The sequence below is a fragment of the Lytechinus pictus genome, chromosome 15 (genome assembly GCF_037042905.1).
Source record: "Lytechinus pictus isolate F3 Inbred chromosome 15, Lp3.0, whole genome shotgun sequence".
In the NCBI taxonomy this organism is placed as follows: domain Eukaryota; kingdom Metazoa; phylum Echinodermata; class Echinoidea; order Temnopleuroida; family Toxopneustidae; genus Lytechinus; species Lytechinus pictus.
The window spans coordinates 22,116,583-22,170,915 of record NC_087259.1 but is presented as its reverse complement, the minus strand read 5'-3'; the positions used below and the strand labels follow the sequence as shown (position 1 = coordinate 22,170,915).

General features: G+C 35.3%; 3 protein-coding genes across 9 annotated transcripts in view; 1 reads left to right on the top strand and 2 right to left on the bottom strand.

Moving 5' to 3' along the window:
• The window catches only part of LOC129277915 (mitoguardin 2-like), a 15,928-nt gene extending 846 nt beyond the window's left edge, over positions 1–15,082 (top strand). For 2 of the 7 annotated variants that reach the window (XM_064110092.1, XM_064110093.1), the window contains exons 2-13: positions 259–424; positions 941–1,195; positions 1,771–1,862; positions 2,375–2,608; positions 3,013–3,137; positions 4,009–4,168; positions 5,107–5,205; positions 6,096–6,230; positions 7,682–7,735; positions 8,595–8,711; positions 10,586–13,697; positions 13,921–15,082. In XM_064110092.1, coding sequence (XP_063966162.1) covers positions 268–424; positions 941–1,195; positions 1,771–1,862; positions 2,375–2,608; positions 3,013–3,137; positions 4,009–4,168; positions 5,107–5,205; positions 6,096–6,230; positions 7,682–7,735; positions 8,595–8,711; positions 10,586–10,729 — 1,572 coding nt within the window. In that variant the 5' untranslated portion in view covers positions 259–267 and the 3' untranslated portion in view covers positions 10,730–13,697; positions 13,921–15,082. Of the gene's footprint in view, positions 1–258; positions 425–940; positions 1,196–1,770; positions 1,863–2,374; positions 2,609–3,012; positions 3,138–4,008; positions 4,169–5,106; positions 5,206–6,095; positions 6,231–7,681; positions 7,736–8,594; positions 8,712–10,585 lie in introns of all 7 variants that reach the window. The other 5 variants (XM_064110090.1, XM_054914104.2, XM_064110091.1 and 2 more) reach the window with 3 other exon arrangements.
• Positions 15,083–18,158: 3,076 nt separating this feature from the next.
• Positions 18,159–28,720, bottom strand: LOC129277914 (suppressor APC domain-containing protein 2-like). The gene is made up of 4 exons (XM_054914100.2): positions 28,572–28,720; positions 27,590–27,682; positions 23,489–23,614; positions 18,159–22,269 (listed from the first exon to the last, which is right to left on the bottom strand). The coding sequence occupies exons 1-4, from the start codon at positions 28,713–28,715 to the stop codon at positions 22,141–22,143; spliced, it is 492 nt and encodes a 163-aa protein (XP_054770075.2). The 5' UTR covers positions 28,716–28,720; the 3' UTR covers positions 18,159–22,140.
• A 19,651-nt stretch (positions 28,721–48,371) lies between these two features.
• LOC129277432 (uncharacterized) overlaps positions 48,372–54,333 on the bottom strand; it is a 6,305-nt gene continuing 343 nt past the window's right edge. Inside the window, exons 1-2 of the mRNA XM_054913611.2 lie at positions 53,789–54,333; positions 48,372–49,078 (exon numbers count right to left, since the gene is read on the bottom strand). The exon at positions 53,789–54,333 is cut by the window's right edge and continues 343 nt beyond it. Coding sequence (XP_054769586.2) covers positions 48,876–49,078; positions 53,789–54,333 — 748 coding nt within the window. The 3' untranslated portion in view covers positions 48,372–48,875. The remainder of the gene's footprint in view (positions 49,079–53,788) is intronic.

Here is a 54,333-nt window from a genome sequence, read left to right as displayed (position 1 = left end):
AAAGCTAGATTTTCAGCACTATCAGATTCTTCATTTAATTCTATTCATCTTATAGAATGCCTTGTTCTGAATTTTAATGCTTTTTCCTTATTCTATATTTCAAGTTTGTATGATCTCAATTTGTAATTCCATAGTTTCTTTTCTTAATTTATTTCCCACACATTTTAAGCTTTTGATACTAAAAAAAGAATAACTTAACATCACATTCTTGAGCTGTCATCTTTATTGAAGTGTTGTGAATATTTTTTTTCTTTGTAGACTGCAGTCATGCCTCTATCAACAAAGACGAAGGTGATGCTAGCAGTGGCATTCTCTGTCACTGTCACAGGACTAATGGTCACGGCTAGCCTTCTCAGAAGACGTAAACGTCGTAAGCAACCCAGAACCATGGTCAAACCTATAACAAATGTCTTTTCGAATGCAGGTAAGATGTGTATGTAAGCTGCCATGATGGGTGAAAATCCACCATGGTCTAAAGCGGAGAAAGGCAGAGAGACAGAGAGTTATAAACAGAAGAGAGAGAGAGAGAGTATATATCCAAAGGTAACTTGTCTGGAATCCTTGATTTTGATTGGTTGGTGATCAACATTACCAAGTTCAAGTTTATTTATTTAAAACCAGAAGCATCACATATTCTGTGAACTCAATTGTATCTTGCATAGTTCAATCCAAATATAGCTCACGGCCAACAAATTGCACTACTTGTGGTCAAACATACCTCACACACAAGTCCTTTCCCTTATGACATGAAAGATCTCCATGATTGCATGTATGTTTAACTTGAGATTATGAAAATATACTATTGAGTGTTGTCAGGGTACCAATTTTTGAAGGACATGGGAAATGCAATTTGTCGAAATAATCTCTGACATTACTTTCTTGACTTCAACCAGTAGTCCATTTAGAGTTTTAGACAACACCATCATTTTTAATTCCTCAGCTACTACGAGCAACAATCAGCAGCCCCGTCCTTACTCCCGTCAGCTGACCAGTTCCCCCAAGACGGCTCCTAAACAGAGAGTACCTCCTATGAGAGCACAGTCTTCATCTAGTGCCAGGGCTAGTAAAGCAAGTTCTATCAGCTCCTTGTCTAGTGTCAGCACCCTGCGTAGCGGAGCTGCCAGTTCGGGCAGTGGAGCTCTGACACCAGTCAACACATCGGATTTGATGACGGTGGAGGGAATGTTCAATCTAGGTTTGTCATTTTACTTCTTTGGGTTTTTTTGTCAGTCTTGAAATAATGAGGATACTTAGTGCTGATGATGGTGATATTGATGATGATGATGATAGTGATGGTGATGATGATGATGATGATGATGATGATGATGATGATGATGATGATGATGATGATGGTGATGATGATGATGATGGTGATGATGATGATGATGATGATGATGATGATGATGATGATGATGAGGATGGTGATGATGATGATGATGATGATGATGGTGGTGATGATGATGATGATGATGATGATGATGGTGGTGGTGATGATGATGATGATGATGATGTTGACGACAATGAAGATGATGGTGATGATGATGGTGATGATGATGACGATGATGATGTTGATGATGATGACGATGATGATGTTGATGATGATGATGTGATGAGGACAATGATGATGGCAATGATGATGTGATGAGGTATTAACTGCCTTTTGATGGAGTAGGCAAATACTCCTTTTTCTTTTTTGTAGAAAGGTATTTGTGTAGGCCATTATGATTTTGAGAATTATAAATATTGCTGATATTACTGCTTTACTTGCAGGTAAAGAAGCATTTGAAAGAGCCATCAGCTACTGGAGGACTGCTCTTCATGTACAACATCAATCACAAACTGAAATAGATGGACAGGCACAGGTACAGAATAGTGCTGGTCGATATTTTATTTTAATGGTAGTCGAGTATTGCCAGCAAATTATCACTGATCATAACACGATATATTGCTGAGTCTGACAATCCATGATATACGTTCATTATGAGCTGCAATTCTGTGAGAGCGGGGAAAGGGAAAATGAAAATAAGGATGATATGCATCTCAAAAGATGAAATGTTCAGGATTGTTATTAAAACTGACTGCCATACACTGTGTATTATGGAATTGTCATCCATTTGAGATTCACTGTTCTGAGTAAGATAGCTGTATCAGAGAGGATACCTTCTGGTGGATTACCCATTAATACAAAAAGGAGATTTTCCCCAAAAACTAGAGAGAGAAAAAAAATAGAGATCTTATTGCCCCGTTGACGATGTCCCATGTATTTGAACTGCTTTATTGCATAGAGGTTCATTGTAATATTAAGATTTCCTGTCTGATGTAAAATTGGTTGGCCATTGATTTCAAAGCATATTTTGTGATGTTTGTATTTCAGATTCAGGAGCCGGTAGACTCCAACTTCATCTGTCAGCTGGAGAAGTTAATTGAAGCTGCAGACGGTCTCCGACCAGAGATGGACGATACCGCCAACAGGTTATCGGCTTCTAATCTCGGCGAACTCTCTTTAGACATCAGCCATGTGAGCAATGTATCTTGGGACCGGGAATTCTCTCGGAGTATCAAGAGCGACAGTGCATCAGACTCAGACTCCTTTGTTTCGGCAGCAGAGGTAAGAAGACGTTGACGTCTTTGGATGTCATATACAGCCAGTGAAAAGGACTTTCAGCATATATCAGCACTTTTTGGTGTTTTTATCGAACATTTATTATTTTGGGGGACATTGCTTGATGGTATCTAAAGGACGGTCATTTACAGTCAACCTTTTTCATGTGAACGCTTCCTTAATGACAAAAAAAAAAAGAATATAAGATATTTAAAAAAAAAATCCCCAAAAAACAATAAAGGCACCAACTTCGATAGATCACAACTCGAAGCACTAAAGTATCAATCATTTAAACTGACATTTTCATAAATCTTTAAACTTCTCTTCAATTAAGTATATTAGTTGAATAAATTATCCATTTGATATCATCAGTTTACAAAGTCTTATATTTTTTCCTGTGTCAACGGAAGCTGGACGACCTTTCATCACTCACGAGTGAGCTGAACTTCTTCTCCGGGGATGAAAGCTCTCCTGAGCTCTATCACCGAGCTCTAAGGGTGGTCAAAGAGGGCGGTGTTCAGGCAAGAAGAATAAGGTAGGATGCAAACAAGAAATAAAGAATATGATCGATCGGATTTGGCTTGTTCAGATATAAACATTTTCACAATGATGTCATTATGATGTTATCAGTTTGTCCACACAATGTTTGATAGTTTTCTGAGGCATGAGTGCATGAAGCTTAAAATTCACAAGTTCTTTCTTTTTGTGCACCATATTTGAACAAAGTGGCCCGTACTCTAAACTTGGGTTTTAGTTGAACTCTGGTCTAAAATTGTGGTATAACTTTAGATAACCAATTGCGACACAAATCTCTAACAGTACAGGTTTGATTTATTAATATATCTGTTACTCAGATCATTCATAACTCTCGAGAAATATAGCTGAATTCCTTGGTAATATAGCAGGATGAAAGAGCACAATCAATATAAACATGATTTTAACAAAATGTTGACTATTTATTGGATTTTGCATTGATTTTCTTGATTTACACTAATTTTCAAAATTCATTGCTTTTTTTTTTGGGGGGGGGGGTGGGGCTGAATTTGTTTCCATTAAATTTTGTGGATCCCTCCTGAATTCTGTAGAATTTTCTATTTTCAATACTGTGGAAAACTGGAGACTTAAGATTTTGCTGTGATTTTCACTTTTCTTTCATTTTTCGGAGTGGTAAAACTTGTTTCCTGTGGAATCCTTCATATTTTCAGAGTTCTCTGATTTGAGTTTTGAGTTTGCTGTATCATGCGAAACTGCTTTGTATTGTATTATAAATTATATCAATAGAACTGAGGTTTTGCATTGTTCGAGTGATGAAGATTTCCTTGCCAAGTTACACTGTATTCGCTGTATCATGAGAAACTGCTGTGATTAACGTAAGTTGATCACTTTGTATTGTATTATTTCAATAGAACTGAGGTTTTGCAGTGTTCGAGTGATGAAGATTTCCTTGCCAAGTTACACTGTATTCGCCAAGCCACCATAGTTTTGTTCCAAGATGGCACGGTTAAAGATTACTTTTCAGATGTAGGCCTTCAACTGACTGCCGATCTACTGTGGCATGCAAATTATGTAAGTCTTATATGTTCTCAGCCATCTTCCTCGTTTGGATAAGCTCCATCTATCATGTGCTCAAGCATACAAGGAATTTCTGCCTACTGGGTACCCATTTACTTAACCCGTGTAAATAGGGTTTGATAGGATTTGAGCCCAAACCTTGTGCTGAATGTCCACAGACTTATCCACTGAGCCATAACACTTTCTATTGGTTATTAAAAGATATCCATCTCTATTGATTGTCCTAAGCTCCATGATTTGATATGTGTCAATGAAGTCGGATACAAGTAATCAAGAGTTTTCATTTGCATGCCAAAACCTGGCCCTTTTCCAACCTTCCCTTAGCAGCAGCCCTTGGACCACCTACTGAATATATTTATGTGAATGGGTATAAAGTTAGTGAGTGATGCCTATTTTTTTTTGGGTGGGGGGCATCCAAATCTGCATAAGTGGCATCTGGATAGCATTTCATGAAAGAACTTGTTTGATGTTTTATCCAGCAAAGTCTGTTTTATCTGACAGTTACAATAGCAGTGGTATGGCACTTGTTCTTCTCATCCAGTAAATATAATTGAAAGTTGTCAGATAACACATTCTCCTGTAAAGCATGTCAGCTGTAGGTCTACCGATAGTTTGTTTACAGGATGGTAATTGCTATATCTGCAGTGGGATAGATCAGTGAACTGACGTTATACAGTCAAACCTGCTACAAAAGGAAAACAGGTTCGATAACACAATATTCCTTTTAAGTGGGAGACAATTTAGATAGCCACTAAAGACAGGTTTTCACCACAGACAGGTGGCCACAAAGACAGGTTTGACTGAACCATATTTTTTTATTCTCTATTACAAAACAAAACAAAATCAGCCTTCCCATTTTCAAAAGCATAATATCTTTGTTTTAAATCAGATACATATAATGGTTCTATATGTTCTTGTTTGGATTTTTCCAGGATACAGAAGGGTTTATTAAGGCTTATGATGAGATGATGACGTACGTGAAAGACCCAGGCAGCTGGAAAGACATTGAACAGGAGCTTTATGGAAGGAAGGTAGGGAAACCGTTCACATATGAATTCTTTCATTGGTGAAAATGAAAATCTTTTTGTAGTCCTGCAAATAATTGAAGAGTTGAATAATTCTCACTGATAATGGAAATGTTGAAACATAATCCAATTTTAAAAGTTTATTATCATCCACAATACCTGCTTTTCTAGCATCGCCTGTGTACCAATAGTAGTAGTAATAGTGTTCAGGAACATGGAAATATTTTGTTTCAAAATTTTCTTACAGTATTAGTCAAGAATATTGTTTTAATACCAGTCATTTGTATAGCAGAATTACTTTATTTTATATTTTTTGAAATAATCTCATCTATGAAGCAGTATATGTAATGAACTGTTTTAAGTTGATGGGTTTTTTTCTCAGTGAGATTTCTTTCATTACATCAGGATTCCAACCCATCTGCGAATATTATTTTACCTTTTCCTAAGTCAGGGAAGAGTCAGGGGATTTTGGAAATGCCTCAAATCTAAACCAGTCAGAATCTTTAATATTTTGTTGCATTTCAAAATGACATCCATTGGATGACTGGCTAATAGTACTTATAATGTATCCTCTTTGATTACTGTAGGAGTAGCCATATTGCATGACCTGAATAAGGCCTCTAAATTTAAGCATGATTGTGCACTATAGCACGATAATATGTGAAACTAAAAATGGGTTAAATTAAATATCAGGGAATTTGTTTTCTAGAAATGCTGGAAACCCTGTTCACTTTATGACATCTTGTTGCATTTGTTACTTCTAATGACTTGGTAAACCCTTCCATGTATATTTAAATTGGGCCAACAGAAACACTTGTTTAAAAAAAATCTTATGTATCAAACTTTGTGTCTTAAGATTTGTTATATATATATATTTTTATTGATATTTTCTTCAGGTGAAGTTTCTTTCATTCTATGACATTGTGTTGGATTTCTTTCTTCTTGATGCTTTTGATGACCTGGCCAACCCACCCTCATCAATTCAAACAGTTATTCAAAACAGATGGTTATCTAATGGAGTCAAAGAAACAGTGAGTTCTTCTTTTACCCCCCCACCCTCCCTCCCATCACCTTGTTTATCATTTCTTAGCCAACCCACCCTTTTCAATTCAAATAGTCGCTCAAAACAGAGAACTATCTAATGGAATTTAAAAATGTATATATACAGTGCGTATCAAAAAAGTTTACACTTAGAAAAAACCCTGTAAAATTACACATTTGTAATATCCTGAACTTTTTTCCACATTTTGACATTCATACAGATCCATTTAAGCAAATGACGATATAACTGTCGAAAAATAATTCCGCTTGAGTGAGCACCACTTACTTTTGAAAAGTTAATGAAAAATGATTTGCGCAGAACTTTGAAATAGTTATGCGAATAAAAGTAGACCTTAATCATGAAAAACACGTGGAATTTAGCCAATAAAATTGATTTGAAGATATCTTTTACCTTTTTTTAAACTTGTTTCCTTGCGAAAAACACTTTGAAGAGTGCATTGCATCCCACCCCACGCACAGAGGCCATCGTGACGATATTTTCTTTACACCGAACTGTGATTTACATGAAATGGCTTTGGCTTGATTTCCATTTTGTTAATCACTGTCTAGCTTGGGAAAAGTGTGGAGAAACAAGTATTAATGAAAAATCAAATGTAAACCCACCTTAAATGATAAAAACGTAGTGAAAAGAATGCTGGAGATGTCTGATATAAACTTTTGTTCAGATTCACTTATGTCCTCAGATCCAGCTGGCACAAAAAGGGTAAAGGTTGTGCTTACTAAGTGTTGAAATTTCAATTTGGGTGGCAAAATTGTTACAAAATGCTTGAACGTATCCGTTTTATTTCAATTGACTAAAAGTGCAAAGGAAATGTATGAGAAATGTTTCGCAGGGTAAGTTTGATTTCGCCCTTTCCCCTTGACACAACGTGAAAACAAGCATTTCTGCGCAAACAGATTTCTGCGAGCTTTACAAAAATGGACAGTGCTCACTCAAGTGTAACATTCTGTCAAAACTTTACTTTCATTGGATAGATGAGACCCAAATCCAAGATTATATGTGAAAAAATTACCCACATGTGGTATATTTTTTTATTCCCAGGGCTTTTTCAAAGTGTAAACTTTTTTTTGATACGCACTGTAGTAAGTGTGTTTCTCATTCTAAAATTCAAATTAGTTGAATTCCATCGTTATTACATTAATAATACAGAAATAAACAGGTCTGATGGCTATTTATCCCCCAAAATTACCTTTGAGTTCAATACTGAAGTTAATTTGAAATTAACAGTTGCAGGGGAAATAGTATTTCAAACTTTAATTCAATTTACTTTCTTAAATAGAACTACACATTTATAAACACATGTAGATACACATGTAAGATAAAACTGTTTTTCTATGCTCATTTTCAAAACTTGAATAAATACATCTTGGATATATGTAATGTTGAATTGTCAACCATATTTCTCACCCCTATTCCCAGGCTCTTGCTACGGCTGTTTGGTCTGTACTAGCAGCAAAGAGGAGAATGCTCCAGGTAATGACTTTCACAGACTTATTTGACTTTCATCTCAAAATTACCATGAAATTTACCAATATTACCAACATAACTAGTGTTATCAGTATAGTGTATAGTGCTAGGAAAGTTGAGGCATGTAATGTGTTACTGTATAACCTCATACACTCTCTGCGGCAAAGTGTGCCAACATTACCAACATAACTAGTGTTATCAGTATAGTGTATAGTGCTAGGAAAGTTGAGGCCTATAATGTGTTACTGTATGAACCTCATACATTCTCTGCGGCAAGTTGTGCCAGTATTACCAACATAACTAGTGTTATCAGTATAGTGTATAGTGCTAGGAAAGTTGAGGCCTATATGTGATACGGTTTAACCTCATGCACTTTCTAACTGGACACTGGTGTTCACCTGTAATCCAAACCACATGGGGGAAGTTACAAATTAATAGGGAGGTTCCAGGTTCGAGCCCTGGTTACATATTTGGATGGTGATGTTAAAGGTCAGTCCCAGATTCAATTCAATTTATTTTCCAGTACTGGTAAAAAACTTGCAAGTACAAAATACAGAAAGAGAAAAAAAAATACAAAGAAAATATACAAGTACATGGAGGGGGATAACAGGGGGATAATCATATCTGATTGATACATGTCAGTATAATCTCAGTTCCACACACACACACATCTACTTATTGTTTCAGACCAAAAGACCTTAAAAGATAGGAGTTGCTGTTACCCTTTCCAGCGATTTAAGGGATTTCTGGCACTGCACAGGGGCTGCCGTGCCCATGATTAATTGGGCAAAAATGAATTTTCATAATATTTCTATTTTAGGTTTCTATTTCGGACAATGAAATATTGTTTTTCTTATATTTCCAGAATCCCAATGGTTTTCTAGCCAAGATGTACAGTATATCGCATCACATGACTCCAGCGTTAGCCTGGGGGTTCATGGGAACTAACGAGGAGTTGAAGAAACTTATGATCTACTTCAAGGTATGTATGAAGTTCTTATGGCATTATAGGGGCACTCAAGACTCAAAATCAAGGGGGGGGGGCAGGGTGGAGTGTGACTAAATTGACAGTCTGAATTTCCATCTCTAACTTGTTGATTATTCAGCATGACATTTACATTACAGTATGAAAGGAAGTGATAATACAAGGCTACCTAACCAGTTACAATTTATCTCTCCTAACCTTTTTAGGTTTTCTGGTTATGTGAACATGTGAATTTTAAATGCATTTGCACATGGTATAGTGGACCAATCTTGGGGTAGAGATTGAAAAATCAAAATTGGTCAGTTGGGAGAATTAAAACAAGCAGTATTAGATGTAATGGAAAACTGAATGGTGACAGCAGAGAAATATATGAAGTCATACCATGGGTTCAAGTTCAACTTTATTCAATTCCAATTTATAAAAACATTTTACAACACGTTGAATAAAAACATGCAATTCAAAATGAAATAAAGCAATTAAATAATATGTACATACATCTTGGTATAGATAGAGTATTGAAATTAGGTATAGCTGTAGAAAAAAACCAAAGAGGTCTAAGATTTGATCAAATAATTAAAGCAAATAACAAATCAAATGAATATTCATTAAAGAAAAATGAATTGCGTCTTGTACCAAGACAAACCCCAAAACAAACATAGAAGGTAAGAGAGGATGAAAAGCAGAAGAGGGGGGGGGTGACTGAGAGTAGAAAGATGACAAAAATCGTTGAAATTCAACGAGAGTCACGTGTGATCAAGCTTAAGATGGTGCTTAAATCTGTTATAAAATGAAATTGAGGTTATACATGTAGGGAGTGAAATGTGTTAAAACCACAAAGATGAACATTTACATTGCAAATATTAAAGGGATGGTCCGGGCTGAAAATATTTAGCTTAATAAATAGAGTAGAATTCACTGAGCAAAATGCCGAAAATTTCATCAAAATTGGATAACAAATAACAAAGTTATTGAATTTTAAAGTTTAGCAATATTTTGTGAAAACAGTCGTCATGAATATTAATTAGGTGGGCTGATGATGTCACATCCCCACTTGTTCTTTTGTATTTTATTATATGAAATTAGGTTAATTCACATTTTTTTCTCCAAGAACTAGAAAAATTATATTGACAACTGATTTAGTGCATTAGATATTTATTGCTGCAACTTATTTCATTATAAGGGAGACAAAGTATTCACACAAGTATGAAATAATGAAAAAAAATATGATTTTATGTAATAACATAAGAAAACGGAAAGTGGAGATGTGACATCATCAGCCCACCTAATGAATATTCATGACGACTGTTTTCACAATATACTGCTAAATTTCAAACTTTAATAACTTTATTATTTGTTATCCGATTTTGATGAAATTTTTGCATTTTGCTTAGTGAATTCTATATGTATTAAGATATAAATATTTTCAGCCCGGACCATCCCTTTAAGCACTGGTGACATTAATAATGTATTTAATTCAATTAGCTGGTCAATCTTATGGGGCATGGAACGAAACTTGCTATCAAATTCATTGTCGAATTTGGGCCCCGGAATCAATCAGTCATAAGTTTGGCAATTAATTGCAAATTTACACTTGATTGTCTCTTTCTTGCAACAAGAAGTGCAACCATATTACTATAATTACCCTTGTTATTTTATTTATGTTAAACATATTGTAAACTAGCAACAGAAATTTGCAATCGAGCGCAAAAATAATCTCTTGCAACAGTCTCATAATATTTGTTTTCAATCTTGATACATGACATTCCTAGTGATACATCATGTAAACCAGTATCAAGTGAAAGGAATTCCAAGTTATTCATTTTGTATATATGCTTTATATATTTTGCAATGTTTTTTCTTTACATGTGCAGGACCAAGTTATGCAATTTTGCCGAGCCATCTTCTCGTTAAAACGATGCAGATATTCATCGATACCAGAACTCTCAGAAGATATATATTCCTTGGCTAGGGAATACGGTGTCATCATCAACCAGAGATTGAATTCAACAAGCTGAGTGTTGACACAAGATATTCTTAAATATCAGAAGTCTCAGAAGATATATATATTCCTTGGCTGGAGAGTATGGCACCTTCGTTGTCATGAATACCCGTTGTTTGCACCTCTTGAAAAGAATACTTCTACCTTTTCCTTGTTGCATATTTTGCTGTATTTTCACCAAACTCCATGGCCGTACACAGCTTGGTAGCGGAATGGGGGCAGTTGTCCTCCTCCCCTTCAAGAAATTTTCAAAACATTTTTATTGCTTATTTTCAGAAAATCAATTCAAATTGTGCACCAGATTTCACAGTTCCATCTTATTGATTAAAAAATGCTGTCATGATCAGCTCGATCACTTTGCTCCCTCGCTTTCAAATCTTAGCTGTTTTTGCCCCTTTGAGAAATAAATTTTACATAATGCCCTTGTTTAAATAAACCTCCATGTGCAGATAATATCTTCAGCCACTTCATTCGTCACTAGTGATGAGCTTTCGCTTGATATAATTATAGAGAAAGTTCTCTCTTTTGAGTGCAGACTTAATTTGGTCATTAAATCATTGCCAAATGATTAATTGCTTTCATGCCATGAGTGAACTTGCCACATTCTAGTGTACCTCTTAATCTGCGATAGGATGCGATAGATAATTATACCTTAAACATTATTATTGGCTTTCATTTTAACAGGGTCTTTCTTGTAATTTTATATTTCAATTATTTTTTTTTCAAATTTGTGTCATGACCAAGAAGTCACTCATTGCATGAATTAAAAAGGATAAGGTATGGCCCTTTAAAAATGATTATACAAAATTACCTCAGAGGAATATTTTCATCAGTTTTCATGGGAAATTTGATAGCAGTTGTTTGCTTATTCTTCCAGTTTTATGATAAACAATGGTTATGTTATGTAATTTGTGTTCCATATATTGCCTCATAAGGTTAATTTAACATCCGCTCTCTGTGTCCGAACGATCCTTAGGTTGAGGCGAAGAATGTATCATAATGGGATAGCAAGAAGCTGTCACTTTATTACAGTTACATGTATTTCCACTTCTAATCACAATTTTGGGATGCAGCAAATTACAATTCTTTCTTCATGAAAACTGACGATGATATGTCTTTGAAAAAAAGAAATATAATGCTATTTCAAATTGACCATCCTTAATGAAAAATCTTAATACTTTTTTAGTTCATCATCTTTAAGGTCATTCAAAGAAACAGTATTCTTTTCAATTATTTTGTATGTGGTTACTTCGAGAAATATATCCAATTTTCCATGAACTATATTGTATTCCCATTAATGTTTTACCCAATATATGAATAATATAGATATCGTATCTGGGTGTCACAAAATCCAGTTTTCATATGCCAACTGACTATCTAATGTTCTTGTATAGTTGATAAGTTCTGCTCTCATTCAAGAGTGAATGAATGATTTCCTTATGTATGAATAGGAAGGATATTTTAATTCTGTATATAATCAACAATAATCATGTGCAATAAGTGTGCTATCTTAATATTACTAAGGGAACTTCATTGAGTTTTTCAATATCAGTTTTGCTGCAGTACAATGCTTATTCTTTTGATATTTGAAAGCGAGACCACATCCACATGTTACTACTTATTGTAAAGAAACATACACATTATTTGTTTAATACTTGTAGTAATGATTATTGTGGCATGTAACATTTGCTAAAGAACAAATCAGGCAGTAGGGACATGGTAAATCAAATTGTTAACTGATGGACATTTTCATAAATCGTATTTTATATATTCATCATCGTGAAAATACAAGTTACAGTTAGGCTAGGCCTACCTATTGATGATTTTATTTGCCCATTATAAATATATGAATGAATTCAATCATCAGAATGGGGACTATTTGTTATGTTCTTTGAGGTTAGGGATAGTTGATTTTCTCTAGCAAGTAGCATTGCCCCCTCTTAAATCATCCATCTTCTTATTGCTTGCTTTCAAGCATCCATGCTTCTTAGCCAGTAGCGTAATGAGCCAAAACTTTTGAGGGGGCCAGACAATGGCGTATGGGGCAACATTTCTAAAAGGCTATGAGCGAGCAACATTTTTCACCTTTGACCAGTGATAGATTTTAACATAATATTCAGAAATAACACAATATGATATTTCAACCCTTTTCTCCCTTTTTCTGTGCCATTATTATTTATATTTTTTTTGGGGGGGTTCATGGCACCCTAAGCTCCTTCATCTGTATGCCAGTGTTCTTAGCAATCCGGTAACAAAAAGATCACCACCCCATGTATAAAGGAAAACCCTTTTTTCCGATCATTAAAATGTAATTATTCATAACAGATTGATGATATATTCATATTCAGACACTCTCAAATAGACATTAGAGACCTTTCGTTTTCTGCGACGAGCCATGTGGACATACAAGATTATGGAATTTTGGGAGCCCTGCGCATGTGTGAAGAAATCTGCGACGAGCCCTCTCATTGCCCAAATCTGTGACTCGTATTTGAGGGTTTTGACGTTCGGTGTCATAGTGCTCGAACGAGCGCAATTTTCAAAATGTCAATTTACAAAATATGTGTCATATAATCTTTAAATAAAATGAATTATTGGATTACAAATTAGATATACAATGCGTTACTTTCAAAATAGACACACCCTATGCAGAAATTTGATTGCATTAATCAGTAATTACCTTGCATACCCACCTTGATGTAGCTTTGTGATGTTGATGACATGATAATTATTGAACCATACCATGGTATAATCATTGTCTTGGAAAGCTCTTGTATTATCCCCGCTACGCCCAGCCGGCTCTGTATTGCAATGATGGTCATGCACCTGCAGATATTGTCTGTACTCCGTGTAGACCGGAACACCGCAAGCAGGTGACACTAGTTGTATCTTGTGTTTACCAATGGTAAATATTACCCAGGAGCCAGCCATTATTTGAAGCTAGGATCTCAGAATTCAAAGACAATTTCTCACATTCATGTGAGGTAATAATAATAATCCGCTTTTATATATTGCTTAATACATCGGAAGGACATCTCTAAGCGCTTTACGGATATATTATTGCCCTGGTCATCGGATCTTGGCATGCCCGCACACAATGTATGCACCTTCTCCACCCCCTGGGGAGCATTCCAATAAGAGTTCCAAGACTCAATTGCTAGGCATACTATGTACCCATTTAACACCTGGGTGGAGAGTGGTGGAGAGATAAGCTACCTATTGTGAAGAAATATACCATGTGCTCAGAATATTCGTAGAAGCAGACCTATTTTGTGTTTGTGAGTGGTGGCTCTGTGCAACGTGTCCTATGCAGTAGTGAAATCCATCAGTTTCTTTCAAAAATTGAAGCATTTAATTGATGGAACTTCAGGGAGGATATTCTTGGCTTGTTCAATGTTTTTACATTATCTAAAAGTTTTTGAGCCTTATTCTGATGATAAAGTTTCTGTTATGTACATGGACAATCTGCAGTTGTGGTACACAAACATTTTTGTAGACTGAGCCCAAATTCAATTCAAATTCTCAAATGGCTTAAGTGTTTAAACTGGAAATAAATGGGGATATGAAAAAGAAATGAAAATAAATAAATATGTTAAAATAAATGATAGTGAACCAAAGATCACAAAAAGATTGCTTGTTTCACGCAAAGTGAAATACATGGATTAAGGTACACACTACATTTTACTGTATATACAAATTGCTATGTCTATCCATCATCATTTTTGCACTTCTCGACACTCCTTCCAGTGGCTCACTTTATTCATCATCCCAGTACAGGGGCCGTGGAACAGTTTTGAAAGTGGGGGGGATTGACCATGCAAAACGTCACAATTAGATGGTCATGTTTACGTTTCTGTACACTATTTTAGAAAAAGGGGGGGCTGAAGCCCTCATTCCCCCCCCCCCCCCCTGGTGTCATGGCCCCTGCAGTAGAGCTTGTATAAGCTGCCAAAGGGATTACTACATCAAGTATCTACCCGGTCTAGTCTCTGATTCATGAAATTTTTCATCCTTGTCAATTTACCAACTACAGTTAAAAGCTACTGTAATGGCTCAATATGATTGGCTGGCTCTGATTTCTTGTAGAATTCCAGTATTTGTTATAGATTGTAACACTTGTGAGGGGAAAAGTCCTGAATCCTTTCTGCTCAGCTGCATCTTCACCCTGTAATATTTCAAGTTATGTTTGAAATATGAAAGTACAAAGATATGTTTTAAATCTTGTGGACAATTAAAGTATTTTTTAATGTTTTGCTACCTGATGCACCTCCTATTGTACCTATGCAATATAAAAGCATGCCTTGTGTTATTGAATGCCTGGTTGTATTCATTGTCTGTATATAGAAATAAATAATGAAGAGACTCCTCATTTCATGAAATTGTTTGGTCATTATTCTTTGAAGAAGTGATCAAGAAACTTAGTATATAGAGAGCTTTTGCGTAAATGTTTAGGAAAATCTATGAACAAATATTTTCAGACTTAGAAGCATAAATCAGGGACATAATGATGGTAATTTCCCTGCTATTGATACTATTTACAGGCTACCAGGGTTGGCAAGTACATCATCATCGTCAACATCATCTTTATCATCATCAACATTTTTATCATAAACATCATCTTTATCATCATTATCACCATCATCATTAACATCATCAGCTTCACTTTATCATTGTCTTCTTTATCATCATCACACTCATCATCTTTATCATCATCATCATCTTTATCATGAACATCATCATCATCACTATCTACACTCCATCATCATCACCACAATCATCAATACCTACACTACCATCACTATCATCATCACCTTCATCACAACCACCACAACTATTACCAACACCATCATCATAATCATATATATTCTGGGCCCCATTGCATAAAAATAACTATCACTGATTGTTTATTGGCTGATGAGCAGTGTTACCGTGATACTTACTATTGGAAGGCCAAGTTACCATAATACTAACTTTTATGCAACAGGGTGTTTCATAAAGCTATTCATAAGTTAAGAACGACTGGTGATCATTTCTTGTGGTACAATGGTATTCACCATTAAATGTTCATTGGCAATGGTTAAGCGCATAAGAAAGAATCACCAGTCGTTCTTAAAGTCCCTTCTAACTTACGAACAGCTTTATAAAATGGCTCCCTGGTCTGAAATAATGCCTTGAGTTAGGAGATTATTCATCTTATGGACAGCAATCTCATGCAGAGTCTACTATACATGGACATTCACAAAATAATACCAAATTTGAAGATAAATTATTATAATTCTGTCACAAAGATCAAGAACCTTGTGGCTTTATTTGTTCACTCCGTAATTCACATTCATCATGAGAAATATAAATAGATAACAGACATGGCATTGATGTGGAGAAGAAAAAATATTACAAAACAGACAAGCACAGAGCATCAACTGAATGAACAAAAAGGATGAAAGCTATCGATTCTATCTATACAGTATGTTTGCTTTTTTACAAATAAAAATTGTTTTTTATACAGTTGTAAAAGAAACACAGGATATCATCAACATGCCTCTCAAAAACTCAAATGACATCACAGCCTACACCAAATTAAGAATAAGTCGTGTAATAAATACATAAAAGTGATAATTGGACAATAGCCTCAATATCAAGAAGAGACTTGGATACAGTGCATAGCATGAAGTCAGAATGAATATCAATTATCATAAATTCTTTTATTAATACATAACAAGGTTCTTTGGCATAGAATTGTATACTTCACGAAATATTGTACATGAGAAATTGTAATCATAGTAATTTCTGAAAGTTGTTATATTCAATAGCATTATCAACAAGGTATGAAGACAATTTTTGTTTTCATGATCATGAGGATGTATCAAAATACTATGAATCAAAGGCATTAGTACATATTACACATGAACTAAAAAAGGGAACAGTCAGTTCTAATACCTTTACAGAGTATCAAAGGTAAACAAGTACAGGTAATTGTTCATATTTAATTAAAGTTTTAGATTTGTAGGTATAATTACAGGTTTCTTCTCTACATGTTATCTACCTAGAAGCTTGCCAAGTCAAACTTGGCAAAAGAAACTAAATAACATAAGAGGTACATACATGTACGATGTATTAATCGATAATAAAAATCAATGATAAACCAAAAGCAACTATTACATATATACAGTGGACATTAGCCGTGAATATACAACTTTGTTATTTTCTAATTGTAGACAATTAGATCTCTACGCCAGCAATATAATTTGTTCATGTGAAAAGAATTATGGATCACTTTAACCAAGTGAATTATATGAAAACAAATTTTTACAAAACAAATTTTTACAAAACTAATTTCACTGCATTATTACTTAAATTATAAAATATTGATATTCAAACATGATGCTATCATCATTCCAATTTCCAAAAGTATTTGATCCTTGAGAACACTAAATTATAACCAAAGATTTCATTTCATGATTACAAACAAAAAGTCAAAAGCTGTTTTCAAATTGTACTGATCTAAGCATTCAGAGTTAATTGTCTAAAATATTTATGAACATCTTAGTTGCATAAATTGGAATTCAGATACTGAAAAAAATATATGAATTACTTGATAACATGATTTGAATAAAAAGTCCTTTTTTCAAAACACTCATACAATGCAATATACTCCCAAGATCGATTTAATTTGTACCAGAGTGTTCAAGCCAGCACAAGTAGTTGCATGTATGCAAATTAGGTGTATGGTTGGAATAATCACGTGTGGCATTTTACTTCATTTCACTCTATGCAAACCTATTTCTCAGAGATGAAATGTAGTACTACTAATTACAACTTGCAAAATTAACTCAAATCTCGTCCTTTCGATGTGCCATGCATGCAAAGTGACATCATTCTATATAAAACATATATCTAGAATACGATTAACACTACCGAAACATGACCAACATAAGACAAACTTCCGCATTAACGCATGTTTACAAATCTTTGTCTCACTTTTGTTCAATCAAAAATGAGTACAATGTATTACCTGTCTCTTTGGTTCTAAATATATTGTTCATATTTGACTTTGTTCACAAGTGTTTACCCTTGTTTGGAATTCAAATGATTAAAATAATTGTCAATTTATTTTCTTTCAAACTATTCTGTCAGATTTGTAACAAATGGTCAAAAACATAATCAAATAATGAAAAGATGCTTCATGCAGTATATGAACAGTATAACCAATAAACTATCTAGAATTAGAGTCAAGACAAATATGAAAGTACAATGTATGCTCAAGAAAAAAGCAAAGTCCGATAGAAATGACAAGCATTGTCTAATTTGAGAAAAGGGGATATTGGGACTGGAGAAGGGGGGAGAGAGAGATAAGGGGGAGAGGGAGAAAGAAGAGTGGCAGATGGCATACGTTTTACCTGGTTTTTCCATTTTCATGTGTCTGTATGCTCATAAGTTTCTATTACTTGTGCCCCCCCCCTCTTGTGTTTCAGAGCATGCTAATAAAATATATCATGAGAAATAAAATTTCATACATTTGTTCATGAAACAAATAGACATTTTCAATATTTGTTACAAGCTACTGAAATCCTTGAATATGATTGGCCCAGGGCAAATACCAATACCATTCAACCAACCTTAAGCAAAATCAGAAAACCAAAACCAAACAACCTAACCTCTTCAAGCAAGAGGCATAAAGAGCTAAATCTATTTAAAATAACAAAATTTCAGTCCATATTGGAGTCAATTTCATTGATGTAAATGTAGCATAACCATTAAAGCCTCCTCATTACCAAGATGCATTGTTAATGGCCTCAGCCCTCATTACAATGGACCGGTCAATCAATAGCCAATAATGATAGTGACCATGCTAGTGTACAGATCAATAGCATTGTGAGGTAAGAATAGAAAGGTCATGTAATTGGCACCCTGGTGGACTGAGCCCTCACAGGATAAGTGTCTTTGTTTGATGAGGTTTTGGTGCTTATTGTGTCAACCAAGCTAATGAATAATTGAGTTGCTCTTCCAGGGGTGTCAGCATCTAATACTTCCTATACCTGCTGTGTTTAAGTGGCAGCTGGTATCTCATTCCATGGAGCTATTATAGCTCCATGCTCAGTCCTATCATTTTGCATGATGACCTCCAGATAGAGTGATAATTTACATACATCTGAGGAGCATTTCATGAAAGGACTTGTCGACAGTTACCATAGTAACTATGCTTCTCAGCCAATCAAATCAAGAAATCAATGACAAGTAAAGATAATTGTTGCAAGCGCACTTCTGGGGCCCTCTTTCACAAAACTTGTTATCATATTTAACAGTTAAAAGCTACTGAAATCCTTCAATTTGATTGGCTGATAGTAAACTCATTGTCGAAATTGTGCACACAACAAGCCTTTAAGAACAGGACTTTGTTTGAAATACAGCCAACTCTTGTATCAAATTTGTATCAAACCATGCAGAGTTGAGAAGTGTCCACATTAAATCTGATATGGTGACCAATTAATTCTCTCCTAGAATAACACTGGTTGAAACCACACAAACTGACCTATAAATACATCCAGAGTGTCCCTTTTGAGTAAAGTCCCCATTGTTTCAATCGGGAGAGGTCAACCGAGAACGAGAAAAACATGAAAAGTTATAAAGGAGCTTGTCAATGGGATGTATCATACAGCACTTAAGGGTTATTTTACTAGTGACCATGAGTTATGTCATAAGAGTCATCCTGAAGTGACATGAACAGCAGAGTTTACCTATTGGAATACTCATAATCTAATTCAAACAAAGTTGCCTCAAATGATCAAAAACTTTGGACGGAATATTCCATGTTTTAAATTGACACCAAAAGTTTGAATTTTGGGAAATACTACCAGACCAATAAGTTGTGTGGTATTGAACTCTGCAAAACAATCAACTTTTCCCGATAGTAATCATACCATCAAAAAGTATAAATTGTTGAAGTGTGCTTCGAAAGACAGTTTTTATCATGATTTCATACAGAAAAGTAAAGAATATACTTCATCAATAAAATCATACTTGGGCCCAGTACCATGAAGCTTGGCAATTGACCATTGGACTCATTTCTATGATTGATTGCACTGATTATTTCATATGCTTTTAATCAATAAAAGAATCATCTTTCAATTATTATTGCTATCAAACTGGTTTCAACAACAATAGAAATTTAGGAAAAAGGGAGATGACCTAGCAAGTGCTGATAAAACATTCTGAAAACTAATGAAATTTACACTAGTTATCACTCTAAAAATATTACAACTATGAGTCACGGGTCCTTTCTCATTAGCTCTGCACTTAATGAGGTCGGGCCTTATTTAATAAATAATTACAATTAGCTGTTGTAACTACCATGTAAACCTTACTTTTTCTTGGCTACTGAGCCCTGTTACCATGGTAGCTGTCATAATGGCAGAGTTACAATAGTTGTAAGTCTTTGTGAAATTAGGCCCAGGAGTTCAAAACTGTTGTCTTTCCCAAATTTTTATCTGATATGTCCATGCCAAATAAATACTGCTGATGAAATAAACAATGCATGGAATGAAAAGTCTATTTTATGATCACTAACTGCAATTAATGAAATGATTGTTTTTCATGTAAAAGCAACTAAACAGTATCTAGGTACTAAAAACACATTCTACAGCATTGGCAATGTGCATTGTACTTGTCATAAACCATATAAACCATTATTTTTATTCTCTTTAGAGACAGTCCTTTAAACTCCACTAAGATGTATTTTTTCGGATTTAGCTTAAATATTTTTACTTAATTTGTACTTATATATGAATGCAACAAAAAAAATGGGACTATTTCCATTGTGGGATTCTTAATTTCTAATAACAATAAATAGTACAAGACAATCAAGGTTTTATTTTTAAATACAATATTATCCTCATACATCAAGTACTGAAAGAAGTTAACATTTACATAAGACAAATATTAGTTAAAACATGCTTTGAGCTACGATGCCAACATTGAGTAATCATGATCATAAATAAGTTCATATTAAAGAAAACAATATCAACGAGCTAAAAGAGAGAGGATAAATAGTAGAGAAATTTACACAACCAAGTGGTCTATTACAATGCTTGCAAAATGTGTAAAATATCTTTTAAAAGTTCAATATCTTTTTAAAAATGACTATGCATTTCCATCCCTGCTTCTTGTACATATATACACTTTGCTAAAAATATATCCCATAATAAATAGTTTTATATACACGATAAGAAGGGTACGCTATATGACAAACAAATTCTTGCTTCATATTGATAATCAAATCTTTCCAATTACAAAAATTCTATAAAGTAGTGACCAAAAACGTAAGTTCCTACATGAACTGTATTGATATTCTTCCCTTGGAACAAAGGTGACTTACTTAAACAACAAAACTGACAAGTTATTCCTCTTATCTTAACCAAAGATAACATTCTTACATGACTGTGAAAATAATTCAATGCATGCTGTCTACTCCACAAAATATCCACAGTGAACATTAGATGAAATTGGGTGCACATTAGATTCACTTGCACTTCAAATTCCCAGTTGCGTGTGGCATACAATTCATCTCCAGCAGTCAGTAATGAGATCACTTATAACTCATGTGTGCTTCAGCACCTAAGAATGACTTCATCAAATTTGTCATGTTCATCTTTTAAAGAAAAACAGTTGTGGCAATAATTTAAAAAAAAAATCTAACAGCATCAACTGAAATAATCACCAATTACAAGTTACCCTAAACAGATAGAGATGTTTGTGGGGCTGTGATGGTTAACAGGTACCTACATAGCACATACCTACTACAGTCTGGAAACCATTTCCAAGAATGTATTGAATCATTCGGAGAACAACCGCAAAAGAAGTGTCCCTATCATCATTTTGCTCATGAGACATAGTTATTCATGGTTGGTGTGAGCCGTCTCTTTGGAATTGTATACACACACATAAAGAATTATTTCCACTGGACTGTACTACCGGGCCAGGATCAAGAACACATTCGGAGTGAAGGTATCTTGAGAGAGTGATTCCAAGGGGTATTTTCCTGGTGCCATGTAGGTAATGGCTAATGCAAAACTTGTTCTCTTTATCTACTTAAAGCAGCAAAAGAAGGAAATTTTACAGAGGTAACGTTTCTGTTATTGTCGAATACAGTATCAAAGACACGCCACAGACTTTTGCTAGGGCACACTGTTGGTTCCAAATCAGGAATCCTCACACGAGGCATCAATCTGAGAAGTAGAGCTGCATTGTTCGCTACCATCACTGTCAAAGGCATGCAGCTACCTGAATCTGCCCAGAATCCGATTCCATGGTAAAGACTTGGTGCTACTTTCACTCTTCATTACTCTTTATGGATGCAAATATGCATTTGATATATCAATGAAGTTGATGCCTATCGTGTTAATAGTTCATATCAGTCCTATCCCTTGGTCCTCAGAGGAATGTTGTATTATCAGGAAGGTCCCTGTTGGTGTTTCGACCCCTCGCCTCAAACAGCTGCCTTATGAGGGCAGCCTTTTCTTGCTCCAGCTTGGAAATCCGGTCGCTCTTTGAAGACACCTCCTGAAATGAATAATATGAAATACATTTCAATATGAATATCATTGCCACACTGTTTCAATTACAACACTTCACTTTTAAAGCCAATAAACATGTAGGGAATATTCTAGAAGAGAAGATGAAAGAGTAAGTAGAAAACACACCCAAAAAAATTAAAAATAAATTTCAATATGTAATTGCCACTCTGTTTCAATGACAACATTTCACTTTCAAAGCAAATGATTAGGCAAGGAATAATCTCAAAGAGATGAAGAAGGAGTATAAATAGAAACAGTAAATATAGCAAAGCATTGGTTGAAGATTGTAGAAGGCATGGTAGAAAATAAAAGAGAAAAGAAAAGACAGATAATTGAAAGAGTTTTGAAATTTAAAGCCGGGGTAATAGTACGTAGTGCTTAGAAATATTGTATTAATCCTTTGGAGACAGAGTCTGCATACATACAAGCTTGCATACCATGGAAAACATGTGTTATATAGCGTAATCATTCAGTCTCCAAATGAATGCATGTAACTGCTATATGAATGATGCATTTAACACGATGATACCGGAAATCGGATGGATTTCTTTTTTAAATCACAATGCAAAATTGAGGATGCTCAAGGTCACTTGAATGAAAAAAAACCTTTGAAAGGATTGATGTTATTCAACTACAATCCCTCCTTCCCCCTCACCTAAATACCCCATTCAATTCACTTATATCCACTGTAATGATGTGAAATCCATGCTGATCTTCAAATAAACCCATCTAAACCCATCGGAAATGTCTATTCAAAACAAATAATACTTGTCTCTAACAATATCAACTGAATTCACTTATCATTAAAGCCGACATATCAAATAGAATGAAGGGCATAAGCTGTTATTTTAAAGAAACATATCCTCTGAAAAGTGGGGAATAAAACCAACTTCATGGTCTATTAGATTGAATTAGTGATGTTTACTTTGATGGTAAACAACACACATGTTCCTACATGTATAAAGAGATCCGTTATGTCTGGGTAACTCAATACAAAGGGGCATAGAACCTGTTCTGGAGATTCTGTCATTTCCATTTTCTCAACACAAACAATTTTGGTGAAAAACCATAGCTTGTACATACATGCACTGTAAATATCAAGTATAACTAATACTTGTTGTGAGGTTCAGAAAATCACCTTCAAATGGATGAATTTTTTATGAAAATAATTTACATTTAATCGAGGCAAAACCAGTCATACTTACGTCTGTTAATTGTTTGTTCTGTTGCTTGAGTTTACCAACTAAGAGGGGTGCGATGATGTCGCCCTGCTGGATACCGGTAGGCTTCCCATACTGGTTAATAGCAAGGTTCATGTGGTTAGGAAAACCCTGCAAGAGAAATGATATACAGTTTACAAAATTAAATTAGTTTTTTTTGTTTAATAAGATGGGTGCCCCAACGTGTACAATTTCACAACCTGGCTAGTACCCAATTTAGCTGTATGTACATGTAGGTCCGAATGAAATAAAGTGAGTTTGTAAACTCTGAGGGGAGCCCAAATAATCCCTTTGGTAATCAAGAAGCATTACACTGTAGCAATAATTTCATATAGTTCATTAAACCCTTCAAGGGGCATGGAATACAAAGAGGTTACAACCCCAGAGGGTTTATATTTTAGATTGATGTTCCTCAGAAGGCAAGTTTTGTGGAAAAGCATAAATGCAACAATCACTTTAACAAGCAAGAGACAACCTCACAAAAAGATGACTTTGATAATTACAGAAAAATCAAACAGGTAAAAATAAAATAAAACTATCATCCAAATTAGATGGAAACTAAAAAAGGTATGAGATCAGCAACTTTCATTCACGTTCACAGGCCGTTGCAAATCATGAATGACATGCAAATTTCAATTTTGGTACAAATATGATATGACATTATCAACAAGTAGATCATCATTGAATGATAATGTAATTTGCAATAATAGTGATTTTGCAGGGAGGATTCAGATTATGTTTACATTATTGAAGGTAAAATGTGAAAATATAAAAACATGATATCAAATAAATACTGAGTGTGTAACATCATCATTGGCTACAGGTACCTAACTTGAACCACCCAAGTTGCACACATGTACTGCTCTTTTTTTTCAATCTTTGTACAAAAATTCAAAATGGCATAGCTTGTTTATTCTAGATCTGATTCAGATGGAATTTTTAGCGACATGCTAGTCTGATGTCTCTCTTTCATTCAAAACAACTTGAATGTTGGAGTGGTTTTGACCTTTGACATGAAACATTCTTGTATGCCACCCAGAAAAACACTAGGGCATTCTAAAATTCTTGTCCGAACCTGTACGAGTTGAGCACAGATAGAACTCTTGCAGTATGCATTTACCAAAGTGCTTTTCATTACCCTCCTCCTGCATTAAAAGATTAAACATGAACACATCCCAAATTAATCTTTCCCCACAGCCTTTCAGTAAAATCTATTGAAATCTTCAAGGCAGAAGCAGAAAACTGACAAAAGATGTAGACAAAGAAAACATTTAACTAACAGCTTACTGTGCAAACAGAGACAGAGATGGACAAACATGAGGAAACAAACCAAGCCTGAATGAAAGGCAGAGAAGACAACAGAAACACAACACAAGACTATCAGACTATCCATGTATTAACTATTAAGCCCCCCCCCCCCCTCCCCCCCAAAAAAGGGGGGGGGGGAACAGTACATGCGTAGGCCTTCGTTTAATAACAAGTGTCACTGTAAAAAGGACTGGTACATGTTCATTAATTTCTTTGGTAAATTGCCAATTCGTCCACTCACCACATGGTCTACTTTCATTTAGTCTAATGCTATTCTGTCCATCAACATTTCGTTTAAACAACCATTTGGTCCATTAGCCATTTGGTCAAATCATCACTTTGTCTAATGACCATTTACATCTAATAACCAGTTGGTCTAATATCCATTTCATTTTCATTAATTTTGCACAATTTAATACTTAGTCCAATTAGACCAAATGGCATTAGATTAAATGAAAGTAGAGTGGATGAACTGATGTTAGCCAACTTGACAAATATAATGTGCAATAATAAAAATCATTTCAAAAATAATAGGGAATCAAGATCCATTTCTGTATAGATACAAAACAAAATCATTGCTATCAACAGCAGACCTTAGCTTAACTCTCATAACGAGAAGCTTTTGAATGGAGTTGAGAGCCAAACTTGGCATGAAGCATGTTTGGACCAATCTCACAAAATCAACAAATCACATTTCTAAGGCTAAAAATCTTTAAACATGCTGACCTAGATCTTTACGGAATACCGATCCTCCTACACAAATACGTGATTCCATTCTGTATGAGACAATACACTAGTTAAAAAATACAATAAGAGTTCAAATTGAACAGGCTCATGGATCATTTGATTTCCTTCTTCGATTTCATTCCGAAGGATTTTCTTATTATGTGGGCGTCCATGATGCTATTATAATTTGCATTCATGCTTTGGACTGTGTCAATTGATGAAGTGAATGGTGAATATTGCAATGATGCTCAATGAAAAATCAAATATACAAGGTTTATAAATATTTGTTTTCTTTAAATGTACACAAATAACAAGCATCGTATTCAAGATGAGACTTCTGAAGAAGTTGATTGTGCCTGTTGGTTTGTATTCTATCCGAACCTTGTATATTTACATGTAAGTAAAAAAATTTTCATCATTATCAACTTTACAGACAACTACTATACATACTACCACTACTAATATGACTACTTCTGCGACTACAGAGTACTACTACTACCACTTCTACTTCTACTACTACTACTACTACTATTACTACCACTACTACTATTACTACCACTACTACGTATTACGTTCTACAACTACTGCTGCTACTACTACTGCTGCTGCTACTACTGCTGCTACTACTACTGCTGCTACTACTGCTACTTCTACTACTACGACGACGACGACAACGACTACTACCACTACCACTACCACTACTACCACTACTACTACTACTTCTACTTCTACTACTATTACTACTACTACTACTACTACTACCAAGGCTCCACACTAACTTTTCTTGGTGGCCCGAATGGTCCACCAAAATTATCAATTTCACATTCTTGGTGGCCCACAGGCAAATTTGGTGGCCCTAAAACAATAGAAATTGTTACAATTTATTAAAACTTTGGTAGCCCGACCGGGCCACCAAGTGTGGGCTTTTGCAGAATTTTGGTGGCCCTCCTCTCATTTTTGGTTGCCCCGGGCCACTGCTAATGTCGAGCCCTGACTACTACTACTATTACTACAACTACTACGTACTATGTACTACTACTACTACAATACTACTGCTGCTGTCTGCAGCTACTAAAGAAAATGCTCATTAAGATCTAATTAACCTACGCAATAGTAGCTCAGGGTCCCATGAATAATTCACAGTAGGCCTATCTTTGGACTAGTATAGACAGCATTGAAATTCAGTGATGTATACATTTTCATATGACCTCAATTAACAATTAGATCAATATCAAAGACCTATCATGAGCAGCAGCTGCTCACTTTCTGACAATACAATCATTGTTTTTTTTCAAAAGTAACCATTTGAAATGTCATCATAACCACAACCCCCACGTTTTTGACGAGATCCATGATACACATTTTCAATCTCATTATGGCTCAGTAGTTGATAATGATAGATAGACACGTTTTATGTTCTGTGCAATCCACGCATATGGATTTCCTTTCATTTGCTTGCAATTAAAGGAATGACATTCATATGTGCCCCTTTGAAATATTAAATCTGTTCCCTTTAGTTAAAAATGTTTTTTTTCCAGGGTTACCAAACCATCATTCTATTGTTATATTTGTATGTATTTGTATGTATTTATGTAATTGTTTGTACCTGATGGTGGTTGAATAAATAAATAAATTGAATTGAATTCTTTCTCAATTTCTACAAAAATCTTCCTATGCATCAAAAGCTGATTCTAGAAAAGTACCATCTGTCTACTACCTTCCAAGTTATTAAACAAAAGCTTGTACTTAGAATTCATCAAGAATTCATTATCCCTTTTTACAAAGAATAAACTACAAAGAATACGCTCATGCTGCCAATAGAACAAGGTTTAATTTCCAGTTGTAGGAAAAAATCAGATGTGGACTTTTTAATCACATCGTTGAATTAGGTCTTCTATCTCTCCAATAATCTTGTTTCTCTCTGCGCAAACAAGATGAACATGACTTTTCTTTTAATAGAACAACCTGAGCGCCATTTGGGAGCACTGCCTGAGGCAAGAGAAGATGATATCTTGGGATGTAATTGAATTGCATGAGATGTCGTTAGTGTACCTTTTCTGGGGTAGCTATGAGTGCCCTGAGTTGCCTGTTAAGATCTGTGATTCGTGTCGTCCTGTATACGATCATGTCCTGGTGATCAATGTCCTGAATGAATGAAAATTATGAATAGCATTGCTTGGATTAGAATCAACGTTTTAGGTCCTAAAGAGTGGAAACTGAACTGATGAAAGAATTAACAACATGCAACTGTGATGATGATAAAGAGAAATTCAGTAAAAAAAATAATCAATTACTAATAATTAACTACCACCGCCACTATCATCAGGGGCTGATCAAGGATTTTCCAAAGAGGGGGGCACATTTTCCCCAGTAAAATTGGATAAGCACAAAAAAGTGTTTCTAAAAAATAAAGGTAATTTTGTCCCACATAAATTTGACAAGCAAAAAAAGGTCATTTTGTCCCAAGTAAAATTTGAATAGCAAAAAAAGAGGTCCTCACTTGTGTATGAAGGACATATTCCTATTGAAAAATATTTACTGTGACTCTCAAATGGGGGCACACTTGTGTATGAATGATATATTTACATTGAAAATATTGGCTATGACTCTAAAAAGGGAGTACAGGCCAGATGTGCCCCCCCCCCCTCTCGATCTGCCACTGATCATCATCATCATCCATCCATCGCTGTCATCACTATTTAATCAAAATGGTCACCATCATCATCACTTTCATCATCCCTATCACCATCAACATCATCACTATCACCATCATCATCACTATCCTCATTATCATCACCATCATCATCAATGATCATCACCATCATCATCATCACCACCATCGTCATCACCATCACCATCATCATCACCATCACCATAATCATCATCATAAATCATCACCACCACCACATCGTCATGATCATCACCACCACCTTCATTGCCATGATCATTATTGCCACAATCACCACTATCATCTTCATCATCACCATCATCACCACCACCACCACCATCATCACCACTACCATCATCACCATACCTCTGTGAAATCAATTTGTGCTTTGTTGATTCTCTCCTGCCTGTCTCTGATGCTAGCTAGCTGTTGTCTATACCAATCCCTTGCCAGCTCCAGAGCTTCCAAGCCCTGCAGGAAGATGTCCCTTTCTTGTTCAAGTTGCTTCATGCGCTTCAGCTGAAAGATATAAAAGAGTAAACACCATTAAATATGAAAGTTTATTGGCATTATGCCTTTTTACAAATGTTTCTCAAACACACTATCATTTTAGATAATGGTTCCATGCATCAGAAACAATAAAAAAAAGACAGTTTAAGTCCAGGGTATCTTACCAGGGAGGAGGGCGCTCGATCCCTGGCCACACCCCTACAATTCTTCCTCCTACATGTATGTACACTATCATATACAGAACATGGAAAACTGGTCATATGTTAAAACCAAACCATGGAGTTATTCCAACACATTTATTCAATGGTTCCGTTTATAAATGGCTCATTTGCTCTTGACTTCATTAACAAATAAAAACTTAAGTCCCTGTAAGGGGGGGGGGGGTGCTCCCTGAGTACAGCCCTACATTACAATTCTTTCTCCTAAAACTATACACTATACACAGAATATGGAAAATTGGTCCTACTATGTTGTAACTACTGATCTTTTCCAATATGATTTTAATAGTTCAGTTTATAAATGGCTGATGGCTCATTTGCTCTTGATCTCATTAGTAAATAAAAAGTCCTTGTAGGGGAGGGGTTACATCATGAGGCAACTTAAAGTGCCTGGAATAAGCTTCAAACATGAAGCATGAGAAAAGCAACATTTCGTACACAGTGGTGTGATCTACAAAGGTGAAGTATTATTACCCAGGTCTCTTCTCTCACATTGCAGTCAGACAAAAAAAAAGGAATCTGTACTTTTTTTTCATTACATAAAATAATTTTCTATATTTGAACGTGTTACTTGTTAGTAATCCATGTATTGACTAGCCATTTGTTTGGAATGGAAACAGTGGACCTGGTCTCTTTATGTATTATATCAGTGTCTTTGAACTTATAAAGTCATGATGAAACAACAACTCAAGATTACTGCTGTATATAAATGTGAAACATATACACTGTATATCATTTACACCGAACGTGTTTAGGAATGCAAATACATGATTGAAGATTTCCATACAGGGATAACTGATACAGGTATTGGAGAAAACACGTGCATCAACCTAAACAATAAAAAGAAAAAAAACATGTCCTAACTTGAAAATTTTCTTGAGAAGAGGTAAACTGAGAAAGTAGATCATGTAAAAGAAATATATTCCAAACATGGTTGAGTCAGGGGAAGCTACTGGTACATTTCCCTCTTTGTAATGGGTAGGCTTCATGCTTACAGATTAATATTACCTACCAAAACATGTTTTTTTTAATATAAATTAGTGATTCAATTCCAATGCAAGTTTGTAAAAAGTCATGTCTGTAAATTGTTATGTCCTTGGGTCAACTAATCCAGGAAGATTATCATTACACGAAGCTACGGCTTTTTGTTAAAACGTGTTCCACAAAGGCCAGACATAGGTTCGATCAATAACGATAGCCCTATTGTTGAACGGTGCTGATCTTGAAATGGTAATCAATACATAATTCTTGTCATCGTCAATTATTCAGAAAACTACAAGCCGGGGCATACAGCTGAGTCTGTGTTCAACGAGGGGAGACACACTCTGATGTAAAGGCGCTGAGAAAGAAGTGTTGTGAATGGACTTTTGTTTGAAGTGTTGACAAAAGTTGGTCTTCGCAACAGGCAAGGCAGATATAATGGGCATGTTGGCTATTCATGTTTTGAAGTAGTCACCAAATATATGGAGCATTAATGATTAGTTTATGGGTGCCACTATGTTCCCCCACCCAACACTTTCTTTAATCTCTTTTCATACCATGTCTACGATCTTCAACTACATGTACCTTCTCATCTGTATAGGGTTTCAAAACAATCAAGACTCATAACACGGTGCACCGTATGGAAATTCAAAGTCTGGTCGTAAAGACTAGCCAGCCAAGATGTTCCATTGTGGCCACGGGTCTCCTGTGGTCACTAACTGGTCAGCCACCTTTCTGGGCGGTCATTTGCAATGATCAATGGAGTCGTTTACCTCTCAAGACATCGACCATCTTCAATCAGAGCTGGTCAGCAACCTCAGAAGAATATTCACAATTCGCCAGAGGTGTCATTTACCTCAAGATATCCGTCTTGCAAACACTGCGCTCTCTTCACCAACTGGTCATCCACCCTATACTAAGATGCAGTCATCAACCCTTCCTCCATACTGGGCCACGAAACATAAAGCTTAGCAATTGATTGTGATTTGTGAGGCTGAATTAACGACTGATTATACACACACCAATGCAATTGATATAGCAGAAAGATCAGCCTCATGGTTAATTTCTTAGCATTTTGTTACGGATTATGCTCCTCTAAATCAATTAATATTTGGCAATAGAAATACTCAAAATTATTATTTTTCAATAATCAATTTGTTTAAATTTTTGGCACTCAAGACTATTAAAAACTTTCTGGTAATGAGAAATAAACTGAAATAACCAATGAACATGCAATGACTACATGGATGCTTGGCAGGAAACATTGTGGATAAAATAATAAACAGATTTGTTTTTACTTGGCTAGCTACTCACTTTACTTAAAAGTAAAAAAAAAAAGCTTAAACAGAGAATTTAACCACACTTCGCAAGCCTCAGAGTAACCACATAAAGTTAAATAATGGTTTTGAGGATATTACCCATTATGATTGAAGTGGTAAAATAGGATTACCAGTGATTATTTTGCTGAAAGTATTTTCTTCAGCAAAGTTGCTTCCCCTCAAACAAACAATTGATTAATAAGAAGAAGAGGAAACAATTTGATCAATCAAACAGTAAATACAAAATTTATTGTAGACCAGTAATACAGATATTTTCAAAAATATTTATTTTTCAATAAACATAGAAATCAAATAATACATACACAATATATTTCCTGCAGAGACTCTGGATGTGGGTCACATTATCTTTTGATCAGTGTTTATTCTTTAGACTATTTTCTTTGACAACAGGAAAGAAAAGATTTAATGCATTTTGGGAAACACAGAACAGAGCAATGCTTTTATAATTGAATTCTACCACCACTATCATGAATGACTGCAATCAATACATATTGTGTCTTCCCTTTTATCCAGTCTCCTCACCTAAATAATATGCTGTTCGGTATTGTTTGGGTAGGAGGTATTCCCTGGTACTAGTGAATGCTAAAATGCCTTGTCAGTTTATTGTGTTGACCATAATACTAACACCATTGTAAGACTTTTCAGAGAACTACTTAGTTAATAACATATATGAGAAGTATTTTATTTGGGTGCCTTTAAAGAAGAATCCATTTAAAATGCAAATATTGATAGTTACATAATAGAGAGAGGCATATTAAGCAATACCTTGTAAGTGTATGAAAAAATTACTGTATTATTATAATCACATCATCTTTTCTTTTGTTATAGAAAATAATGATTTTTTAAAGAAAATGATGTTTTTTTATTTATCATTATCACATAACTTATGGAGGAGTTGCTTGTTTGTGATATCACAAAATCAAAACTTAAAAAAAAAACAATCTTTGACAGATTTTCATCAAAATCTTCACTTTATTCTATTCTTATTCTTCTTTATTATCACCAGGGTGAACTTGCCCTTTACATTGTAATGCATGCAAGACAGGACAGCATTTTGTCCTAGCAAAGCCAAGAAGACATCATTAACAATTTACCAATGGCACCAAACATGGGGGTCTAATTAAGAGTTTCTTCTAGTGTTTGATAGGTCTCTGCATGGAGCGGAATCGGTTTGAGGATTTACACCTGGTTATTTTCTGCATGGCTGGCTTGGTTATAAGAGCATGCTGTGAAGTTTAAATAAGCTTCAACATAATTATTAATTCATGGGCCCTTGATGGAGGAGTGTTGTAGGGTCATTCTCAGAAAATTGCTACAATTGATGGGGGGAAAAATCGTAAAAATAAAATCTACAAAATGGATTGAAAAATACAGATTGTGAAAGTACCATGTATGAGAAAGTGGCAACAGAAAAGGGGCATGTCGCTGTTGCGTCAATTTGAAGTACTGACCGGATTAACTCAAGCACTGTATATCAACGTTACGGAGGTTAATCGTTAGCATTGTTCACTTATGTTACTCAATTAAATCACCTTTGATATGATTGAAATAGAAATGCACACCATTAAGTTTCAGTGTGGTATCAACAATTCTATTTACTGAAGCAAAAATGTTTGCAAGATAGAAAAAATATTCAATATTCTTTTTCAGAAGCAGGATTTTACCAAATAACATTTAACAAAAAGAACCATAAAAATCATTGCACATCTTTCGTTCAGTTTAATGTTCATAATTTGAATGAGGCAACCTTAAAATAACTTTCATCCATAACCTGAGATCCTAAGCAATGCATGACCAATGCTGGGAATCAAAAGATACTTTACCATCAAATCCTCGAGTGGCATTTACCCTTGTCAATCTTCGTTACGGAAGTTAAATGAAGTTACAAATTGCAGTATTTATTTGTTAGCTTAGGAAAATCCATATTTAGGTATTCGTATAACCTTTTATTAATAAATAAAGATAAATGTGGAACGCATAGCTTAATTTGCCAACACCGCCCCCTAAAAAAATGTAAAAAAACATAAACAGGAAACGGAAACTGTAATTTTATTGTCGTTCTTGTTCAAAGTTGGAATGAAAAAACCGAATAACCGGGCAACAGAATTACAGTTCATCTTTAAAGTTTCTGGCAATAAACAAAATATAACAATCGCAGTCCCGTTACCAGGATGAGTTCTCTGGGTTACGAGGAATCCCGCCGCCTGCCAATAGCCAAAAAAGATAGAAAAAGAGGGAAAAACATTTAAAAAAGGACATAGGGAAATGAATAATAAAAAAGTAAGGTGAATGAAACAAGAGGCTAAAAATTCACAAATACATAAATTATTAATGGAATCTATATGATCTAATCGCAATTTTTTTTTTCATCAGTTTGTTTTATCGAGATACGCAATTACGCATTCTATTCGTGATTTAAAAAAATGATGAATGGCCAAAATGTTTGATTATCGAAATACGTATTTCATTTATAAATTCCAACAAACCGTGAGAGTTTGAAATACCCCTTTCCATGTTTTCATGTAAGTAGGCCTATATCGATTATTCAAGCACTTTTCATGCACGTTAATGGGGTCATCCAGGCTGAAAAATATGATCTGAACAGATAATAAGCAGACAAACAAAATACTGCAAATATGATCAAAATTGAACAAGGAATAGCGAAGTTATGCCATTCTAAAGATTTGCATTATTTTAGTGAAACAATATAGTCTATGCATATCTTCATGAATATTAAAAGAGTTGATTGATGGTGTACATACATGTAATCCCCACTTGTTTTTTTTTTGTATTCTATTGCATGAAATTATTTTTTATTCAATTTATATCCTCTTTATTTGAAAGCGTGCTTAAGATGTCTGGTTTTCATATTGGAATGACACATATTTTCAGCTCGCGCTTCGCATTCACTGCGCACCATTTCCTTAGCAAGACACCCATCCTTTTTATGATTACAAAAAGTTAGTAGAATGTCCCGTTTTGGGGACTAAACCTAAAAAAGCGCGCGTTTTACCTTTGCAATAATTGTTTATTGGATATATATCTTGTTCTCAAATTACAACGTCCAAAAATTATTGTTTTCAGATCAACATATAAAAAATTTACAGTCGCATCAATTAAGATACCCATCCTTGTAATTGGTACAAAGAGTGTTTAGAATGTCAAGCTTTCGGTCAGAATACGAAAAACAAATCAGCTAGCACTTTGTACTCGCATTAATAGTTTATTCAGATAACATCCTGATCATTTCTACAAAAAATGCTTGAATTTCAAGTTTTCAGGTTAGACTATTCACAAGTTTTAGCTCGCGCTTTGCGCTCACATTTTTGATCGGTGATACATTAACCCTCCTCATGAGTCATTGCAAACAGTTTTTCTGTCTCTTCCCTTGTCCATGAAAGCTTAATTGTTTCTCCTTCTTCCCTTTCTCTACACCATTTCTGCCGACTACAGCATTAGACAAAGCCATGTCACCTATTCTGGAACTAGAATCGTGCTATCAATCTTAGCAAAGTACAGCAAAGAAGTGTATTAACTTCCGTAACAGTAATTGTTACGGAAGTTAATGCACTTTATATAGCAAAGGAAATTAGAAATCTTAAGTTCTAAAGAAGATGCCAATATTCAAAATTTGTAGTATGTATTATTTAAAATTCGAAAAACATTAAATATCATATATAATTCTCGGGAAATTGTTTTCGCTGGCAATTTTCCCACTTTTCAAAGTGATGTTAAAAATAAGGTGTGTAATAATAATTTGACAAGGATGAATAGCTATCATTTGTATGGGTAAGTAGGTGGACGGTACCTTATATGATTTATATCTGTATGATCCGGAGTGATTCAGTATAGCACAAATTTGTAGCATATTCAAGAAAAAATGTTACGGAAGTTAATGCGTTACGGAAGTTAATGTCTTTATGCTTTATGGTCCAACGTGGTCCTTATTTAGCAGTCATACCTTTGAAAATTGTATTTATTATGAAAGGTGTCTCTTATCCTATAAGATACTGAATCCTTAACAGAACTGCCAAAGTGCATATTTTCTTAAGGTGCGTTACGGATGTTAAAGCTGTTTAGTCATACATTTTATTTTTTAAGAATAGTCCTTTATTTCCGTGTAATACAGGAAACACATATGATAATTCCCTATCAATTATTTATTAATGAATATCACTCTACTTGTAGACACATTATCATATAATATCATTCAGTTTGAATGGGAAAAAAAACTTGTGGCAGTATTCGTTACGGAGGTTAAAATGAATTTGGGACAAAGTTAAAAGTGAAATTAATCACAAAGGGATCATCAAATACTAGGATAAGCGCAGTATGTCGGACGTTTACACCAAGCTGCCCTCACCAGACATTAATGTAGGTAAGAAATACAGACTACTTAGGAAAGAGAATGATAGTAAAATCTAAAACTGACCCGAGACAGCGTCGATTCTAACAAAAAGCAAAAATAAAAGGCTTTTGTAATAAAATTAGAGCTTTATTAGTCACTGGTCGTATATGCTTTGTGGAGCTAGTCTATTATTGTAATTTTCTTGATAATATTTTTGTAGAAAATGTTCAGGGTTGTGAAGCTAGCGGCCATAAGATAGTCGAGACACGTTTTTTGTGAATTGTAACATATTTTTGAGAATGACCCTGTAAAACTTACTATGTAAAAGTGCGTATAAGTATTTTGTAGTGCATGCGTTCACTATTTCTGTCCGTAAAGTCTTCAGAAAAACTGCTTTTATTTAAATACCGTATCAAGAGTCAAGGAAGGAGTTATACAGGGCAATGGGGGGCAATGAAAATTGTGAAGATGTCTACAAAAGTGAACTTTCAGACGCCAAAGTACATACGCCTATATTTTTCTTCACCAAATTCAATGATCTTTTATCAATTTCTTTCTTAGAAATTTTCAAGAACAATGCAAACCATATCTATGAAAATTATGCCATTTGGGGGACACATGCCTGACATTCACAATTGATATATTACAAGCTGATCTCACTTCGAAAACTGTTTCTGACAACAAATACTTTTTTGTTTATAACTGACAGTGCAGCTTTTACTACGTTTTCCTTCTGTCAGTTCCATCATTATTCAATGAAATCGTGTTTCTAAAAACAATAAGGTTGCTAAAAATGTTCAACCCAAATAGTAGAAAGCACGTGAAGGGCACAGGTCTAATGATTATAATGAGATGAATCCTATGAGTTAATTAATTATTAAAATTAGAACTACAAGTGTAGTGATGAAAATTCTGAAATAAATATTTACCAGTTATCAGAATGTATAGGTATATTTCTTGACTTGGGTATAACTTAACTTTCAGAAATAATGAATGATAAAATCCTACAGGCAAACTCGCAAAATTCACAATAACAATTTTCTCATGAACATTGATTTTTTTATTGTCAGAGACTGAGGAATTTCCTTCAGTTAGATTTGACAAATAAATTCTCTTTACATTCATAGAATTTGTCAATCACAACATTTATGAGTTGATGAATCATACAGGGAATCGCAACAATACCCTGAATCATACATGTGCACTTCTTTAATAGTCTTCATGGAAGCTATCACTGGAGAGTTCCCAAGACAATTTCAGGCTTTTTGGCTATCCTTTGATTGAAGTCTACCGACCTCGCATTCCACTTCTACACTAGTGATGTTTTGAGCAAATACTAGAATAAAAGATGAAGAGAACTAAAAGTGGTTCTCCATCAGCCCTGTTTTCAGCTCAATTTTGAAATTCTGGTCTGATATTGTCTCTCAGTTAAAAGATTCAAGAAACGTCTCCAACAACTCTCCATCAGCCAAAGAGGACAAATTCTCATACATACATGTAATGGAAAGTATGGTGACCATGTTAGCTATAGGTTCAGTGGTAGAGCCCCCAACCTATTGAACAGGACATGGGTTCAATCCCTGGCCGATTCACGTCAAAGACTTTGAAAATGGGACATTCTGCCTTCTTGCTTGACACTCAGCATTTTATAGATTAGAGAAGGTTAATAATATTATGTTATGCAACTGAGTCGGAGTGACTAGCTTGGGTAATAATATAATTACAAGTATGGCATCATGAATAAAGCATTCCATGCCTAAACCATATATCAGGTGTGTCTTCCCCCGGGGGGGGGGGGGCACTCAGTATATAATGCATAGTGGGTATGTGCCGCGGAGGGGACCCCCATTTTTACACTCAAATTTCCGTTCCAAGGCATAGCATTTTTGTCTTATTGAGAAAAAGAACAAAGAAAGCCGCTCCAAGGCATAGCATTTCCTTCTTATCAAGAAAAGAAGAAAGAAATCCGCTCCAAAGCTTCGCATATTTTTCGTTACGCCGTTCCGGTCGCATTGATCTACTACAATTTTGGTGAAAAGCGGCAGTAGAGCGCTTTTCGACCATCGCCTAAGCGCGAGCGAACCCGGCGGAGGCCGCGCTAGCTGCATCATGCACGATTGCCCGTTCCATAGGGATGCATACGCACTCACAGAGATACGGAGATCCGTTCCGAGGACCCCCGTTTTCACAAACATTTGTAGTTCCGAAGCCCGTTCCGAGGACCCTCCTTTTTACAATAAGCCCGCTCCAAGGCCCCCGTTTTTTGCCTCGCCCGCGGCACACCCCTACCACTTTTTTGGTCGAGTGCCCTCCCCGGGTGTCTTCCCCTGCAGAGTAGCTGGATAAAGTAGACAGAAACCCCCCCCCCCCCCCCCCCCCCCCCCGCTCCAAAAATAAAAAATATGAAAAAATATACAAATATAAAATAAAAGAAATAAATGAAAATTAAACTAAATTAATAAAAATAAATTGACTTGGAATTGTAATCTACAGACAAACCAACAAGATACCTTACTGTATGTCTTATTGTCATAATTGTGGCATCTTAATGTTTTTTTCATGTCATGTTCAGGATGATTTGGTGTACAAACTGTGATGAAATAGCAGGATAACTAAGGCTGATACAAACAGGTCTGGATGCCTATGACCACAGAACAAAGTCTAATTTTCACAAAGAAGGTTGAAGGCTCGAACTTCTGAAAGTCAACACAGTCTCATTCACAAGCCCCTACACATGCTGTTAATTCAACATTCCCCCTGTTTATCAACTTGAATGAAATATATTGATATTTTCAAAATGGTTTATTTCTCACTATAAAACAGCACATAAACTGTTTGACCTGAAAAGATATATGTTTGGAGCAATTACTCTGACCGTGGGAATTTCAATGTTTACAAACCTTCCCACAGAGTAGTATTGCTGGGAAATCATGTGGTATTACAATGTGCGACAATAGCGCCAATAGTGCCGGTCTGACGGTCTACATCTAAGACCAGTAAAATTGCTGTCTGACCAGTAACTTTTCAGTTAAAAACAAGGAATTAGTATTAAAATGACTGGATCAATAGCCAGCTGACAGTATTAACATTTTCTACTATATTTTAGATTGATTTAAGTGTACATACATTACAGGTACAAATACATAAAAAGATCATTTGTATTGCCATAGGGGCTACAATGTAGCTCGGCCGATAATTATGGGAAAAAATCATTACATCAACCCTAAAACCCGAGTTCAACAACCACATTAACTCAGCATTTGCTGGGCAAATGAAAATTAAAAGTTCAGGGGACCTCAAGGAAAAGAAGACATTACAAAACTGAACCGATTTCATCGTTGACAACACGAGAATCCATTGTCTCCTTTCATTCCGAGTTCATTTTCAAAGGTTACAGCCATCACAGAACAGAGTGACCTGGGGCGGTATCATAATCATTGCTAAATTGAAATTTCATTCTTTGGGAGAATCACAGGGCTTTGCCATAAATTGTTCATATCTCAATGAAAAATCCTGAACAGTCTTGATTTCTTGATGGGAGAGTTGGAGAATTATGAATACCATCATTTTATTGGAGACATGCAAAGTCATGCAGATAATTATTGCATCGACAGGATAGCCATAGAATAAGGCCCCTGCTTAAAAACTCATAATTCAATGATTTGGCTTGGTAAATAAAATATACATTTTTTTTTGTATAAAGAACAATGTCAAAGGATTTCTGTTGGGGCCTACATACATGTATTATGCTTTTCACACTGCACTTTTTTCCCTTAACCCCAGGAAATTGGTGGGGCTAGGGGGGGGGGGGGGCCATAGCCCCACCAATTTCCCGGGGTTAAGCTTAGCCCACTTCGTTTTCACACTACGTTTTAGCAAAGTGGGCTAGCACGGTAAATAGTACGGTACTACCTGGCCCTGCAAAAAAGCAGGGTTAGCCGGCTTATTGTGGTGCTAGCACCACAATTGTGGTGCTAAGAGATGCAGTGTGAAACGAAACAGGGCTAAGGAAAAGTGGGGCTAAGCATTAGCCAATCACAGAAGTCGAAATTGCACGTTAATCGCGCTCTGTATGGTATAATCATCAATATTCATGAGCTGTGTGATAGTCAGGGTTAAGGCGTTAACCCCGGCTAAGCAAATAGTTTGGGGTTAAGAAAGACAGTGTGAATCGAAAAAAAGATAGTATGGGGTTAAGATAGTATGGGGTTAAGGATAGTATGGGGTTTAGGATAGTATGGGGTTAAGGAAATGCAGTGTGAAAAACATATATTATACATGTAGATACCAACCATCTTTATAAAATGCTTGGGTTTATCATCACATCTGCTCTATAATTATGGGTTTTTTAATCAAACACATCTAGGTCCTATATGCTAGTATAATGACAATATCTATCAAAAGCTACACGATAATGGGCACAGAACTAGAGACTGAAAGGAAATGAACAAGTCTTTCCTCTTTATTCTGAATGGGCTAGCGGAAGAATTCCTGACAACTTTACAAAGAAGCACAGAAGATTTACTGATGTGGAATATCCGAGTAAATTGCACTTCAATAAATCATGAAATTCAAAGGGAAAAAATGACTAGAGCTGATTTATTGAACCTTCGTTGAACTTTCATACTGAGAGCTGAAATCTGTCCCATCACTCAGGAGAAAATATTGTGCACAGAAAATCATGCCAATTCCAATTTAGAGAAAAGCAAAAGTCTACTGTGTTAGATATTTTTCATCAGATTTAGATGAAAATTTCAGTAACATTTCGCCCATTTGATTTTACTCTATTTAATCAGAAATTTTAATATCAAGTATAAAGTACCCATTAAAGTGTAATATAAAAACATAACAGGTAGGCTATCATAAAACCTAACTGTTCAACGCTGTTTAAAGTTTTAGTACTGAACATGCATGTTAAAACGCATTTTACTTTCAAGTTCCCATATTGATTCTTAAAGTACCAATATTTATTAAGATGATCACTGCACCATGACTGCACACATCACTTTCAACACATCTTTTGTCAAAAGCAAACTTAACAAACATACTAGGGTACAGGTTTGTACCATACATGTACTTCATAGTCATGTTGCATAAAACACCCCGGGGGGCCACTTCCATTGACGAGTGGATACCATGCGCGACCATGGGGTCTCGAAAAGCACCCTAAACACGCATTTTCCATATTCTGAAAATGCACCCCTTATTACAAGTATTGGCGTGTGAAACCCTACCGTTAACAAGTATCGGAAACAAACAAACGATGGCAAGTATTCCCTGAAATGAACCCCTAAACAAGTACAGCGATATTTTATTGTTATGTCACGGTTCCGTCGGTCGTCGGTTTTACCTTTACACATTAATTTTGGTTTTAAGTATACGGCCCCACCTTCCACACCTCGCGAAAATTGGACTCTAAACACGTAGTGTTGGGGCAAAAATGACATCCTTTCTAAAACATTTTAATTTTGTTTTATCATCCCCGCATACTTGACCCTAAACACGTAGCTTTCCTAGCGAAATAGATACCCTTTTTTCATTATTTTTGTGTTTTTGACACCCTTATCATGTTACGTTCGTAACATGCCCTATCTTGAAAAAGACATCCTTTTTACATGTTTTTGGGGTCGTGCATGGTATCCACTCGTCAATGTAAGTGGCCCCCCCCCCCCCCCCGGGATAAACACTATTATCAAGGCGGTACATGTATCACAGTCATTCAATATCAATATTGTGAAAAGGAACAAAGTTCATTCATGTACATACAACTGCATATTTTCTACATAGCGAAGAGATTCAAATATTGATCAATTCAAATCAACAAACTATCATATCGCATCACAATTTTATTGTTGAACAGCCTTCTGATCACCAATGCCTGGAAACAAAATGATATTTTATTGACTTTAAAATAAGTTTGATTCACTGAAAGTTAGTTTTCCATGGTTTTATGAAGCCTGTTAAACTCATCTCGAAATCAGTGCACGGTCCATTTAAATATAGATTATCCACATGACCCCCTTCAAGGCTCATTGGTGGGAGATTATAAAGATCAGTCTTAATAAATCTGTCTAATCCCAGATGGCAATGGTTTTGTAATGGAGGTTAAGACTGCATTCAATGATTTCAATCAACATGATTTCCATAATATTATGAGACATACATGTATAAACTGTTGACAATAATTTAAACAATGCTGTTTGCTATGTGAATTGCACAGTAGTTGTTTAAAAAGTTCAAACAAGTGTTTAAAATCTTAAACAACCGTGCTTAAATTAATATTGATAATTAAATATTTGAATTCAAAATTTGAATTGTACATGTATATGTATGTAGGTACATGTATAGTGCTGCCTACTACTATTGCCCATGCTTTAGGATACATGTAGCTTCCCTGATCTGGCTCTCGGGCATTCAAGGAAACTCTTTCTACTGGGTACACCTGGGTGGAGAGTGGCAAAAGTTAAAAAACACCTTGTAAAAGGACACACATGCTGAGGTGAGAAATGAACCCTGGACCTTGCAATTCAAGATCTGGAGACTTATCCACAAAGCCGAAACACCACTAAAGACATGTTTTCAAATGATATTTGCAATTTATTTCAAATTACAATGAGACTGCACAAGTTGCCTTCAAGTGGTTTTTTGACTGATGAAAAATAATCATTCAGGATCACTTTTGACCCCTTTTGACCAACAAAAAATAATCAATCAACAACATGAAACACTGAAATACATGAAGTTGCATTTTGAAAGGTGATTCTGCAGGATCATGGGTTTTAAAAAGAAACTGTTTGAATGCAATGGAGATCACAATTAAAATTCTTCCTCAGGTTTGGACACGGGTATGTTCCAAGATGATACTTTCTGTGTCAATTGCACATTACGATTTGATGTGGTTATACAATGTATAGGCTTGATATACACAAGAACCAGTATTGACGAAAAAAATCACAACAAACACTACACTGCTGAAAGCCAGTGAACAGGATTTGCTTTTTGATTTCTGAATTCATGTTTGTGATTTGATCTACTTTGTAGCTCATAAAAATGATAGAACACATCCTCATATTACATGTACCTGCATGAATATGATCAAGGGTCATTAGAGACTGAGGCAGATCAAATTATAATAGAACTTGTCTTTATTAACTTCTCAGAAGACAGATGGTCATGGTTTTACCAAGGCAAGATATATCTCCTTGGTTTTACCAAGGAATTGTTTTATGTACATGAACATCCATGGTTTAAACTTAATGTTAAGATAAGTCTTTCACCCCCCCCCCCTCCCAAGAAAGGCAATCAAAGTGGTCAAATGTACATGTACTGCATGCACATTGCACAATCAGGAAGCCCAGTTCTTTCAATCAAGTTTGTATTAAAAAAGGTTTAATAGATTATATTAATGGATCACAAATCAAAACACAAAACATGGTTATTTAGGGAGTGTTCAATCAGGGGGGGGCAGTCAAATATATTGCTGTACACATGCATGACCAAAAAAATGTGTTTAAAGGGGTGGGTTTTTTTTCAATTTGGCCGCAGGCGCATGCACTCAAGAAGGGTATCTGTCCGGATCAAAACACTGATTTTCAAAAAAGGGTGGTTTTGAAAGACTGGTCAATGGTCAATTGTGGGGTCAAACGTATTTAGGGTATTTTTTTTTCCAAAGCTTTTTTTTAAGACTAGCCAAATGTGTTAAAGGGTGTGTTTTTTCCCCAAGCTTTTTCCCTGGGGCTTTTTAAATTATTACCTGATGAATTTTGGATGACACGTATTTACAGTGTTAACATTGTATTCTTTGTGGTATTTTAACCCTAACTACACTGGGGGCATGCAAAACTCATGAATATAGGTTTGTCTATTTAAGCTTATTGTTAGTGAGTGGACAAAACTTGTTTAGGGGCCAAAATGTATAAATGAAGCCTGCGAAAAACTTGTTTAGGGGGTTATTTTGCACACAGAAAAAAACTTGTTTAGGGATACATTTGACTGCCCCCCCCCCCCCCCCGTTCAATCCCCAGTTTCCCACTCATTCAACTCACTCACAGTGCACCCCAGATACTTGTATCAATTCGACCATAATGAGAGACCATCATGAAAGTTTTAAATTTTCCTTGGAGAATAATGACCAAAGATTATGTCCATGCTTTGAACATTTGTGGCTATACAGAAACACATGATTTCAAAACTCACCTTTTTCCATGCATCATCACTTTCATGTTTGCATTTTGACAGCTACCATAGTTTGAAGTTTACAAAATGTCTGAAAATGTCACTAGTATGCATCCCCAGATAAGCATGAAGGTGATGTTCCAACTTGCAACTACCATTGGAAACTAGGGCTGCGTTTATGCGACCTCAAGCCAGAATCATGATTTGAATCATGATTTGAATCATGATTCAAAACACAAACATGAATCACGATATCACAGAATCAGCGTTTAGACGACCTTCATTCCAATGCCGTTTCTCCTCAGATTCGGGGCCAATCCAGTGCGCATCACTAGCGCGCAGTTTGACAGAGGAAGTTTTTCGCACGTGTTTCGGCTCTCGAAAATCTTTTGCTTCCAGAATTCAGTCTATACCTAATTTTGTTTACTTCTATCATATAGGGTCCATTTGCTTCTATTCATCTTGTTAGTTTATCCAAAATGGTGTTCGGAAGTGAATTTCAGCGTAGATCCAATTTAATATTGACACTCTATACTCAACAACAACTGAGATCATTGTCTGTCCAGTTAATTCATTTACTAGAACTTGAAGTTGAAGACATGACCAAAAAATGAAAAGTAGTGGACGATGCGATGACCAACACAGAACTTGAACATGACAAGAAATGCATGCATAGTACATAATCATGTACATACAATGAGCATATAGAGAGCCTTGAGCTTGGCAAGAGTCAAACCGAAAGTAGCCCGACACAGAGAGGTCATATAATCATGATTCAAATCACGATATCGTTTATTCGAACATTTTCGTACGTGATTCTGCAGAAACGTCTTTCCAAACGCCCCTTTTTTCGTGTTTCATGTTTGTGATTCTAATCATGATTATATTCAATTTCGACTAAACGCAATCGTGATTCTGCAGAATCATGATTTGAATCATGATTCAGATCATGATTCTAGTGTGAAAAAGTGGCGGATAAACGCACCCTAGGCCAAACAGCCAATCACAAACAAGTTTTCCAGTTAGTTGTAGGGAAAGTTTGTAAGTTGTAAATATTTATGTTATGAAACAGGCCACATGAGTGAGTCTGAGGAGTGAGGTTTATGGGTGGAATGATTGCGAGACACTGAGAAAAAATCCTCTTCAATACTTATAAATTTCAAAGTTCAGAAGAAAAGTTGCCATAGAAACTAGTACAACCTACTCAGCAGCAACATGCTGTAACCTATATACATGTAAAATGGAACTCTTATACTGCATGTCAACAAAACACATTCCAAACTCTATGTTGCATGCAAAAGAATCTACTACCTTCACCATAAATTCCTACGCTGTTCATTTTTTTGTTCATTGACAATAATATGGTCACGGTACTTCTATAATAAACCTACTGGTCGGTCTTAAGATGACATCTGAAGAGTTTAGATCTTTGACTCTCTTTCATTCATCTTAAGCTTAGCACGGATTTGAGGCCTCATTTTAGGTTTTGTTGCTTGGTAATTCCTAATAGGTAGGTGTGTACACACAGTTATCACCTAGATACTGGTTAGCATTTAACTGCTAGGCCTTTTTCATTCTCCAGACCTCATTTCATAAGGGACTTACATCTATGGCAAGACCATGGCAAAGGTCTTTATGAAATGGGGCTCCCCGAGTTACATAGACCCCGTTCTCATTTTCATCCTAAAACTAGTTTACTGGAATCTAGTTTAATGTGAAATGAGAACAGTCGAAGTGGAGTTGAGAGCAATCGTCCAAACCGGTTTGGAAAACCACCTCGCGATGTAGTTTTCAAGGTCGCTTTGCCTCGCGAAACTAGTTATAGCGTGAGAATACAACTGTTCTTCGAAAAGCAATTTTCACTCATGTTGTGTGTAGAATGCCTACGATGTGGTTTCAAATTTCGCACAAAACTGAGAGCGTACCCATACTGAAGCAACAAGATTGCTTTCCGGGCAGCGGCTGTAAGGTGGTTTTGAAAACCACTTCCTGATGATCAAATTGTAACGGTAGCAAAGCGATCTTCCAAACTGGTTTCTTGAACTGGTTTAGTTTGTAATAAGAACAGTCTTACATGTACATGTAGCTCTCATGAACTCATCCATTGTTTGTTTTATTTATTAACAATGATATCTAAGTTAAAGGTTGATTGCAGCTTAATTAGTGTAAGGGGTTTAGTGTGTCATTGTTATAATTAGGAGATTTATCATTGATGTCATTCCTTATAATTAGCTAGGGTCACTGTTAATGTGTTCTTTTTATTGTTGTGACAGAATGATACAAGTTGACCTCTTTTGATGAGCAGGCCTGTAGATAAGAATGGAATGGTCAAATTGAAGATGTCAGACAATATACATACATGTACATGTAGCAGCATACTGTACATTGTAGCTGAATGGATTCTTTATACTGAGTGAACCGAAATCATTCAGATTTGGTTAATATCTAAGGCAAAAGCAAAGTTGGAATCCATATGAAGACCTTGATTCCAAAAGGGGCTAAATCTACTTTTGACCAAAAATTGATTTTTTAAAATAATAAAATACATACAAATATAGACGTGGTAATCAAATGGACCATATTGCATTTTTTTAATGGAAAGGTTAACAAAAATTGATTGAAATTTGAGCTTTATTCCAAAAGGAGCTAAATCCATTAAAAAATTGAATGCTCAATTTAAAAACATGATTTCATTCTGATAGCAATATCATACATGTATAACAAAATAGAACAGCAGAAGGAAAATTGTGAATTAAAAAACCTTGATTTACAGAAAAACGCTAAATATGGATTTAGCACCTTCTGGAATAAAACTCTTCATTGGCCTAGGTAACTACTACAGTAGGCCTAGTATCAGATTCACACTGACTGAAATTGAAACATTGTGCAGGTGAGGGGATGCAAACAAGCCCTCATTTTTTCAAAAGTCGATTGTTTTACCCAATTAAACTAATAGAAAAGTGTCTACTGACTTTGTTAAATATATGCTACATGATGCAATATACATGTACATACAGTACGACAATACGCCAGACGGTGGCCTGTACTTTAATATAGAGAAGAAGAAGAAGAAGATCTGTTGCCATCATTGGAAAGCAAAAATCTCCAGGCAAGCTAAGACCCACTAATCTTATCCCACAAAAGTAGCTCAACAAGGGAATGCCCGCCTTCTGATTCATTAACAGAACGTTAATCACTGACCGGTGGCTGTTAATAGGTCTGTGACTCATTCTCAAGTAAATATAAACGGATATAAAACCCTTCCATACTACCAATAATAAAAGCACAAAGACAAAGATTGAAATGATAAGGCATTTTACGGGAACAGACTTCATTCTGAACTTTATCAGTTTGCCTGTCTGCTCTCTTTGTACAGCTTGATGGATAATTGTATACTGGCCAGGAACCACAAGCTATACATATATTTTTGTAAAGGTCAATGATGGGAGATTTTCAACAAAACTTACATACAGAATTCAACAACATACTTGTCAAGTTGACCATAAATGGACCAAGTCATTTGGAAGTGCATATTATATCATAATACAAGAACTGCATTCTATTAGAGAGTTGTCTTGTCTAAATTTGGTCAATGAGAACTAAAAAAAAAACATGTGTGTGTAATTGGGTTTTCTCAGACGTTTATCAATCAGATATGATTATTTACATCTGGGACCGACCTTTAACGTCACAAAAGACATGACCTAGTCTGCTGTGCAACCCTTCACTCTTGTTAAGGGTCTGAATGTGCAGCCTACTCATGCCTTGCGTACTATCTTGCTCACAGCAAGTTTTGTATGTGCTAGTCTTTGAGTGGAGACACACTTGTTGATCAAAGTTTCAATGAGGGTCTGTGCCTGCAGAATATTAGCCGGGAGGCAAAGGCAAAACTACACATTAAACAAAACCTAATACATGTACATGAAGGCGCCTACCTTCCATGATGAAAATAAACAGTTTAGGGCCTTCACATAGAAATATGTATGTAGAATTATTTCAGTAGCTTGTAACAGTTTGCTATTAAAGGCCCTGATAGAAGACACATGTTGAGAATCCCATTCATACAAAGGTTCTCTGTTCTTACATGGTTGCTTGGAGACTACTTGACCTACCTAAGCTATTTTCTCAGGTCACATGATAGGTTTCTTTCAGACCTACCAAATCACTAAAATAAAAGTGAACAACAATATCTTGTTCAGAAGTTTGTTTACCAGATAATTTTTTTCTGCATTCCCACCTGGGCTACTTATCAACTAGTTGCATTTAGATTTTATCAAACTCAAAATGTGATTGATCTTAAAATTCCTATATTAATTACAATGTACATAATTTTAGATCAATCACAATTAGAATTTGAATTGGTCCTATTGCAAGCCTTTGTAAGACAGGTCCCAGGTATTAAAAGTTCTTGCAGTTATGATGCACATTATTCTTGCATCGCATCAAAAGTTACATAGGCCTACATGTACATGTAATTTGCTTTCATACAGAAAATATTCCACTACACGTCTTCCTGAATTTGTAGTAAATGGACATTCCTAAAAAAAGTTCTCAAAATCTTGAAAAGTTCCTACTATTTAATTAGTTTTTTTTTCCTTCAGGAATTGTATGATTATTTTGATTCTGCATTAGGAAAATACCGGGCATGTTTTGGGATCCATTAGGTGTGAAAGCGCATTGTGAATAAGTCACCAAATATTTGTCATTTCAAACACAAAAGATGTGGGATGCAGTCTAGTCCATTCATCAACCCTCTGTCTACAAATGTGTTTGGTTTCATTTTCTCTTTCTTTTATATTTCTCAAAAGGTTAATTTGTTACTGACCTGGGAGTCTCTGAGTTCTATACTTCTTCTCCTGCAGCCCACATGATTTTTCATAAATGGTCAAATGAACTTTAATAAGTACTCTTCTCTTTACTCAGCCTGATTGTCTTTCATAATGGTCATGCACAATTATCTCAATTCCAGTTCTAAACTACTTTTCAAGTGTAGGTATTAAAGTACATGTATGATCTTTCATGAATTGAAAAAGTATCTTGTGACCATGTACATTTTAGACAACATTCCTCAACTTTCATGATCCATCTTTTCTAAATACTAGTATGTCACAAAACAATTTTGTGATACACATATAATATCAAAAAAATTAATTCTTACCATATTATAATCGATGCCATTGGATAGAGTGTGTCTCCGAGGTTCATCTTTTTTCCTTCTTCCTCCTGCTTTTTGTGTACTCTCACTCGTCCTCCTCACTGGTTTCTCATAATGAGACTCTGCATGCTGTTTGGATGTTTCTCCTGCAACGAATGATGATAATAATAGCTGGATTATTACTGTTACAATTATTTTGTGACAGGCCATTGGCCTTTGCTAGTTCCATCATTATCTATTTATATTTAGTATTTCTATTCCCATATGTTTGTATTTAATGTTATTTGCAGAGACTATAAAAATGGATTTAGATTTTGATGCCATTTTTTGTTCAACAGATCTATCATCGAATACCTTAGACTTGGTCTATTTCAGAGAGAATGTATTCAATCATTAAAGTAAATTTGTTTGACAGGGCTGATGTTCACTGTGGTTAACAGATGAATTTCCATTCGATGCACTTGAAATCAAGAACAGAAACAATTCAAGTATTCAAATATGATAAATATACATTTCATAATTTTCTTATTCCCTTCTTTGCTCATCTTCAAAATTACAAAGAACTTGATGATATCACTTGCAAATGAAAAAAATGTCTTTCTTTTAGTTCCCATTAAATTTTCTCCCGATTTAAATGAACAGATTTGTCCACACAACAACAAAGACCATTGACGTGTAAAGCCAGACATGTTGGAACACTGGTATTTGACCAAGAGCTACCCAATTTTCATTGTTCCATCACTTATTCATTGAAAGTAGGTGCCAGCCTCTTTCAATAATTGTTGATCAAATTGACGCCTCTCTATTCACTGCTGGTTTATCCAGGCCCCTTTTCTGCTTCCTCTGCAATAATGTCCAAATTGTATAGACCATTTGTGCAAGACTGCCGATGTGATTCAGCTTTCTCAAGGAGAAAAAAAAAGTTCTACAAGATATTCATTGTTTGGGTGCATACTGATAGGAAATGTCCAGGCATATATACAGTGCATATCAAAAAAAGTTTACACTTAGAAAAAATCCTGCAAAATTATACATTTGTGATATCCTGAAGTTTTTTCCACATTTTAACATTGGTACAGATCCATACCAATTGACGATATAAATGTCGAATAATATTTCCGCTTGAGTGAGCAACACTTACTTAAGAAAAGTTAGTGAAAAATGATTTACGCAGAACTTTGAAATAGTTATGCAAATAAAAGTAGACCTTACTCATGAAGAACATGTGGAATTTAGCTAGTAAAATTGATTTGAAGATATCTTTTACCTTTTTTAACTTGTTTCCTTGCCCAAAACACTTCGAAGAGTGCATTGCGCCCCACCCCACTCCCCCACACTCCGCGGCCATTGTGACGATATTTGCTTTACACTGAGCTGTGATTTACATGAAATGGCTTAGGCTTGATTTTTATTTTGTTAATCATTGTCAAGCTTGGAAAAAGTGTGGAGAAACAAGTATTAAATGAAAAATGAATCGTAAACTCACTTTAAATGATAAAAACTTAGTGAAAAAAATGCTGGAGATGTCTGATATAAACCTTTGTTCAGATTCAGTTATGTCCTCAGATCCAGCTGGCACAAAAAGGGTAAAGGTTGTGCTTACTATAAAGTGTTGAAATTTCAGTTTGGGTGGTAAAATTGTTACAAAATGCTTGAATGTATGGACCGTTTTAATTCAATTGACTAAAAGTGCAGGGGAAATGTATGAGAAATATTTCGCAGGGTAAGTTTGATATCACCCGTTTCCCCTTGACACAGCGTGAAAACAAGCATTTCTGCGCAAACAAACTTTTACTTTCATTAGATAGATGAGACCCAAAGTCCAAACCCAAGAATACATGTGAAAAAATTACCCACATGTTGTATATTTTTTAAATTCCCAGGGCTTTTTCAAAGTGTAAACTTTTTTTTGATACACACTGTATAGGACGGGTGTACACTTAATGTCCCTTTTTCCTAGAATATATCAGAATGATCTGATGGCTGAATTTACTGACTTACCTTATTCACCTTATCTAATTTCTATTATTTTTTTGTGTGCTGAACACTATTTGAATTGTGATAAATGAACAACAAATGTGACACTGCACAAATTACTGTATTACCACCAGGTAATAGAAAATATATTTCTTACACACAGATATAGACCTTCTTAATAAAGAGCCATTTATTTTATCTTCTCAAAAGCAGCTTTCCTGCAAGAAGCTATACCGATGCCTTCATGAGTGACGAGGCAGTGTTCAACAGTGCATAACAGCATGGGAAGTGTCCAGACCCTCACAATAGTCAATGAACTCATTACAAGCCTTTCAAACGCCTTCGCTTGTATTCTTTAGGGGCTTTTCAGTGACCGTTCATTCACTATTTGCACATCTTACATGTATCTCATTGTTTAGGGTTTTAGTTTGGTGGGTATCGACTATTGGGTATAGTTTGAAAGTGCATCTATAGATATTTTTTAAGCTTTGGAAGCCTATCATTTGCACTTTAGTTGCTGAATATCAACAGAGGAATATAAAAGTTTTGAACGAAAACAAAGGAAGCGTAACTTTTCTGCTGCTGGTAGTGATGTTCATACAAAATGAAAAATTGAAAAGATTCAAGGTTTCAAACTATATATAGTACATTCCCCCTTTTTGTTGTTGTTTTTGTTTTAAAGGCTTCAGTATTGTATTCACAATACACAAGTCTGAAAACTCTGAATTATGAACAGGCACTCAAACTAAAGAACCTTGCAAATTCATGGACATTCTTTAATTTGGACAATATAAAGGAGCAAAAAGGTCCAGGTACATGTACAAAAATATATTCTTCACATTTTGAAACCTTTTACAAACAGCCAATAATTTCTTATGACTTGAACCCAATTTGGACCACCCCAACCCCCCCCCCCCCATTAATGAAGTTTCAATTGATTTAATGGAAATTAATAAATTTTCTTCAAATGAAATTGCAATCTATAATAAGTAGTCCTAGAACTTTCAAAGTCAGAATATTATTCATTAAGACCTAGATGGTTAGATCATAAAGAATTTCATTACATGCTCCATCAAATTATCTGCTTAACATCAAAAGGAATGTTGGGTGGGTGTTTCATAAAGCTGTTCGTAAGTTAAGAGCAACTTTAAGAACGACTGGTGAACCTTTCTTAAACGCTACATCATCACCAATGAACATTTAATGTTTAATTTAAGTATCATTTACCACAAGAAATGATCACCAGTCATTCTTAAAATCATGCTTAACTTACAAACAGCTTTATGAAACAGTCCCCAGGTCGACTAGAAGTATGTCATACTGTTCAAGTATTAATTGCATGCCTCGTCTCTTCTTTTTTCTTGAGAACTCTGTTAGACATCCTTAATTAGAAACCGTGATTTTACGTCTTACTGGTAAATAAAACATAATTTCTTTTTGGTTCTTATACTTTTCATGTAAAAATTCATGGAATTCAGGTTTTTGCTGTGTACATTTTCAGTGACAAAACAGAATTTCCAGTTTTAGATCAAGTTGAAACAGAATTACAGATTTTCAGAAACGGAAAAGACCATTTTTTTGTAAGTTTCCGTACGGAAAATCACTGTCTCTCCTATTTCAATGTTTCTACAGATCCCAAACAAATTCCCTGAAACTGAATCCCAAATTTACCAAAATAAATTCATAGACATTTCCTGGAATTTTCAAGTTTGATTTTTAACGAAAATTGGGCAATAATACAGCGAGCATAAATTTGTTCCATCCAAGTGACCGAAATCAACATTTTTTATTCACATTCTCTTTCAAAATAGGGACAAAATTTCGAAATGCAAGCACAGAGCGCGAGCAGAAAATTTTTAGCTACGTATCGAAGTAACATGAATATATTAAAATTGCTACGTTTAATTGTTGTTTGATTGTAATTTTTCTTGAATTTTTTCATTTCCCGAACCTTTCCTGGAAAAAGTAAAAATTTCCCGAAATTTCCTAAATTTCGGGAAGAATGGAAACACTGTCCTATTTAGAGACCAAACAGGGAGGCTCCTCAGTCTCCACCAATACTTAAAGGTTAAGTCCACCCCAGAAAATTGTTGATTTGAATCGATAGAGAATAATCAAACAAACATGACGCTGCAAATTTCATCGAAATCGGATGTAAAATAAGAAAGTTATGACATTTTTAAGTTTCACTTATTTTTCACAAAACAGTTAAATGCACAACTCGGCGATATGCAAATGAGAGAGTCGATGATGTCTATCATTCACTATTTCTTTTGTTTTGTTATTGTTTGAATACAATATTTCACTTTTTACAGGTCTTTTTGACAATAAGGACCAACTTAACTTAACCATAAACTGTTAATAAAATAATGGTAATTCCACATGTTCAGCGAGAAATAAAACTTTGTTTCACTTGACAAGGAGGAGAAAATTAGAATATTTCATATAATAAAATACAAAAGAAATAGTGAGTGGGTGACGTCGTCAGTCTGCCAATTTGCATACCGACCAAGATGTGCATATAACTGTTTTGTGAAATTAAGCGAAGCTTCAAAATGTCATAACTTTCTTAATTTACATCCGATTTTGATGATATTTTCAGTTTTTTGCTTGTTGGATTTTTCTCCTTTTTTTCAAATCAACTTTTTGTTGGGGTGGACTTGTCCTTTAAGACTGCACCTGTCCTGGGCCTCAGCTTACTTCCTCAGCTTTACCTCATATTTGAATAAAATAAATTTTATTTGAGTCAAATTGATACGCTTAAATAGACTACGCATATCACAAGAAAAATAATCTTAAGACACACTTTATTTTTCAAAAAAAGAGAGAAAAAACAAAAGGGAATCACTGCCACTGGTATTATAAAAAAAAATACTCACCAGGTCCAGGAAAGCTTTGCTGCGGTGGTTTAGCATACATATTGACATCTTGTTTCCTGGCATAAATAACATCTGGCTGTCTTTGAAATTGTGAAGAGCTTTGTCTTTTTTCTTGTTGCCAGCTTTTTATTGTTGCTTCAACACGCTTTCGGTCAGCCAAACTGGGATTGGCCCCCGCGTCTGTTTGAGACTGCGATTTGGAATATATTTCGTCCGATTTTTCACTCTGTTTCCGTGACTTTTCCTTTGTTTTCTGCATATGTGCAGCATAGTCTGGAGGGTCAATAGTCTTCTTTTCATCTGGAAGTGCAGACGTAGATGATCGAGAGTTCCGCATTTGTCGAACTGGTTTTGTGGGAACATCATGAAGTTGTGGAGCACTTTTTGCCCTCATCGGATGGACTACATTATTGGGTCGCACCGTTGCAGTGGTCAGCTGCTTTTCATCTTTTGAGTGTCTTGATCCTCTGACTTGCACTTGCCTCCCTTTGCTGCTAGCCCGGTTTTTCTCCAGGGTGATCTTTAGCCCTGAGCAGAATCGCTCG

Coding starts and splice junctions, on each gene's coding strand:
- LOC129277914 (XM_054914100.2), bottom strand. CDS start 28,715: ATGAAGCAACTTGAACAAGAAAGGGACATCTTCCTGCAGGGCTTGGAA. Junction 27,683..28,571: donor CACAAATTGATTTCACAGAG/GTATGGTGATGA, acceptor TCATTCATTCAG/GACATTGATCACCAGGACAT. Junction 22,270..23,488: donor AGAACAAACAATTAACAGAC/GTAAGTATGACT, acceptor TATTCATTTCAG/GAGGTGTCTTCAAAGAGCGA.